At 39.0% G+C, this 72,089-nt stretch overlaps 2 protein-coding genes across 2 annotated transcripts; both read left to right on the top strand.

The window, feature by feature from the left end:
* Positions 1 to 30,295: 30,295 nt before the first annotated feature.
* On the top strand, positions 30,296 to 38,606 carry LOC127138532 (uncharacterized). The gene is made up of 15 exons (XM_051065001.1): positions 30,296 to 30,583; positions 31,538 to 31,617; positions 31,944 to 32,061; positions 32,149 to 32,327; positions 33,057 to 33,139; positions 33,230 to 33,414; positions 34,265 to 34,326; positions 34,528 to 34,630; positions 34,719 to 34,838; positions 36,388 to 36,507; positions 36,617 to 36,737; positions 36,822 to 36,978; positions 37,225 to 37,297; positions 37,957 to 38,084; positions 38,219 to 38,606. The coding sequence occupies exons 1-15, from the start codon at positions 30,505 to 30,507 to the stop codon at positions 38,339 to 38,341; spliced, it is 1,731 nt and encodes a 576-aa protein (XP_050920958.1). The 5' UTR covers positions 30,296 to 30,504; the 3' UTR covers positions 38,342 to 38,606.
* Positions 38,607 to 39,631: 1,025 nt separating this feature from the next.
* LOC127135817 (uncharacterized) lies at positions 39,632 to 45,232 on the top strand. Its single transcript, XM_051062452.1, has 2 exons — positions 39,632 to 44,091; positions 44,731 to 45,232. Exons 1-2 carry the CDS (start codon positions 39,632 to 39,634, stop codon positions 45,230 to 45,232), a joined length of 4,962 nt encoding a protein of 1,653 aa, XP_050918409.1.
* The last annotated feature ends 26,857 nt before the right edge of the window (positions 45,233 to 72,089 follow it).

Genomic DNA, 72,089 nt, shown 5'->3' with positions numbered 1-72,089 from the left:
ACACCCGAGGTCGCACCTTTCTACCAGAGCATGCTTCATCCACTGCTAGTACAACTGCCCATGACAGATGGCTGCTAGCCTCTTTTCCTCTATCAGGCTTAACTCTTCGTACCGGGTCCTTACCCATTCCGCCTCTTGCAACTTTACGTCCATCAGGACTCTCAAAGAGGGAATCTGAACCTCAACTTGTAATACAGTTTCCATCCCATACGCCAATGAGAAAGGAGTTGCCCCAGTAGATGTACCGAGGCTCAGGATACCAGCTTCATACTCAATCACACCGTCGGTGCATTCAAATGTTATCCGGACAACCAAAGCTTATTCACCTTCCTCCCCATCAGACATCAGAATCCGTTCGGATTCAAGGTCAGGCCCCTCTTCCGGGATCGGTCACTCTCAATCTTTCGATTGGAGCACCTCGAGATGTCCTCATCAGGGACTTCAGACTTCATCGGTTGATAATCCTCAATGGGTTGCGGAGCGATGTAATCAGACAATACCCCTTGATTGCTCTCTGAGAGCACCACAAATCAGTCAACATTATTTTGCTCCTCACAACCCATCCGGTCGATGTTGGATTCTCACACCCATACTTGATCGGATCCATCTCGGAAATCCACAAAGTGTTATGAACCAGCATACACTGTCTCAGTCGGCGAGCAGCCTATGCCAAAGTACAGCAAGTTTCCCGAGCAGTGAATGTATTGTTTCACAGTCGGTAAACTTTTTGCTAAGGTAAATTGCATGCTCTTTTCGACCAGACTCGTCATGCCGACCCAATTCACCTTGTAGACCCCTCGAAGGTTGTCAAGTACCAGATTAACAGTCTCTCTCCATAGGGAGGCATCGGAATCGGAGGCTCCTGCAACTTATTCTTTTATTTTTCAATGCCCCTTGGCAATCATTATTTCACCTGACCGTTTGATCTCTTTTTTTCTTGAATGGGTTCCCACGTGGCTGTCAGGTGAGATGTGAACCATGACATGTAGTTCCATCTACCCAGAGACCACGAACCTCTTTCTTTATTCTCGGTTCAGGCGTTTTTTTTTTTTTTTTTTTTTTTTTTTTTGCAGGATCAACCTCGGATTCCTCTCTGACAATAAACCCCCAGCAGCTTACCGGCCCGCACTCTGATAGTGCACTCACTTGAATTCAACCTCAGTTTGAATTGTCTCAACTGGTCCATTTAGCTTGGCCAGATATGCCAGATGCCCCTCTTCTGCTTGGGACTTTGCTATCATGTCATCAACATAGCATTCAATTTCATGATGAATCATATCATGAAACAAAGCCACCATGGCTCTCTGATACAGGCACTGGCGTTCTGCTTCTCCAGAGGACAGTCTTCTCTCCATGGCAACTTGTGCACAACGACATTGGTATTCGACCCTGGCATATCCTGACACGACCAGGTGACGGTATCCATATGCTCTTTCAACAGGGCTACCATCCTGCTTTCGACTCGCCTCTGAAGCGGCTCCAACTTTCACTTCCTTCCTGACCTCGGCGGTGCTCGGAATAACAATCTCTACTCGCTCCCGTGCGACTGAATCACCTTCTCCTCTTGTTTCAACAACCTGGCTAATTCCAGCAGATCACAATCTTCTTCGTCTTCTTCTTCAGCAAGATAGATCGGTTTGTCGAAGTCATATGAGGTGTAACCCAATTGTTGTCAACGAGATCCGGAGAATTATTTTTGAATTCGGAACGAGACCAATCAAAAAAGGAAAAATGAAAATAAACATTGCCATTTTTATTTATTTTTAAACTGCAAAAATAAATGAAAAACAGGGAACACCGCTTTTTGACTGAAAAACATCCATTTATTAATGATGCAGAAATGTTGCAAATATGAACATGAGGTGGCCCTTACAATGAACCATTACGTGTCGGGCAACACGCAAGGCTTTCATGCAGATAAAATCAAAACAGAAATCATTACTCTTCCGGATGAGTGGCAGCGATGATCTTTTTAGGCCTTCCAGTTCTGGATTTCCATCCCTGGTGCGCACGGCTTTATCCAACCATCAAACTCGCAGTCACTATCAATCTCTTCACCCACTGTATAGGCGTAATCCGAATCCAGCATTCCGGCACTGACAAAGGTGACCGACGGACGACGTCCTCTGTTCTGCTCAGACGAGTCTTGACCTGGATGATAACCAATCCCAAACATATCTGTCTTTACCATAATGCCTATGATCTGTCCCCAGCCTGGGATCCCTCCATTTCTCACCACTTCCACCGCCTGTTTGTAAGAAGAAATGGACGGCTTTTTCTCTTTCTCAACACCAACGGCATTTTTCACCTTGATGGTTTCAACTGCCAGACTGGGTGCTTTACACCTTACATTGTCCATTTCTACTTTCATCTTTCTCTGGACCGATTCCCCAATTACTACACACCCCTTTGTAGCGATGGCCTCACAACAATCACCAACACGAGGGAAAGCTCCATTTTTCGTCAGGCGTTTTAGGACCACAGACATGGGCATTCTTAACTGATCCTTCTCAGTCACCCGTATCCCTTTCTTGTCCTTCGACATCATCTCCACTTTTACAGGACCATGCCTTGTCACGGGGTTAGCACTATCATCTGTCGTCGGTGCAAAATTGATTGCCTTAGAATCCACCAAGTCCTGGACCACATGCTTAAAAGCTTTGCAATCCTCAACATGATGTCCAGGTGCCCCAGCATGGAACTCACACCTGACATTCTCATCATAACTGGAAACCCTCTGATCCGGTTTCCCTGGAACCAATATCCTTGGCTGCACCAACCCAAGATCCTTCAACTTTTTAAACAGAGAGGCGTAAGTCACGGGCGGCTTATTGAAATGACGATCTGTCGTCCTCCTTCTCACTTGGCCCACTGCTCTTTGTGTCCTCTGTTGAGGTGGTGGTTGCCGCTGTTGTGCAGATCGATTACTAGTAGGGATCGTTACCGTATCAGCATATGGGTGATAACGATCCTTACCGCGTTCTCTTTTGGCCTGCACACCACCTGATTCAGCTTCCTTCTCAAGATGACCATTGACAGAGGGCTTCTTTGCTACAGAGCCAGAGGGATTTGTTACTTCGGATGACGGAGCCTTTCCCTGAACTTTCTCCTCGATCATCCAGCCCTTAATCCTTTCCAATCTCTCGACCATGGCTTTCTGCCCCAAGGCAAGCCCTTGCACAACACTGAACAAATCCCTCACCATCTCTTTCAGTTCGAGGATGTCGGCGTTGGGAGAATCCATCAGTTTGGATTTGTTGCCCCTAGCAGGATATCTGAGCAAACAAGCTATGTGCACCGGTTGACACCTACAAAACAACAAATGGGTTAATATGCATGAATGCAAGGTCTATCCATATGAGGAAGATTCCGTCTTTTGATCCTGGTTTCATCGAGACGGATAATATTTCACCAATAACATTTTGACATCCAGATGTCTCTCAACCAGATTCTCAATCCATAATACTCCCCATATGGCTAGACGTAGGTTTAGTGCAGATGAATGCAAAATGAGAACGATGCAGATGTATGAATGCAATGCATTGCCATTCTCCAAGTCCTCTGATCATCTGTTGCACTGAGCCCTGATCTCTGAACCGATCACAACCATCTGAAGGAAAATGTAACCCACAAATCCGACTTGAGGGATTCCGAAATAAACGGAAGACAGATACATCATCATCATCATCTGACAATCTCTGAACAGATACCCACAACCATCTGAATCGGCCCCGGGGAATCCTGAAATAAACGGATCCCCACTGATAAATAACTCGGACAGCACTTCGGCGTCTCGGAAATAAAATGGCCATAAATCCGACTTATAAATAGGACTCTGATCAACGGAACCAACAGTCACCATCAAAGTCACCATCCGAACAATGCATCTGAAAGAATCACCCTCCCCTCACAGGTAAATTCTAATCAGGTCATCCTAAGGCGGATAATAGTCTCGACAATCGGGCAGAGATACTCAATGGGTTTGCCCTTTCGGGTGTGCCATTGTAGCTCTCCTGAGATCGTCTAAACCAAAGATCCGGGAAATGATCGGTCACCAGAGTCAACAGTTCAGATGAAGTAACTCAACCAAAGTGGAATATCCACAGAGGCAAGCACTATCAAATGAACCTCGTCCGGCTTGTGGTACATCATGTTGCCAGGCACATATTGACTTAACATGAAAGAGGCAACATGAGACCACACTAATCCTAGGTGTATACTCGGGCCTGGGTTTTAGCCCCACTCAGAACACCCACCCCAAAACAGAGGAACCACCTGCACAGAGGACGACAACATGATAGTATGATGCATGCAAATATTTATGCAAATATATACACAGTCAGAATAATAAATGCCATAAATAAAGCGGCACAAACAACCTAAACTATCCTAGAACGCTAGGAGAGACTCGCTTAGGGAAGATGGACCAGCACAGGTCAACATCAATTTTTCCCCAGCAGAGTCGCCAGCTGTCGCATCCGCGAAAAAACAACCGGCGAGCTGAAACAAAAAACAACACAGAGCCGCCACTGCGCGTTATTTATCCCAAAATAGGGAAAGGAAACGCTCAGAGAAACCTGGAAAAAGCATGGTCTCGCGACCAAAGAGAAAGGGTAAGGGAGTCGGTTACGCAAGGGGAAGGTATTAGCACCCCTCACGTCCTTCGTACTCGACGGGATCCACGCTCTAAGAAAAGAAAAGGTTGCTAAAAACACCACACACACACACGCACCGAAGACAACACAGGTGGGGTTAAGAGGAAGAGAGCTCGATAGGACATCGCATCCTATGCCTACGTATCTCGTCTGGAACGAGAATCAGAGCTGCCGTAGTTCGGCTCACGCACGCCAAACAAGCAAACACAAACACACCGGCAAACATGGAGCCTGAATGCCAATCACTGGACTTACATCAGCATCCGAACCAAAACGCACAAAACGGCAAACGTGGAGCCCGACCGCCAATCACTGGACTTACATCGGCATCCGAACCAAACACAAGATAACAAGCAAACACACACAAAAAGAAAAAAAAGTGCCCGGAGAGACCTCGCACGGTCTCCTGCCTACATACCTCGTCTGGAACGAGGATCAGGGCGATGTAGTTCCCCCCAAAGGGGAAGAAAATCTAGCCAGAAACCAAGGGAAGACACACTACCAGGGAGCTGTACTCGAGCCTAGTGTTGTCATGCATCATTGCCCTACGTTGAGGTTTCTACCTACTTGCACAACTGCAAGCTAATCCTATCCAGGAAGAAAGCAAGCATACAAGCATACAAGCAAACAGAGCAAACAAATATTCACAAAGCACACACTATAACCAGTCAAGTGGGGCTCAAACAATGGGTTTGACTGCCGAAGCAAGTCATCTGTACATGGGTAGTATTCGCTCTTAACCTTGCCATTGCGAGGCTAAGGTGAAGCAGATGAAAGATGAGTGAAGATTAGACTTCACAGCTCTTATCCCTGACCAGGGAGAGCTTCAGACAAAGGAGCGTGGGTCCAGAATGGAGGGACCCTTCTACGCTCAAAGACTCTGACTCGATTGTGCAACAGCACAAGATCTTGGGTTTGTGTCCCAATGCATCAACACACAGCCGTGTGAGCAGGGGACGACTCAACAGAATAGTGGGGGATAGATTGCATATCCCTTTGATCCACCAATTGCCTCATAGAGGTCTTTACCTGCTTGGCACAAAAAGTAAACAACCACAATCATCGCCTCTTAAGGAGGACTTCAGACATTTGCCCGGCCAAGTAACAGGCCGGGTCTCCCAGACTACATGAAGAATAGAAGTCCTACCTCAAGTGGTTTAAAAACCAAGCAGCAGCAAGCAAGTTCTTAAAGAACTGTAAGCAACTTAATGTACCTGAAATCAATCAAGTATCATTAGTACTCAGACAAACCAACAGTAAACAGCAAATGTTAATCAGTTAAACTGCACAGGCAACACAAGTTAATGCACACAAGTGCAAGCTATAAGCCCAAGCTCAAGCATCACAACCTACAAAACAAAGTCAAGTTAGTTTATAAACATCAACCAAACTCAATTCAAATTGCCTTGAAGCAATCTCCTTAAGCATTGTGCATTTCATCCTGAAAATCCAAACCAAATGTGAGAAACTAGACCACTAGGCCAAGCCTAGGGTCCAAAAGGGAGAAAAAAATCTAAACAGCAAGCCAAACCAATCCAAAATCAAATTAAAACCATTCAAAAGCAAATGCAATTGGTCCCATGCTTATACCATTCACCAATATCAATTCATGCACAATATACCCCAAACTAGGTCAAATACAACACCAAAAGTCCAAACAGAATGACTTCAATCAAAGGCATACCAAAACAATTCCAAAAATCCTCAAATAATTCACACCTAAACAGGACACAATCAACAAGTAGCATGTCAATTTTCAGCTCAATTGGACAAAAGAAAGTAGGTCAATGAAAATCAAAAAGTCCAGACACAATTATGTAAGCCAATTCAAGACATCCAAGCAAGCATCCATTTCAATAATTCATAAAACAGTGACAACACATTAGAAATGAATGGGATCAAAAGCATAATGTCCTACAATGTGTCTAGAATGCTCATATCAAATTTCATCTTCATCCAGTACCATATGAGAATTTCACAAGCAAAATGCCAACATGTGCCACACAAGGTTACCAAATGAGCATACAGAGAAGCAAATTATCAATCAATTTGAAAATGCAACCAAAAATTCCAGCAAAAATCACATGTTATCCTGACATGTCAATGATCATCCATGCAAAATATTAGCTCAATCAAACAATCCTAGGCCATGCAAATAAAATCAGAAAGTTGACCTAGCTTGGTGTGACACAAATTGTCACACCTTAATCCAAAAATTCATATCTAATCAACCAAGTATCCAAAATTCACAAACTCTACATGAAAATCACCATCAGCATGTCCAGAACAAGCACAAAAATTTTCATTCATTTCTTTGGAAGTATGAGCATTTCATGACGAAAATGGCAAAGTGTACAAAAATGTGACACATTCTACTAACCCTAAGCATTTTATTTTTCCCTACATGCAAAAAATTCCAAAAAATATCCATTAAATTCTACACATTCTCATGAGAATAATGCAAAAAATCTCACAAAATTTGGATCAAAAATGAATCCTCTATGATTTTTTAAAGATCAATCAATTAAATGAAAAAACAAATGAAAAAAGAAATAGAATAATTATTAAATTAATGGCGCAGTGGCATTTTTGAAAATAAGGTGAGATTTGCCAAAACGGCGCCGTTTCAGGCGCGAAAAGGAAATGTTCTCATTGGCTGTTGGACGCGGCAAACATGAATTTGAAAAAGCCAGGCGAAAACGAAGATCAAACATCAAACATTTCAAGAATTCTTCATCAACTTTTCCAGAAATCTCAAGAACGCATGAACATCAAATCTTAACAGAAATTAACATGCTTATAACCAATGGAAAGGTCTGAACATGAGGATTCCAAATATGTAACTAATTTATCCTAATTCCAACTGTAGCTCACGGATCGAGCGATTTAGGTTTTGCATTCAAACATTCAAAGGCACATAACTCAACCTATAGTTCATCATTTCAAAAACTGAACCTAGCATGATCTTCTACGTTGCATGAACTACAAAACGCATATGGAAATTGAAGCAATGGTGACATTTGAAATTTATGTACCTTGAATGGCAGTTGATGAATCTTGAAGCCTTGGCGCGCAATGATCCAAAACAGATGCAAGAGAAGCTTGAATGGCAGTTGATGAATCTTGAAGCCTTGGCGCGCAATGATCCAAAACAGATGCAAGAGAAGCTTCAGGAAGTTGACTGGAGATGTTAGGTTAGCTCGAGGATGCTTCTATTGGAAGAAATTGCAAATCACCATTGCGGAGTATGATATGAACAGTTGCGATTCCAATGCTTTCTTGCTCCAAATCACCAAAACAGTCCAAGCTTATGGCTTATGGAGGTTGAATCAAAAAGAATTTCTCAAAATGATTGAGAATTGGTGAAGATTTTGTCAAAAAAGTGATGAAGGTTTTTGATGAATTTGGGATAAAATGGAGGGAAAATCAGTTAGGTTCTTGAGAATTGTGATTCTAATCAACATTCACTTATGATTAAGCTCTTATACTTCCACTTAATCATATTCTTAATCATCCATTAACCAAAAATGAAAGTGATTAGCTTAATGCAATTTTCTTAAGGCAAGGGCAAAATTGGTATTTCACATAGGGCTCTGTGACAGCTGTATGACAGCTCACACACTCTCCAAATACCAGTTGTGATGTGTTGGCACTTGTCTCATGGCAATTGGCTTTGTAATTTTCATTTTCAACATGCTATGCCATTTTATGCAATTTCAAGTGCAATTCCAAAATGACTTAGTCAAATATTGCACTTTGCAAGCTTATGACAGTTCAAACCATCTCCAATTGGCATATGTGAGGTGTTGCAAAAACTCCCATGCCAAAATTCCCATTATTTCTCAACTTGGACCATTTTGCCCTTGACTTTTTAATTGTGCACTTGAAAAATGACCTTTTGCATTGACCATTTTTGATGAATTCCAATTATGCACCATGAAAGTACATGTCAAATGGAGTTTGCACATAAAAAGATCACTCAATTTGGACACTCCATGTGGAAGTTATGCCCCCCTGATTATAGGTCTTTTTTGAAATTGAATGGACCATAACTTGCCAACCATACATGGGATTTTCATGTTCTTGGACTTTTTGGAAAGGTGAGAACAAGATCTACAACTTTAATGTTGAACAAATTTTCATTTGAAGCTTCCTTGGACATGTAAATTTGTGGTCAAAACTTTCCATTTTGGGAAACTTCCATTACAAGTCACTTTCTATTTTTGGCAATTTTTGTTCTGACTTTATTTTCTCAATTCTTGAGCTTTGCAATGTCAAATAACACTTGTTTCAACATGGATGAAGTGTATCCAACTCTCTCCCACCTCCAAATCCATAAAATCAAGCACAGTTGACCACAGTTGACTTTTTCAGCTGATAGATGAATTTGGCAATGCACTGATCAATCTGAGCCCCAATTCTCTGATGAAATGGCTCAAGGATGAAACCCTAGCCTCAATAAGCTCCATGTAATCATGAAATGATCCCCATATCCATCATAGACCCCATCTCCTGCACAAACCTTGATTGGCCCAATGCAACTGATTAGGGTTGACCAGTGATCAAAACCCTAATTTGGACCTCCACATCCTCAGATGATTAATGACCAGTCCAATGAACCCCTAGCTTGCACCATGACCTCCTATCTCCTGATCAAGACTTGGGAGGATGACTTGCACAATGTAACCACATGATATGCAATATGCAATGCCTAATGACCTAAAAATGATATGCAATATGTTAAGCTAGTCCCAAGAGAGGAGGGCAAATTTTGAGGTGTTACACTGGTCAACCCTAATCAGTTGCATTGGGCCAATCAGGGTTTGTGCAGGAGATGGGGTCTATGATGGATATGGGGATCATTATGTGGTTTTATTGAGCTTATGGAGGCTAGGGTTTCGTCATTGAGCCATTTCATCAGAAGATTGGGGCTCAGGTTGATCAATGCATTGCCAAATTCATCTATCAGTTGAAAAAGTCAACTGTGGTCAACTGTGCTTGATTTAATGGATTTGGAGGTGGGAGAGAGTTGGATACACTTCATTCATGTTGAAACAAGTTTCATTTGACATGTCAAAGCTCAAGAATATTGAAAATAAAATCAGGACAAAAATTGCCAAAAATAGAAAGTGACTTGTAATGGAAGTTTCCAAAAATGGAAAGTTTTTCACCACAAAATTACGTGTCCAAAAAAGCTTCAAATGAAAATTTGTTCAACATGAAAGTTGTAGATCTTGTTCTCACCTTTCCAAAAAGTCCAAGAACTTGAAATTCCCATGTATGGTTGGCAAGTTATGGTCCATTCATTTTCCAAAAATGCCTAAAATCAAAGTGGCATAACTTTCACATGGAGTGTCCAAAATGAGTGATCTTTTTATGACCAAACTCCATTTCATATGTACTTTCATGGTGCATAATCAAAATTCATCAAAAATGGTCAATGCAAAAGGTCAATTTTCAAGTGCAACAATTAAAATCCAAGGGCAAAATGGTCCAAGTTGAGAAATACATGGAATTTTGGAATGAGGATTTTTGCAACACATCACAAATGCCAAATAGAAGTTGTTTGAGCTGTCATGAGCTGTCATGGTTCAATATTTGGCAAGGGCATTTTGGAACTTGCACTTAAATTTCATATTATGCTAATCACATGAGTTTTTGCTAATTGGTGATTAAGAAAGTGATTAAGCTGGAGTATAAATGTTTAATCATAACTGAATTGCAAAGCATAATCACAACTCTCAAGATCTCTAACAAACTTTCCCTCCATTTTCCAAATTCTCTCAAAAACTTCATCAACATTTTTCAAGATTTCTCCACCATTTCTTCATGAAATTGCTTGATTCTTTTTGATTCGTGATCCACAAACCATAAGCTACATCTGTTTTGGTGAATTGGTGCAAGAAACCTTCAGAATCGTGACTGTTGCAAGTGAGCATGATAATGGCATTTTGAGATTTCTCACACTTGGAGCTGTTTTGGATCAAGCTAGGCGTGGCATTCATCTTCCTCAACCTTAATCTCCATCTGTTTTTGGTTTTGGCTCGAAAATACATCAAGAATCATCACTGTCTTCAACCTAAGGTGCAAAATCGAATCTCACCTTTTCTTAAATTGTTAGGTGGTTTTTGTAGTTCATTCATCATAGATCAACATGATATGCTTGGTTTTGGATTTGGTTAGCTATTGAATGAGTTATTTCGATTTGAAGTTTGATGTTCATATCTTTAATTGTTCGATCCCTTCGCTACAGTAGGAATTAGGAAATTTGAGTTACATATTCATGATCCTTGTGTTCATACGGTTCCAATGGTTATAAACATGTTGATTTTGGTTACGATTCATTGTTCATGATTTTCTGGAATTTTCTGGATTTGTGTTTGAAGAAGATGACGAGAAATGCGTTTTGATCTTCCAATTTCGTGGCCTTGTTTGAACTTCTGTTTCCCGCTATCTCCAGCCTCTCACAGCGTGCCAACGCATTAATGAGAGGCGACGTCGTTTTGATGCTGTTGCTGATAATTACGCCTTTGCCATTTTTACATATTAATTATATTATTTCATTTGTTTTTCATTTCAATTTCATTTTTGTTACATGATCTTTAGAAAATCATAGAGACTTCATTTTTTATCCAATTTTGGTGAGATTTTTTGCACCATGCTCATGATGATGTGAAGAATTTAGTGATGATTTTTGTGAAATTTTTGCATGTGTAGAAAATTAATTGGCTTAGGGATTGATTTAATGTGTTCATTTTGTACATGTCTTACCAAAACCTTCATGAAATGCTCATACCTTCAAAGAAATGAATGAAATTTTTTGTGCTTGTTCAGGACATGTTGATGGTGATTTTCATGTAGAGTTTGTGATTTTTGGATACTTGGTTGATTAGATATGATTTTTTGGATTAAGGTGTGACAATTTGTGTCACACCAAGCTAGGTCGACTTCATGATTTTATTTAAAATGCTTAGGGATGTTGATTTGAGCTGAAATTTTGTGTGGATGATCATTGATATGTCAAGATTATATGTGAATTTTGCTGGATTTATTGGTTGCATTTTCTAATTGATTGAATATTTTCTTCTCTGTTGGCTCATTTTGTGAGTTTGTGTGACACATGTTGGCATTTTGTTTGTGAAATTCTCATGGTGTATTGGATGAAGATGAAATTTGACATGGGGATTGTAGACATATTATAGGACATTTTGGTTTTGATCCCATTCATTTCTTAATTGTTGTCACTGTTTTATGATTTATGGAAGTTAATGCTTGTTTGAGTACCTTGAATTGGCTTGTATAAATGTGTCTGGACTTCTTGATTTTCATTGACCTACTTTCTTTTGTCCAATTGAGCTGAAAATTGACATGCTATACATTGAATGTGTCCTGTTTAGGTGTGAATTTTTGTGGAATTAATTGAATTGTTTTGGTATGCTTTTGAGTGAGATAGTTCTGTTTGGTCTTTTGATGTTGCTAATTGCATGATTGATGTTAAATTGTGCATGAAATGATAATGGTGATTGATATGAGCATGGGACCAATTGCATTTGCTTTTAATTTGTTTGAATGTGATTTTGGATGACTTGCACTTGCTGTTTAGAATTTTTTATCTCCTTTGGACCCTAGGCTTGGCCTAGTGGTCTAGTTTCTCACATTTGGTTTGGATTTTCAGGTTGAAATGCAAAAGGCTTAAGGGAAAGAGTGCAAGTTGATTAAATTGAGTTTTGTTTGATGTTATCAACTAACATTGGCTTTGTGTTGTAGGTTTGATGCTTGAGCTTGAGCTCATGGCTTGCACTTATGTGCATTAACTTGTGTTGTCTGTATAGATTGACTTTTGCGGTTTATTGTTGGTTTGTCTAAGTACTGATGATACTTGATTGATTTCAGGTACATTAAGTCGCTTACAGTTCATTAAGAACTTGCTTGCTGCTGCTTGGTTTTTTAAACCAGTTGAGGTAGACTCTCTTGTCTCCATGTAGTCTGGAAGACCTGGCTTGTTATTTAGCCAGGCAACTGTCTGAAGTCCTCCTTAAGAGGCGATGTCTGTGATTGTTTACTTTTGTGCCAAGCAGGTAAAGACCTCTATGAGGCAATTGGCGGAACCCAAGGGATATGCAATCTATCCCCCGCTATTCTGTTGAGTCGTCCCTCTGCTCACACCACTGTGTTGATGCATTGGGACACAAACCCAAGATCTTGTACTTTGTACAGTTGTGTCAGAGTCTTGAGCGTAGAAGGGTCCCTCCATTCTGGACCCACGCTCCTTTGTCTGAAGCTCTCCCTGGTCAGGGATAAGAGCTGTGGAGTCTAATCTTCACTCACCTTTCATCAGCTTCACCTTAGCCCCTCAATGGCAAGGTTAAGAGCTAACTCTACCTTGTACAGATGACTTGCCTCGGCGGTCCACCCTTGTTTGAGCCTCACTTGACTGGATATAGTGTGTGCTATGTGAAATGTTTGTTTTATTGTGATTGATGCTTGCATGCTTGCTTTCTTCCTGGATAGGATTAGCTTGCTGTTGTGCAAGTAGGTAGAAACCACAACATAGGGCAATGATGCATGATAACACTAGGCTCGAGTACAGCTCCCTGGTAGTGTGTCTCCCCTTGGTTTCTGGCTAGAATTTCTTTCCCTTTCAGGGGAACTACATCGCCCTGATCCTCGTTCCAGACGAGGTATGTAGGCAGGAGACCGTGCGAGGTCTCTCCGGGCACTTTTTTTTTCTTTTTGTGTGCGTTTGCTTGTTATCTTCTTGTGTGTCAGGATATGGATGTAAGCCCAGCGATTGGCTGTCCGTATCCTGATTGTGTGTTTGGTTCGGATGCCGATGTAAGTCCAGTGATTGGCGGTCGGGCTCCACGTTTGCCTTCTTGGGTGTGTTTTGGTTCGGATGCTGATGTAAGTCCAGTGATTGGCATTCAGGCTCCCAGTTTGCCTGTGTTTGTGTTTGCTTGTTTGGCGTGCGTGAGCCGAACTACGGCAGCTCTGATTCTCGTTCCAGACGAGATACGTAGGCATAGGATGCGATGTCCTATCGAGCTCTCTTCCTCTTAACCCCATCTGTGTTGTCCTCGGTGCGTGTGTGTGTGGTGTTTTAGCAACCTTTTCTTTTCTTAGAGCGTGGATCCCGTCGAGTACGACGGACGTGAGGGGTGCTAATACCTTCCCCTTGCGTAACCGACTCCCTTACCCTTTCTCTTTGGTCGCGAGACCATGCTTTTTCCAGGTTTCTCTGAGCGTTTCCTTTCCCTATCTTGGGATAAATAACGCGCAGTGGCGGCTCTGTGTTGTTTTTGTTTCAGCCCACCGGTTGTTTTTCGCGGATGCGACATGTATGGTTTGTATTTTGTTGGAATAAGTTGACGTTATTCTTGGAATAAATTGGTTGGAGTTAAACCAAGTGTTTACCAATTGTTTTGATAAGTTGGTGCAGTATGTCGCTGATTGCAAAAGCTCAGGCGATGTTAAAGTTGTGTTATTCTTAACATTGAAGATGCTATGGATTCGAGATTCCTGTCTGTCGGTCAAGTTGGGAAGTCTTTAGGGAAAACGACCAGGTATGGTTAGTGTTGTTTCTCAGAGAGTAGAGAGAAGTGTGACGACTAGTGTTATGCCAGTGGGGTGTGATTCTTGATGTTTTCCTAAAGATATCTGCAACTTGCCTTTAGAGCGTGAATTTGAATTTGATAGAGGTGAAGAGTTGACGTTTGTATCAGCTAAGCAAGTGAGAGAATCCGTGAAGGATATGGAACAAGTGTTTGTGATGTTAGCTTTGTTGGAAGTTAGAGGACAGGGAGTAGTTCGTGATCTTCCCGGAGTGTGTGAATTTCCTGAAGTGTTTTCTGAAGACATCAGTAATTCGCCTCCAGAGCGCAAAGTGGATTTTTCTATAGACTTAGTACCTGGTACTAGTCCAGTGCTGATGACTCCTTATAGGGTGTCTGCTTTATAGTTGGGGAAATTGAAGAAGCAACTAGAAGATTTGCTTCAGAAGAAGTTTGTTTAACCAAGTATTTCTCTGTGGGGTGTGTCGGTGCCGTTAGTGAAGAAGAGGGATGGTAGTATGAGGCTATAAGTGATTTGAGAATTGTATTATAGGCATTGAAAGAGAACCATTTGTACGCAAAGTTTTTCCAAGTGTGAGTTATGGTTAAAGGAAGTGAGTTTCCTTGGTCATGTGATTCTAGTAGTGGTATAGTTGCGAATCTATCAAAGATAGATGTCGTGCTACAATGGGAGACTTTGAAGTATGCCACTGAGATTAGAAGCTTTTCTTGGATTACTATAGGAAGTTCATTAAAGGTTTTTCAAATTTAGCATTGTCGTTAACTCAGTTGACTCGAAAAAGCCTATGTTTGGGATGTGCGTTGTGAAAAGAGTTTCCAAGAACTCAAGAAGAAGTTGATGTCTGCTCCAGTTTTAATTTTGCTGAATCCAAGTGAGCGCTTTGTTGTATATTGTAATGCTTCAAAGATGGGTCTAGGAGTTGCGTTGATGCAAAATGGTCAGGTTGTGGCTTATGCTTAGGGACAATTGGGATTTCATGAAAGGAATTATCCTATGCATGATCTTGAGTTGATGACAGTGGTATTCGTGTTGAAGATTTGGAGGCTCTACCTATTTGGCTCCAAATTCGAAGTGTCCAGTGATCACAAGTAATTGAAATATTCATTTGATCAGAAGAGTCGAATATGAGGCAGAGGAGATGGCTTGAACTTTTGAAGGATTATGATTTTGATTTGAGTTAGCATTCGGGTAAAGCTAATGTTGTAACTGGTGCGATGAGTAAGAAGTCTTTACATAAATCGATGCTTATGGATCGAGAGTTAGAACCGATTGAGCAATTCAAAGATATGAGTTAGTGGGTGGAGAAACTCCTAACAGTGTGAAGTTGGGTATGTTGAAGCTGACGAGTGGTATCCTTGAAGATATCGGAGAAGTCATAGATCTGATTCGAGTTTGATAGATCGTCTCACATTAATCAACCAAGGTAGCGAATATGATTTTCGAGTTGATGAGAATGGTGTGATGATGTTCAGAGATAGAATTTGTGTTTCTAATGTACCTGAATTTAATAGGAGTATTCTTGAGTAGGGTCACAGAAGTGGATTGAGTATTTATCTTGATTCTACGAATATGTATCAAGATTTGAAGAAGATGTTTTGGTGGTCAAGAATGAAGAAAGAGGATGCCAAATTTGTGTATGCTTGTTTGACCTGTCAGAAGTCAAAGATCGAACATCAGAAGCCGTTGGGTCTGATGCAACCATTGAATATTCCATAGTGGAAATGGGATAGTATTTCCATGGATTTTGTAATAGATTTACCGAAGACTTCAAAGCGATGTGATTCGATTTGGGTGATTGTGGATAGATTGACCAAATCGGCTCATTTTGTACCGATGAGGATCAAGTATCCTTTGTAGAAGATGGATGAATTGTATATTGATAAGACTGTGAAGCTAAATGGTAATCCTTCAAGTACTATGTCAGATAGAGATTTGAGGCCTATCGGATTGCTTTGTCACCGTCGCTTGTTAATCTTCATGATGTGTTTCACGTGTCTCAGTCGAGGAGATATATTTCGGATCCATCTCATGTGATCCAAGTGGATGATGTGTAAGTGGGAGATAATCTGACTGTTGATGTATCACCTGTGCAGATAAAGGATCGGGAAGTGAAACCGATTCATGGTAAAGAGGTTACCTTAGTGAAGGTAGTTTGGGGTGGACCAGCCGGTGGGAGCATGACTTGAGAACGTGAGAAGCAGATGAAGGAGTCGTATCCGACTCTATTTTCCTCAAGTAATTTTCGAGGGCAAAAATTTCTTAAGTGGAGGAGAGTTGTAACACCCCGAATTTAATTAATTAATTAATTTAAATTATTTAGATTTTTATATGAGTAATGGGTGTTTTAAATTAATTGTGTATGATTGTGAGGGTATGTATCTTTGAAATAGAAGTATTGAGGGAGTAAGAGTTTGATATAGTTGTTGATAATTAACTAGAATTTTAAATAGTGATTGAAATAAATAATATTTTATTCGAATTAATTAAATAAATAAATAAAATAACTAGAATATGAGCATCTTAATTAAATAATGAAATTTAGTTATTTTACTTATTTAATGGGAATAATGAGAATTTTTAATAATTAGCCTATAACTATTTTATTTAATTGGTTGTAATAAAATAGAAGAGTAGAAATATGATGGAGAAAAAGAAGAATATTATTAGTATTATTTTATTAAAAGAAAATTAGAGACAAGAGGGGTATGGTGGTAAATAATATGATAAATTAGGGCAATGGTGGAAGTTCCTAATTGAGGGGGATTATGTTAATGATAAAAAGGTTAGTAAGAAAGTTTAGAGGATTTTACGTAAAATAGAATTTTGTGGTGAGAAGAGGCAAGGGTTAGGGCTAAAGAAAAACTCCATTGTTAGAGTTTGAAGTATGTATCTTGTTGGAAAATCTAAGGTAAGGGTGAGAACTTGTTGCAATAGTAAAGGGTATGATAGAAGGATATAATGGAGAAACCCTTAACCTCCTTAGGGTTGTGTGTTTTGATTCATAATTTTGAATTTAGATGCTATGGTGATTATTATATGATGATGATATGATGAATTTCATGTGTCTTACATGTGTGTAGTTTTCTGTTTTGATGATTAAACTTATATTCATCATTGTTGCAATTTCGAAGGTTTTAGCCATAATCTTAAAATTGTGATTAAATGATTTAATTGTGTTAAAATTGTAAATTAATTTTAGATAATTAGAGTATTGCATGAGATATAATTTGTTGAACATTTGGTTTTTTACGGAATCGAAATCGGAGGTTCGGAAGGCCTTCAACGATGAAAAACGCAGAAAATTCTACATTCTGTCGCAATCGCGAGTCTTTTTATGTTTTTTGGTCGAAATCGTTTTGGTCATAACTTTTGATCCGTAAGTCCAAATCGAGTGCCGTTTGAAGTGTTGGATATCTGAAACAGAGGGCTATAGCTTTGTTTCAGGAATAAAATAATTTTGGAGATTATTTCATGGACGTTTTTGGGGTTGAAGAAGATGAAAATTATGTTGGAAAATTTAGAAAATAACAAGTTATGAATATCTTATTATGTGAATACATAGTACCGATCAGATGAGAAAGATGTCGTGTAAACATCCCATGTATGATTTAGATAAGTGGGATGTCGTGTAAACATCCTTATTACAAATGTGTGTATTGAAATTTACTGTTAAACCCGTGTTACAGAGCAGGTCATGTGTGTTATGAATGTGTGACACCCTACATGGTTTTATTTTATATGTAATTTACGCGATAAATTATGTGCGGGGTTTAGGGTGTTACAACATGCATATCATCACACATAAAGCCTAAAATATTAGTTAGAATAAATTTTCGGATATACAGACAGACTGGTTAAATAGATTCTTGATTGTGCATAAACTTAGCGAGAAAAAAGCTTTGAAATTGAGCCTGCAGGCATCAATATTATTAACCCATGATATGTGTAGTTTAACCTGACGTGTTCGCTTTAATTTTTTGACTACTTTTTCAGTCGCATGTCGATTAGCCTGAACCTATTTAACTGGTCATTTTTATTTCAGAATTTGATCAAAACATGTATATTTCTGAGAAGTTTATTTCGTGTTGATCATTATAGTGCATTCATTTTAATTTTTCAGGCACTTTTGCGTCCAATTTTTATTCATATTCGGTCATTTTATTTTTATTATTTTGATAAAATATTCAGAAAAATTAAATAGGAGTTTCCATGTCTTCATTTTATTTTTATTGTATTTATTTAAGAGGTGTGAATTTTAGTTACTTTAATTGAATTAGTCTCATTTAAATTAATTAAAGCTTCTAGAAGATATTTTATATGCATTTTAAATTATATTTGCTTCTTTGATTTAATCTGAATCATTGATTCAAATTAATCAATGGTCAATATTTGAAATCCTTGTCCATTTCCATTATCCAATCAAAAATTAGATAATAAATAATATTAATAATCAAGAAAAAACTAAGAGAATGAAAAATATATTGATCCTCCATCTTAGTAATGGACGTGTGGCAACATATCTTGGGGGACCGCTTGAAGTCCAACGTCTCTCTCTATTTTGAAAAGGCTGAAAAAACAATTGTGGGGATAAGATCATAAGAGAATTTTTTACTCAAATACCCCACATTTTCAAAAAAAAAATCCCAAAATAACCCAGTTTTCAAGCAAATTCCCAATTTATCTCAGTTTAAAAAAAATACTAAGGCATAGGCGCAGACTAATTGGCGCCTACCCTTAATTTTTAAGAGGGAACACCAATTGAATTGTCTACAGCATATGGTGCTGCCAATCCAATTGGCGCCCATGTGTAATTTAGAAGAGGAGGTGTCAATTGGTCTAGTGCCTCAGTGTAATGTGAATTATTTTTTATAAATAGAGGTATTGTATGATTCATTTTTCCACATCTCATTTCGTCATATTGCAAACATGTTTGGTGTTCGTCGTCACTATGGAAAAGTGATTTATTCTGGAATATTTGTAGTTTCGATCAACTGAAGAGGGAGTTAGTTCATTAGTTAGATGGAAAAATACCAGAAGGGGAAAAATTATAAGTATTGAGAGCCTCGATACTATATTTGGTTGGATGTGAGTAAAAACTGATAAGGATGCTAGGGAAATGATGTTTGGACGAGATGACATCAATTTGATTGTTGTAATCAGTTAGAAATGTTGTTTTTAAATATTATGGTTAAGTATTTTCATCTGTATTCGCCGTTTAGTTTTCGTGTTGTTTATTTAGACTTCTTCTGTTTTAAGTGTGCTTATATTGTAGTGATGTTTGTTGTTAATCTTGTTGTAACAAAAAGTTAATGATATATAAAAATCCAATGTTACAAAAATTAAAAGGAGGTACTAAATTATGATGCAAATGTTGCTCCTAGATTGGGACATTTGTTCTTATTGTGTCCGGGTTGATGACATATACTACATAATCTTATCATTTTATCAATTGTATCCATTTCTGTTCTAATACGTGTGCTGTTTGGTCATCCTTTTTTCTTTCTTCGCATCTCATCGTTGTGTCAAACTATGTTACCTTCATATGGAGGCTATTATTCCTCCATTGGTAGCACTGAGAAGCTTTTGTTATACACATTCATGATGGTAATGGCCTTGTAAACATCAAATAGATGGTTGTAAGCGTCCTGGCGAGCATGCGTGCATACCGCAATGACATGGGAGCAAGGAATACGGAAGGCCTGTAACTTTCTACAGTCGCACCAACTTCAATTTAGTTTGACAACATAAGATAATTTTGGCCTCCCCTCATTATGGTCCATTGTTTTTTGTACACTGAAATTTTGCCTATGACGATCAAAGACTGTAACTGCGTGTGTGCTAGCTTTGATACTTTCCTCTTTCATCACTTTCGTACTGTTAAACGATAGTACGATCTAGAAGGGGGGTTGAATAAATCAGTATTTAAAATTTAGCGCTTTTTAAAATTGTTTTTAAAGGTTGCGAAAGCTCCCTAGACCATAATCGTCTAAACGAATCGTTAATGGAATGATCAGATATGCGTGAAACCAAATGGAATAACTAAGATAGAGATAATTAACCACTATCTTAATCAATCGGTTAATTACCCCAATCATTGATATAGTTACCACTAATGATGAGTTAACACAATAAGAGAACAAGTAAAATATTGATAGACTTATGTGAGATTAATTTTATCAAACACTTGGTGTGCACTCCACACCAAGTCTCAATTTCACTCAAATTCACTGTGCATAATTTTACTTAGTTGTAATCAAAGTGATTGCACCAATTTATCGAACAACTTCAATGCACAACAATCAAGCGAGATTAATTTTACTATTAATTTCACACAAGACTCAATTTATGCAAAATTTAAAGAGTTTAGAGAAAGAGAGAATAACATCAGATTTGTTTAGGCAGTTCCCCTTTTGTCCTTGCTTAGGGTACGTTTGCCCTCAATTCTAAACCTAGAATTGAGATATTTATTATCAAGTTTCAAAGTCTATACAAGAGAAGAAATGATCACCACCAACCAACCCCAAGTGTTGTTGCATATCCTATTCACTTCTCTTCCCTTGATTCGAGTTGAACCAAGTCCTTCAAGCGTTCCGAACAAACCTCCGGTTGTAGCTACCTTATTGCAAGAACTCCATGTTCTCCAAAACTCTAGCTCGGCTGATTTCGACTGGATATGCATGAAACCTCCGGTTGTAGCTACCTTATTGCAAGAACTCCATGTTCTCCAAAATTCTAGCTCGACTGACTTCAATCGCAAGACGCTTGAACCCTAACCTTTCTTCACAATCCTCCGATTATCGTTACTTGTTTGAACGAATCCACCGTTCTTCAAACCTTTCACTCTGCTGAATCTATGAAGCAAAGATTAGTGAAAAAACCCCAATCTTTGGAGGACAAAATCCCAATGGTTTTATTCAAGAAAAACTCACTCAAAGTCTCTACCCAAACTAAGATTACACAATCCTATTTGGATGTTATCACCATAGCAATGCACAATTATCAACAAAAATTGTTATGTGTAGTTGTTGAGAAATGCAATGAAGAATGGAGATGAAGAGGAACTTTAGTGTATATCTTTCACTTTTCTTGTTGTTTATTGAAGAAGAGACTCTTGAATAAATAAATATATATATATATATATATATATATATATATATATATATATATATATATATATATATATATATATATATATATATATATATATATATATATATATATATATGATGCATGGACAAAGTAACAGACATAACAGAATAATTTTGCAAAAATGCACAATAGAAAATTGAGTGCCAACAACGACCATTCAACCTGTTCACACAGGTCACTCGACCTGTTCAGACCCGAGGCAAAAACTACTCAAGTGAAGCAGGCGATGAGTCGACTTAAACAGGGGATGAGTCGACTCAAATAGGGTTTTTCCAGAGTTGAGTCGACCTATGACTCGACTTGTTCAAACCCGTTGCAACATGGTTCAAATGAAACAGGCAATGAGTCGACGCAATCATGTGGATGAGTCAACTCATTTAGTTTTCCTAGGATTAAGTCGACCTATGACTCGACCTGTTCAGACCCAAGAGTTACACATACTGGAATATGTATGAGTGAGTCGACCGCTCCAAGGTGTGAGTCGATTCAAAGTTCTTAGACTGTCAAAAAATGGTTTTTGAGACGTATTTTGATCACTTGAAACCATTATTTTATGAACCTAAGGTGCCAATGATGATCAAGTGCATTATTCAAATCAACGAGATGCTCCTATATGTATGGACACATTTCACTTATACTTTGAGCATGTTGGAGGATGAATACATACTATGATATGATGACACCGTTCAAAGCATACATTATGAGCAACTAAAAAGGTTTGACATCATTAAAATAAGGACTAGGAATCTTTGCCCTCACACATACAACATTCATTGAATATTTGACCTGACATTAACACTGCACTCTATCTTTCGCCTTTGGTTGTGAAGGTAGATGCCAACCTAAAATAGGTTATTCTGACCAATGCGGTTATTGATAGATTTCTAATGTCTTTGAATACGTCGTTCATGCATTCCACAATGTTTGTTGTCATGTGGCCCCATCGACAACCTCTATCAAATGCCCTTGTCCATTTCTCTACTGATATGTTATCCACCCACCTTCCTGCATCTGCATTAGATAATCTAATTTCGTCACGATAATGTTGAAATGACGGCTGAGTTAGAGCATACCCTGCATTCATCACTTTTTTGCGAAGGTTCTTGTCTTTGATTGCATGCATGAAGTTTTGTGCGATATGTCTAATGCAATAGACATGGGTAGAAGGATGATCATGCCATCCGTTATCATGGTTCGTGTCCGTTTGAACGCTAGTATATTATAGAGAGAATAACAAACTCGTTATTTGTTAAGAGTTGAGTGTAGAGAGATGTGAATGGAGTTGGGATTTTTTTTAATATTATAGTTATTGATGCATGTAGGAAGAAACTATTTATTATAATAATACAACTCAAGGTTAAATCATTATAAAACTTATGATAATATAATGTATTTGTAATAATTGCTTTATACTTAAGTAGAATTATAATTCTTATCGAAGACCTTATATCCTATTATCAATCTTATTATCAGTATCATATATGTATAACTGAGCAAACTTCGGTGAATGTCCAGGCAAAGGCAACATGCTTCCAATTCTATGGCAAGTCTGTCCTTGAATTCTTATGTTAGGTGGTCCTCTTCCTCTTTGATTGTTATCAATTTTCATTCTCGGCGATGTGAATACAAACACGGTGTTGTATAATCTATGATGCTTTTGGTAATTTTTTATTGTCTAGTTCATTATTTTTGTCGTCTTGTGCAACAACCATAAGCAAAGTACCATTGTATTTGTCGTATAACCATGTTCCATCAATTTGAGTAATAGGTTTGCAGAATGCAAAACCTTTGATGCATGGTTGAAATAGCCAAAAGAGGTGGTGAACGATTCTATTTCCAATAACACAAGTTCCATATGGCATAAATGCTGGTAAAGTCTTCATAATTGCAATAGTTGTTGGTGCGTATGTTTTAAGTGCCCATATTAACCGTGGCAATTCTCTTGTATGAATCCTCTTAGTTGCCGAATACCTGATCAACAACCTTTGTCCTTGCAATCCATGCTTTCTTGTAAGATGGAGTATAATTATATCTTGTGACGATATGAGATATTATTATACTCACCTTCACTTATGGGCCTTTGTTAACAAGCGGAAAAATGTCTTGACATATCAATGCAGCGCTTAATTTATGGTGATCTTGTACAACATTAGTGACAATGCAACTGTGAGGTGGGTCTATAGAAGCTATCTCCCAAAAGTAGTTTCTCTTCTTGTGAGACGCAGCCAACCAAAATTTGTAAAGGATGTTATGACATTCGATGACATACCTTCTTGAATCAGTGCATTGCACAATGAAATCAGCAGACTTATTCATGTGAAATTTTTTGATAGCTCGCACACATTCTTCTTTAATGTGGAACATGTCTCCCACTTTTAACTCACCCTCTGATCGTGGATACGGGTTATAAAAAACATTGTTGGATATTTCATCGTCATGCAAATCCATGTTTGTTATATGTTGAGGCGAATTATATACATAACTTGGAGGTAATGGCGCTGGATGATCGCCATCTTCAATGTTATTGTTCAACATATGATTGACCTGTGTCTCGGTCTATTCTTCTTCTTCATCAACGACATTGACTTCTGCTTCTGCTTCTAGGTCAGCTTCATCTGAGTTTTCTGAATCAAATTCATCAGATTCAACTTGATTAGTTATCTGGGATTGCTGAGATGGTATTCTTGGTTGAAGAGTAATATATAACTCAATAGAGTTGCAACCAGAATTTTCGTGACTAACAAACATATATTCAACATCTTCACCGTCCCGTACCTTTAGCGGGAAAAATTTACATTGACTGTTCTTAAAATAAATTGGATTTTGATACGTGATTTGTGATACAAGACCAGATCCTATGCAGGATTCAATTTGTTTTTTCAAATGCAAGAAATTTGAATTTCTCTTGATCGTAAGTCGGATAGTATCGGTGTTTCGAAAACAAAACCCGTATACATCGCACTCATATGTCTCACCATTGCAGTGAGAATTGATATTATATTTGGATGCAGATGACATTGTAATCTTTTTTGTGCAGATGAAAAGTAAAATTTTTGGTGCAGATGAATTTGTGTTGATTATAGGATGAAATGGTAAGACATTAAATAGCCAGGTGAAATGGCATGCATGCAAATCCTAACGCCAGTTCTATTGGCGTCTGCATGTGATATTTGTACATGGGCGTCAATCCATGTGGCGCCTTGCAGACCTCAAAACTCAGCATGCAGATAGCCATGCAGCCTGCTGTTGGTGTAAGCCCTAAAGGCCAATACTTTTGGTACTTGTATCGAATTATTTATTAATAATAAAAGGCTTTTTCTTTATTACGTTTGTTTAATAAAGTCCCTAGAATAGCTAGTCTGTTTAATGTATCAAGTATGACTTAATCATGAGATCACATTAAACATAAGGACACTATTCTTAAAGTATCCGTAGTCGAGCTTTATTGTGAAGTGGGATGACATTAAAGCATTAAGACTATTATGTATATAGACTGATGATCACATCTCATGGATCATGGATAAGGAGTTATCAAGTCTTAAACATAGGTATGAATATTAAGAGTAATATTTATACCGAATTGACCCGCTATGAGAATACTATATAGAAAGTTATGCAAAGTGTCATAAGTTATTCTCATGGTGATAATGGTGTATACCACTCTTCGACCTGAAACCACTATGGACCCTAGATGTAGAGTCGAGTGCTTTATTGCTGATCAAACATTGTCCGTAACTGGATAACCATAAAGACAGTTGATGGGTACTCCACGAAGCATGCTGAGGGACATGAGTGACCTAGATGGAATTTGCCCATCCTGCATAACAGGATAAATGTCTATGGGCCCAATATTGAACTGGACAAGGATGACACGGTCTATGCCTTGTGTTCAATATAGACATAAGGGCAAAAGGATAATTATACACATAAGTATTATCACAAAAGGAATTGTCAGATCACATGACATTTTCGTGTCTTGGGTAGCAGTGATGTGTTGTTAGATACCGCTCACTGCTTATTATGTTAAATACATGATTTAATATAATTGCCAATGCCGCGAAAACCTACAGGATCACACACAAAGAACGGATTGATGAGAGATAGAGTAACTAAGGAACACCGTAAGGTACGGTGCCCTTAAGTGAATTGTAGAACATCGTAAAGGTACGGTGTACTTAAGTAGAATACGAAATATGGTAAGATACCATGAGCTTAAGTGATTTTGGGCATATATATGGGCCAAAATACACTTAAGTGGGCTTTTTAGCTTGAAGCCCACACAAGTGGTTCTATAAATAGAACCCTTGTGCAGAAGCATTGATAGCGGTTGCATTATTTTCGTTTTCTCTCTCTCTCTCTCTCTCTCTCTCTCTCTCTCTCTCTCTCTCTCTTTCTCAAAACCTTCATTCGTACCAGCTAGCACTGAGATTGAAGGAATCCGTTCGTGTGGACTGAGTAGAGACGTTGTCATCGTTCAACGTTCGTGATCGCTCCGTGGATCTGCATCAAAGGTTTTGATCATCACAAGAGATATGCACCAAAGGTTTCAATCGTCAAAAGAGGTAAATATTCTATCACTGATCATGACCATTCGTAAGGATCTCTAAAGGAGAAAATTTTAATTTCCGCTGCGTTTTTGATCGTAATTCTCCTTCACCTGCAGCCTATGTGAAGACCATGCATGCATGCAAGCCTAGGAGGCACCAGTCCATATGGCGATGGCATGGTAAGTTTACATGTGTAAGCCAAACCAATTGGCGCCTGCATGTAAACCCACTTATCCATACATTCAAACTTTTGCATGTCTCAAATTATAAATAGCCATGCAAGATTCACTTTTTTTCATCACTAACAATCACTTATTTCTTTGCAAGAACCACTATTTCATATATAACAACCACTGTTTCATATATTTACTATGACAAGATGTCTCTCCTCACTATGGGTGAATTGCATAGAGGCACAATTGCAAACATAACAACTTATGTAAGCGTTTAATTCTTGTATTATTTTTCTAACACAATTTTTTATAAAGTAACTTATTTTATTGTTTATTTTTTATAAAGTAATGTATTTTGGTGTTTGTTTTTTAGGATGTTTCTAGGTTTCGAACTCGTGTCCACGAATTTGTTCACATGGACGCGATGATTTAACCTTATGTCGAACTCGTCGGTTTTAGACATTTAAGCAAAATAATGTCTTGGTCGGTTGATACTAAATTTATTCTTGCATTATGTGAAAGATGGCGTCCCGAGACACACACATTCTTGTTTCCAACCGGTGAATGTACTGTGACGTTAGAAGACGTCTACATGTTATTGGGACTGCCTATCGAAGGTAAGGCGGTAAATGGTAAAACCACTATGTAAATTCAATTTGCATGAACCTCTTGGATGCTGATTTGTTAGATGATAACTCGAGAGGTCAAGGTATACTCCTTTCATGCCTTAAGGCATATTATAACAACTTATAGTTAGATGAGAATTCTATCGAATAGGCTTGAATAATAAAAACTAGGTGTTACATTATGCTTTTAATTGGTTTATTTTTATTTTTCGAAGGTAGTGGTTCTAGTATGCAACTTATGTCGTGAGAGCTGTTTGTGTTTGATGTACATTGGATTTTGATTCAATTTCGGCTGCAGAGCTTGTTTACTAGTAGTACTCTGATAATGTGCGATTATGATTTCTACAAATTGTATTCTATTTGAGGTTTATATGTGTTCATGGTGAGTTTATGAGAGGAAAAGGCAAGAGGCACACTTTTCTATTTCCACGGGAAAAGAAATTATTCTCATTTTTTTTATAAAATCAAACTTGTTTTTTTTAATTATTTTGTTTATTTTATTTTTGTTATATATTATTATTAGAAAAATGAGTTTTAGGTATCAGGCTTCTCTCATGTACATTAGGCTCATTAATCATTTTTGCACCTCCTAGATGTTGTAAATATTTTATGAACGGTTGTTATTCGGCTTCGATGTAATCCATGTGATATTGTAAATATAAAGTTGGGTTACTGCTATTTTATTTCATTACGATAAATCAGATTTTTAACCGCGGATTCGACATTTTTTGCCGTTATGCCGCCAAAATTTCAATACATTAATATGGTATTTTCGCCGCGTTATGACCCTTATGTACGCCACTTCGATTCTATTATCGCTATGTACAAACCGGCTTTGAGCACATTGTGGTTAATTCACTTCAATTATTTCTAAACCGACTTTGTCACTTATTTCCTTCTTTGTTTTAATTAAATTAATTAGTTATTTAATATTTATTTTAATTTATTAATTTTAATAATTAATTTTGATTATTAATTAAGTGGTTTAATTAAATTTTAATCAATTGATTTGATAATTGAAAATTGATTGACTTATGTCATCATCATCTCAAAATCGTTTCAATACCATTTCAATAATCATTTTTAAACCAAGCTCATTCAATCTCATTCATATTCAGAATCATTTCCAATCCATTTTCATAAATCAATTTCAAACACTTGATCAAACGTCAAGTTGTCTGTTAAAATCTATTCTCAATAAAAATCGATTGAAAAAGATTGGAGTGGAAGTATTTTTCTTCTCCTTTCCCGAATGTTCATGTGATGGCGCACTTAGCCTACCATTCGAACATCCGCTGGTAGTTTCAAGTTTACTCTTAAATAAATAAATTGAGTTAATTTCTCTCGTGGATGAAAAAGATTGGGGTGGAAGTAATTTTTCTCGCCTTTCCCAAGTATTCGTGTGATGACCGCACTTAGCCTACCATTCGAATATCTGTCATCCGTTAAAGAAACATGACTTGATTCGCCATACAAATTTCATAATTAATTGATTGAAAAAGATTGAAGTGGAAGTAATTTTCTCCTCCTTTCCCAAATGCTCATGTGATGGCAACACTTAGCTTACCATTTGAATATTTGTCAATCACCTAAAATATTCAAATACATCAGACATATCTTTTTCTCGCCCCCGTGTGATCGAAACCTTTTCAAAAGAACATTTTTTAATCACTTCTAATGAGCATACAAACTAGTGCTTAAGCCTCCATCGAGATTAGACATGTCAATGTTTAACCCTTAGAACGCGAACTAAAACACCCGTCCATTAAAAAACACAAACCAACAAACTATAGCTTTCCCCGAACTACGAAGCTTTGAGTTCCTCATTGTACTCGAGGATACGTAGGAGTGAGACCTGCAATATCGTCAAACACCCTAATAAAAATATTTTTTCGACTCCTTTTCTTTTAAACTTGATTATTAAAAAAAAACAAATAACATAAGCTAGCATTCAATCGTAAATTTAATTAAAAGGTTTCCGTTGAGTACAATGGATATGAGGGGTGTTAATACTTTCCTCTTGCATAATCGACTCTCGAAGCCTAAATTTGATTGTGACAACCATGTTTTTTTTTAAAGTTTTTATCGATATCTTCCTATTTTCTTCATTGGAATAAATAGAGCTCGATGACGACTCTGTTCGAATCACATTTTTCGCGATCATCGCGAATGATCGTATTTTTCGAGATGCAACACTATGATGTGGAAATGATAAGGTTCAGTCATTTATAAAAACACCTTTGATATTACTTCGCCGTTTGTTATTTAACAATAATGAACTAGACAATAAAAAATTACCAAAAGCATCATAGATTATACAACACCGTGTTTGTATTCACATCGCCGAGAATGAAAATTGATAACAATCAAAGAGGAAGAGGACCACCTAACATAAGAATTCAAGGACAGACTTGCCATAAAATTGGAAGCATGTTGCCTTTGCCTGGACATTCACCGAAGTTTGCTCAGCTATACATATATGATACTGATAATAGGATATAAGGTCTTCGATAAGAATTATAATTCTACTTAAGTATAAAGCAATTATTACAAATACATTATATTATCATAAGTTTTATAATGATTTAACCTTGAGTTGTATTATTATAATAAATAGTTTCTTCCTACATGCATCAATAACTATAATATTAAAAAAAATCCCAACTCCATTCACATCTCTCTACACTCAACTCTTAACAAATAACGAGTTTGTTATTCTCTCTATAATATACTAGCGTTCAAACGGGCACTTTCGTGTCCGTTTGTCCTTTTTTTTTAATATACACACATGTCAATATATAAACAGTTATCTTTGATTTTTTGAACATAGTAAAATGATCATATCTAAAGAGGAAATGGAATGAGAGATTGAATAGACATTCAGTTATATTATTTAAAATGAAAAAGGATAAGTTATAAGACAAATATAAAGGTAGTTATCAAACTCAAAAAATAATGAAGAAGGACAAGTTATATGACAAATACAAAGATAGTTATTAAATTCAAAAAAATAAATTAATTTAATTATAAATAGAAGTTGAGGGCAATTAAAGAATAAAAATAAGTCGCTCCAAAATCCCCTATTCCCTTTATATATACTAGCGTTTAAATGGACACTTCCGTGCTAGTTTATCCATTTTTTTAAATATACATACGCATCAAAATATAAATATAATTTTTATTTGATTTTAATTTATATCATTTTATATATAATAGAAGTTATTATTGGAATGGAAGTTATATTTTGAGAGGGTGGTGAAAAATTACAAAAACCAATTTCAATAAATTTTTATTAATATTTTATTTTTTAATTAAATAAATTGTATATATTTAAAAGGGATACGAGTTTATTTAAGTTATTTAATTAAAATACTGTTATTATTCAAAATAATTAATCTTATAATTATTTTAATACTTAATCATTATTTAATTAATTAATTATATAATTAAATAATTATAATATATACAATCAAATAAATAGAAAATAAAATAAAAATCAGCTATCAGCCTTATACTTGTACTAAAAAAATTCAGCAAAATGGAAACTAAAATAAGTTGAGTTAAAATAGATTATTTATGTAAAAAAAATCGATAAAAACACTTCTCAGTCCCAATATGGAACGAGAATGAATCATTCTGAATGATGACAATTGAAATGGAAAGTAAATATCCGATTAGAAAAGAAGAACAATAGATATAGTCATAGATAAAAAGAGAAGATATTGAATGTGTCTCGCCGATAACACACAATCATCGTTCCAACTGCTTCCTTTGATAAGCGATGGCCTCTCCCACCGAGCCTTCTAGTTCTCGCTCCGTCTTTCTCGGCATCGATGTCGGCACCGGCAGCGCTCGCGCTGGTCCATTTCTACCATTCACCTCTTATTTTTCCTTTTTCAGTGATTTTATTAGGTTACAATTGATTGTGGATTTTATTTTATTTTATTGAATGCTTGATGACTTGCATTTTCGTTTCTCATGCGTTTAGAATTTGAGATTTCATTCATGTTGATATGGTAGGTTTAGGTTGTTTTGATTTAGGTTCTCTGTTTTTTCTGATATGATTGAATTATGGTTCAGATATCCGGCGTGTAGTGTGTGTTTGGTTCTGGGGTGAAGAGAATTGATTTTGAATGAATTGATTATGTAAAGTGATTTATGTCTTTATACATTTATATAGAAGTGAGTTGAATAGTAAATTTCAATGTAAAAATCACGTTTAAACTCAAAAGTTATAAATTGATTCTGGTTCTGGGGTGATTATACGTAGAAGTGAGTTGAATAGTAAAGTGACCTGTGTTTGATTCTACGGTGATGAGAATTGATTTTTGTAGAATTGATTTTGATGAAAAGTGATTTCTATTTGGATAGATTTATGTAAAAGTGAGTTGAATAACAACTATCAGTGTAAAAATCACGTTTAAACTCAAAAGTTGCATTTTCTAGCTTCAAGTAGAATCAATTTTGAAGGCAGAATAAATTTTACTTTAGAGGAACTAAGCACCTCAAAACCATTCAAAAATCAATTCTATATCTCTAGAATTGCTTTTGCCTCTTCTAAAAGCCAAAGCAAACATACGCGAATTAATTCTAGGAGGCAGAATCAATTCTACTTTAGAAGAACCAAACAGAATTGCGTTACAATTACTCAGTATTTTACAATATTTCTGATTGTTTTACTATATCTAGCTACTAGTTTTTTTTTGCATATTATGTGATAGCTTTTATCAAGTTTTACTTGTTTAGCGTCTATGTATACAGTGCTGCTGGTATGTTCTAAATGATCTAGTACTCTAACTTTAATACTGATACAGGCCTGTTTGACGAGGAAGGGAAGCTTCTTGGTTCGTCTAGCAGCCCGATACAGATATGGAAAGATGGTGACTTTGTTGAGGTAACTTGATTGGATGGACTTTCTGTAAATCTAATGACTACCCTAAGCTCGTGATATAATAATCAATTAAAGCAATGAGCCTGGTGGTTTCCCGTGAAGCTGTAATATATACTGCATAAGTCTCTGGTGCTGCTGGGATTTCACTACTAGTGCGAACCAATCTGAATCATGTTTCTGTTTGACAAACTGCTTCCATATATTATGTTATTTTCCAAAATGGGGGTGGTGGTTATGAATTTCTAGTCAATTCTTGCAGTTAGATATGTGCTGGTGCTTTCCACTTTCAGTGCTATTATAATGTAGATTCATCCTTTTGTTCTAAACAGCAATCCTCTACAGATATATGGCTTGCAGTATGTGCTGCTGTAAAAGCAGCCTGCTCTAGAGCAAAAGTTGCACCTACAGAAGTAAAGGGCCTGGGATTTGCAGCTACTTGTTCACTTGGTATGCAATTATTTTGAAATTGATGTACTTATTCATGAACGATTTAATTTTTTGTAAAGTAATGGTTATTTATTGTTTATGAATTAGTTGCGGTGGATTCTGACAGCTCACCTGTTTCGGTTTCTTCGACTGGTGATTCAAGAAGAAATGTGATAGTATGGATGGATCATAGAGCTGTAGACCAAGCCGAAAGGATCAATAAAAGTAACTCACCTGTATTGGAATACTGTGGTGGAGGTGTTTCACCTGAAATGCAACCGCCAAAGGTACCATCAGAACTAGTCCCATTATTTCATTTCTGGTTGTCAACTGTAAATGGAATGATCTGCAAAAGTGTTAATTGCTACATCTACAAGAAAATCGGACATGAACTCATAATCTATATTGGGTGATGTTAAGGGTCTCACATTGGACAATATATGGCTTGAACATGTCTTTATAAGTGAGGGAAATCTTCACCCTACAAGCCGGTTTTGTAGGGATGAGTTAGACCCAACCCAAATTCTGAGATGTGGAATTAAATCCACCCCTTTAAACCCAACACATTGAAGGTGTTGGAGGCTGCAATGAAGGCAGGTCAAATGCCGCAATTAAGGCGACTAGGGGTGGACCGCAATTAAGGCGGAAATTTGATTAGATGAAGTTAAGGACATCATAGTTTATTTGAGTAGGTTACCAGTTAAACACAGTTGCTGCTAGGATTGCCTATTGACAAATTATTCTTTCACAAAAAAGAGTTTTTGCTCTCTATGACCTTTTGTTTTCTTGATTTGTACCATTATATTCTTATAATAAGTTTTGGAGTATAGTGCTTGCATAGACCTATTTGTTAGAGAATTATATTTCGTAAGAGTTTCCTTTGAAGCTACTAGACTTGTTAGGTGCTGCATGATATAGTGTGTTGTACTTTTATTTTTAATTTTGAGTATGATACTCCTTTTATTGATTCAATTATGGCTTTAGCAAATCTATACTGATGCAATCTAACTTTCCAGCTTCTATGGGTTAAAGAAAATTTGCAAGAATCTTGGTTAATAGTTTTCAGGTGGATGGATTTGAGTGACTGGTTGTCATACAGGTACTCTATTTCTCAAGTCTTCTTGATGTTTAGGGTCAGTTTGGTGTTCGAATCTTGTTGTATTTGGATTAATTTGTGGCTGTTTTTTAGGGCTACAGGAGATGATACTCGTAGTCTTTGCACCACAGTTTGTAAATGGACATATCTTGGTCATGCTCACATGCAGTATGCAAATGATAAAGATTCCCGAGATATGGAGGCTTGTGGGTGGGATGATGAGTTTTGGGAGGAAATTGGTTTGGGTGATCTTCTTGAAGGACATCATGCTAAGATAGGTATTCATTTGACTAGAATTGGCATTGTCAAGAACCAACTATATCAAAAACTAAATTGTTAGGTGATGGAACTTAAATGGATTTATATTACTTCTCGACACACACTGCTCGTACCTTTTGGACTTGAAATGCTTTGAGAAATTCAATTTTTCATGAAAACAATGGGTTTAGAGGAGGAGGAGGAGGAGGGACAAACTGTAGATTACTTGGTTCATAGTGATTTTGATATAAACCATTTAACCATCTCAAAAGTTTAAGCTATTAGGTGATGGTGGAAATGATTTTATATTTCATCTCTAACAATCCACTTACTTTTATTATTAACGACATGCTTTTAGGCCACCTACTCGAGCATGCACGCACTGCTGAATTTATAATTTGAGCTAATGACCCTTTGTGTAATAGAATGCAAATTTCCCGTTTAAGTAGGTGATTTGTACTGCCTACTCAATTGGAAAATGTGTAAATGCTATATTGTATACATACTTTTGCAATCCCTATCTGCCATTGAATTTTTTTCAATTTGCAATTTTTGGTATGGCATATAAAGTGTGTGCAAAACCAATCTTATTGACCTGATCATATCAACTTTTTGTTCCTTGTCTTGCAATATATTTTCTCCTTATGGAAATTCAATGTCTTAAAAATAAATCTCAAGGAGCAATATGATTAGTTATCATATGTCTGAACTTTTATAATTGTTTGTTTCTTGAAGACTTATTTTATTATTATTTTTCATGCTTGACCGGTGAAAACTTGAGGTAAGCTTATGTATCTGATTTGTGTGCCATTCTTTGCTATTTCTGTCTTCCCACTGCTTATCTTGGTGCTCAATCTATCATAATAACAGGACGAAGTGTTGCTTTCCCTGGCCATCCTTTGGGTTCTGGCCTTACTCCTGCTGCAGCGAAGGCAAGAATTTTGTACTGAAGCTTATGCATTATTTTTAGTTTGAACTGGGGCTTTTTGAGGTTCATTAGTAAATCAAACATGCATTGATTGGTTGGAAAAATGGCACAACTTTTTTCCATATATGGAGATTTTTTCGCTTTGATGGGACACATTCCTGTGACGCAGCTGGTTTTAATACTATTAATGGATTGAAATTTTCAGGAACTGGGTCTTGTGCCAGGAATTCCTGTTGGGACATCACTGATTGATGCTCATGCTGGTGGTGTGGGAGTAATTGAAAGTGTGCCCCCATCTGAAGCTGAAGGTTGTCATGACTTGTCTTATACTTGTGATTACAAGTCAATCCGATAAAGCAATAGTATTCTTAATTTGAGTAACTTATGTATCCTCAGAGCATGACGAGGAAGATATTTGCAACCGTATGGTGTTAGTTTGTGGTACTTCTACATGCCATATGGCTATATCCCGGAGAAAATTGTTCATTCCTGGGGTTTGGGGTCCGTTTTGGTCAGGTAGTCTACTATTTTTCCATTTTATCAATTAAATCTAAATTATGGATGTCATTGTACTACTTTCTTGTGACATTTGAAGTTATTGTGGCCTGTGCACTGTTTATTGTGGGTAGCTACCATGGAAAATTACGCATTTTAGACATTCATGCCAGGATGGTTATGAATTATAGTTTCAACTTTCATTTGACTAGTGTAATTTTCCTCTTTGTTAGTATTAACTATAAAAGCATCTCTAATAAGGGTAATCTAAGTGAATTTATAGAAGGATGAACTCGTTCCTTGTTTTTGTTTTTCATGGAGGAACTTGGCATGGAAAAGTGGGTCGCATGAAAATTGTAAAAGTAGTTTAAATAAGGTACAATATCATCATTAATATTTGGTTCAAAATGAGGTATCATATCATCATTAATATTTGGTTCAAAATGAGGTATCATATCATCATTAATATTTGGTTCAAAATGAGGTATCATATCATCATTACTATAAGGTATTTTATTTTTTTACCCTTGAAGCAAAATGTGTATGAGTTACATACAATATATGATGTAGCATTGTAGGGACCGTTCATTAGTAGTGTATGCAATGCAAAATATATTCTTTAAAAGAAGACTATATAAGATGCTCTAAGTTACTTGGTTGTGGTTGAAAATTCATTAATAGATCCTGCCATTGTTGGAATTAGTATCTCAAAGGTACTCATTTTGGCTGAATATGTCTCATTTTTGCATTGATTCTTTTGTACTTTTTGACTTTATTATCATAAATGTCATTGATATGGGCATCTTTGTCGGCAAATTTTGCATGGTTACTTATTGTTTATTCGATATGTAACATTATTATTGGCATAAAAAGTAGGAGGTATTTGACGTTGGAATTTACTTTTGACTTGATAACCTGTTGTGTCTTTTTGAATTTGGATTGGGCCTAACTCAACCTTATAAAATTGGTTTGTAAGGTGAGGGTTGCCTAAGTTTTATAAATACTATAGATGGCACATCTCTAGGCAATGTGGAACTAAATTCACCCCTTTATACTCAACACGATGAAGGTGTTGGAGGTTGCAATGAAAGCACAACTGAAATGCCGAATTAGGCGGCTAGGGGCAGACCACATTGAAGTCGGAATATCTAACACACGCCATCACGCTCGGGCCTAGTAAGCTTGAAGTGTGGACAATGCGGAAGCCCAACAACATGTTTATGATATTTAGGATAGGTTCTGATACCATCTTAAGATTTGGACTGGGCCCTCACCTCAATCTTACAAAACCGACTTGTAAGGTGAGGGTTATCTAAACTTTATAAACACTACAGATGCCATATCTCGGACTAAATCCACCCCTCAACACCCAACACAATGAAGGTGTGGAGGCTGCAACGAAGGCAACCCAAATGCCACAGTTAGGCTGTTAGGGATGGACCTCCATGAAGGAGGAATTTCTAACAATGTCCATCATCTTCTATTTTATTTAATATTAATCAAATTATTCATCATTGTTTATGTTGCATCTGCAATGTTGTGATACATTTTTCTTTATCTGAATTTTCAGCAATGGTACCAGAATATTGGCTGACTGAAGGTGGGCAAAGTGCTACTGGTGCATTATTGGATCATATAATTGAAAACCACGCGGGTTCTATACTCCTTGCAAATCGAGCTGCTTCCCAAAGTAAGGCTTTTTCTGTTTTTCCATCATTTGGAATATACTAAACACTTACATTAATGAGTCTGTGATTGATGTTTTGGCAAGACTAATTTTCTATGCTTTAATATTTCAGAGATCTCAGTGTTTGAGCTTCTAAACAAGCTCTTGGAAACAATTATGATTGAGCAAAAACTATCCTTTTTAGGTGCCCTAACTGAAGATATACATGTTCTTCCTGACTTTCATGGGAACAGGTATTTGGCAACCATCACCTTTCCTCTTTGTTTTTTGCCATATTGACTTGTGAATAATATGCTGTTATATATGTTGCTCCCCAGGTCTCCCATTGCAGACCCAAAATCAAAAGGAGTTATCTATGGTTTGACACTTGACACAAGTGACAAGCAGTTGGCTCTTCTATACCTGGCAACTGTGCAGGGCATTGCATATGGCACACGTCACATTGTAGAACACTCCAATGCCCATGGTCACCAAGTAAGGATGTACAATGCCTTGACACATATTTGAGGTTATTACCAGTTCTTTGGGTGGCTATTTTTTAACATCCATTTCAAGTTTATATTTGCACCCACTGAAATGTACCTACCTTGCTATGGAGGTGTGGATGTGCTAAATAGAGCCCCCCAGAGTTTATATTTTGTTGCCAAGTCGTTACTCTTGGCTGTGATACAGCGTTGATGGATTTTAATATCATAATAACTTTTCTTTCGTTGCTCACAGATCAGCACACTACTTGCATGTGGTGGCTTATCAAAGAACCCTGTCTTCATTCAGGAACATGCTGATATTATTGGTATGTGTTGAGAAAGGGGTGGGGGAAACGAAAAGTACATATGCATGGACAGTTCATTTTATAAAATGTCACAAAGTATATATGCATGGACAGTTCATTCTATAAAATGTCATGGTGTACAAATCAGTTTAAAATATTAATTAAATTTACTAGTAAGTATTATCCAGGGTTGTATAGTATCAGTCCTGTCTAGTTTGGTTAGATAGTCAACAACAACCAAGGGTGTCTTTGTTCATCTTTTCTACAATAGCCGCTATTCCAATTCTAATCTAATGCTATCATTCACAATCTTATCTTGTTTAGTATTTCCACACATTTAGCATATCATTCTCATCTCTGCTACACATGATGATACTCTCATGATAACATTTTTGTGCCTAACTCTCTGCCCCATACACTAAGTTGTACGATAAAACTTTCTCTATAGCTCCATCAGTACCTTTTTTTTTTATCACATATTACCCTTGAGGCACTTCTCCATTTCACCCACCTCGTGTGAATGAGATGATATACATCTCTCAATTTTTCCTTCATTTTGTAGAGTGAACCCTTTAAATTTTGTACACTGGACCCAATAAAAATGTGTAGCTTCCGATGCATCTAATGATACTGTGTTCAGTTTTTTTGAAAATAATGAATCACGATTATAATTATCCCAGGTTGCCCTATAATTCTTCCAAGGGAAAGTGAATCTGTGCTCTTGGGTGCTGCTATTCTAGGTGCTGTCGCTACAAAGAAATATAGTAGCCTTAGGGAGGCCATGAAAGCCCTGAATGCAGCTGGTCAGGTGTGGACACCTTTATCTCTATCATTATTTACTTTGTATAAAACTTTTGTTTGATTTTGATTATGAAATAAAACTCTTTTCCTCTCTTCGAGTTTTCCCTGAATGACTAATATGGTGCATGGATTGTTGCACAGGTTATTCATCCATCTAATGATCCCAAAGTGAAGAAGTACCATGAAGCTAAATACCGGATATTCCGTGGCCTTTATGAACAGCAGCTCTCTAATCGTTCCATGATGGCTCAGGCCTTGGCATAGCATTGTAGAATGCTAGAACAGTTGGACTCAAACCTTCAATTACATTAGATTTACAAAGCCTATATTCATGCCTCATGCATGCAAAGATTGACATTTTGATGCCATATTGATTTTTCAAAGTTATGTTTTTCAGTAACATTTAAGGTATAAGGGAAAGCAATAATCAATACCTAGATGAAAATTCTTGAACAGATTTATGTACAGTTTCATCCCCCCTTGAAAATTCTTGAAAGGATTTATAGAAACTCCACTTCATTCTTGAAAATTCTTGGAAGTACTGTTTAAATAATGTTACATTAACTCAATTCATGACGAAATTGACAAACTATCAATTTTTCTTGACAATTTTTTTTTTGCTCACAAGTCGGTAAAAAGTATGTTTAGTAACATGCATATGTTTAACAATTTTTTGAACTCTCCATCTCCATGTATATGTTTGGTTTTAATTCAGTGTATTATGTGTTTGATAACTTATCAATTTTTTTGAAAGGTTAATTACTATTTTAGAACAAATTAAAAAAAATATAAAGTTGATAACTTATAAATTGTTGGTTAATTTAATTCATTTATTGATTTGTTATGACATTCTATTTTTCACAATTAGCTATTTGTTCCGGACTGGGCCATGACCCTAGGCACGGCACGGCCCAATACTCGCCAAGCCCACGTCCAAACGGCCATGTCCACACGACCACGAGGACGCGTCAGGTGGACGACAGTCCGCCCGACGAACGTCTCCCCGGGCCCTTAAACACGTGTCGGACAGTGAGCGGGTCCTCCTCGTACGATCTCCATCCACTCACCGTCAACCCACGTTGCGGGCACCTCAGTTGTGTCGGGCAGGGCCTTAACGGCATCCCACTCACCACGTCACCCAACTCCCCTATATTGTCGCCTTAGGGATAGGGGCAGTTGGACCAGGGGGCAGACTTTGGTCTAGGTCTTAACGCTTCTTACGCGTCCCCTGGCAGCTCCTCCTTGGGCCTAGCTAATCCAGCCCATTAGGAGCCTTGGCCCAGCGCTGGGGGCTCACTATAAATACCCCTTTCATGGCAAAGGGGCAGGTATTCTAACTCACACTCTGATAACCTCATTCTGTACCTTTTCTGACTTAAACATTGGAGCACTTTGCAGGTACACCCCCCCTTTCACTTCATTCTCCGGCCCATTCACCAAGACCTTGGAAGGCCCTCCTGATCAGGTGAGATCAGTGGCGCCGTCTGTGGGAACTAGCTATCCCCATCTTCATCAAACGAGGATCAAAAGCTCATTCATTTCTGTCCTTCCAACATGGCCGGAGAACAACATAGCGATCACAGCCGTCCCCTCGTCAACTACAACATGGACGACGGCCCGCCATCCCATGAGGCGGACGTTCGGGACGGTCATCCATCCACCCCGTCTCCAGAGCCCCAAAACAACGGAGATGTCCCTCACGCCCACAATTTAGGGGCAGAGACATTTCATCCCATTCCCGTTCCCGTTGAAGGAGACGCCGTAATGATTGCCATGGTGAATGCCCTCAATCAGGCCGGTTCTATGCTCCACCAGCAGCACGAACGAATCATGGCCCTCGAAGCCGAACGACAAGAGGCCCGGCCCCAGCCGGTGAGTAGGATACAACAACGTCCGGAGCCAACGAAGAAGCGAGGACGTCGCTCTCCCGAACCCCACGCCAGCAGGGCACGCGCCCATCGTGACGGTGGTCGAGCGAGAACATCACCAAGGCGCGGGCACAGCCCCGACAACAACGAACTGTCTCCCTTAAGGAGCGACGAGGAAGATTTGCATTGCCCCCTATCTCGGGCAATAATGGAAGCCCCGCTCCCCAAAGGCATGGAGAAACCGCCAAACCTAGCTGTGTACGACGGGACTACAGATCCCGACGATCACGTCGACAACGTCAACGCGATGCTCGACTACCGCAATGATATAACCGGGCACCTCAAATGCCGACTGTTCTCAACGACCCTCAGGAAAGGGGCCATGGCCTGGTACAAAAGCTTGGCCCCTGAGTCCATTACGTCATGGAGAGTCATGAGGTCCATGTTCACCCGGCACTTTACAGCTTCCCGTCGTCACCCCAAGACTGAGGCGACCCTTGAAGCCATAGTGCAGAAGAAGAATGAAACGCTGCGCTCATACATCGAGCGATTCAACCAGGAAGCTGTCGAGGTAGATACCAGCGAGCACATGAAGAAGTATCTCCTCGAGAGAGGTCTCTTACCCGGCAGTGAACTTAGCAGAGCCGTAGGGATCGAGCCTCCCCGCACCTTAAACGAGCTCCTGCATAAAGCCCAGGCCTACATCAGGTACGAGGAAAAGCAGGTGGCACACAATGCCCGCAGCGGACGTAACGCTGGGGAGACCGAGCACTCAAAACGCGAGGACACGAGCATTTCCCGTCGCAACGGAGACAGACGAAGAGAAGAAAGACCTCGCGAGCTCCGGGAAGGAAGAGGCCCCGCGGGCAGATATAGCGAGTACACCTTACTGACGGCTCCTCGAGAGCGTATCCTCGCAGAATGTATCAACTCTGAATTTAAGCAGGGCAGGGTCAGGTTCCCAAAACCGTCTGCACCAAAGCCCCACACCGACAAATCAAAGTACTGCCGGTTCCACAGAAGTCACGGACACGTGACCGAAGACTGCGTCCACCTGAAAGATGCGATTGAAATTTTAATCCAAGAAGGGCACCTGAAGCAGTACACGAGGAAGAACGAAGCTCCCAGACACGACGAGCCAGAGAAGAAGAGACCCCGGGAAAACACACCCCCCGACAACTCTCCCTATCAAGTGGCCCTCTGCGTGTCACGACCGGAAGATTTCTTCCCCCCCGAACCATTGCCCGAGGGCAAGATCACTGCACTCAGCCCCTGGGAAGACTTCCCTACCACACTGGTGATATCAGGAGGAGGAACTAACGGGGAATCCGCGGCCCTCTCCGTCAAACGCAAGTTCGACGAACTCCTACTGACTGCCCCCGAGCAGAAAGCGACATTGACAAAATACCGGGGAAAATCCAACCCAATATCCTTCTTCCTGGAGGAACTCCCGGGCGGATCCCCGAACTCGGCCATCCCACTATTGATTAGAGCAAAGATGGCCAGATTCGACGTACGACGCATCCTGGTCGACGAAGGCAGCTCAGTGGATATCATGTACGTCCACCTCTTCAAGACTCTGAAGCTAGACAAGACCAACTTAGCCCCCTACGTCGGATCAGATCTCCAAGGATTCAACGGAGCAACAACCAGACCGTGGGGATATGTTGAGCTCCTCGTCACTTTCGGCGAACAAGAAACGGCCAGGGAAGTCAAAATCCAATTCCTGGTCGTAGACTGTCCGTCTCTCTACAATTGCATCTTTGGACGCCCGACGCTGGCCGAACTCACTGCGGTCCCATCCACCGTCCACCTGAAGATGAAATACTACACCAAATTGGGACGTGTGGTCACCATCCATGGTGACATCGAAGCAGCCCGGCGATGCTACGACGCCGCAGTAAAAGGACAGGCCGTAGTCAGCACGAAGAGCAACTGCAACAACAAAAAACTCAAGACCGAGGATCCTGCCCGAGGAGTCAACGCCATCGACCTCGACTGTCGCATCGGGCTGGACGAGACCGGAGAGGGGAGGTTCCCCAAGGAACGCTCTCTCGAACACCCGGTCCGACCAATCCCCGACGGGGAGTTCGAACTCATTCCTCTTGGGGACGATCCGGAAAGGACGGTGAAGATAGGTAAGGGACTACCCGAGCAAACAAGAGAAGAGCTAGTAGCATGCCTCAAAGAGAACTCCGACCTCTTCGCGTGGAATGCCGCAGAAATGCCCGGGCTGGACCCCGAGATCGCGTGTCATAAGCTAGCAGTAGACCGGGCAGCCAAGCCCATAGCACAGCGTAGACGCAAGCAATCGCCCGAAAAGGCAGAGGCTGCCGAGCGAGCTGTAAAAGACCTCTTAGAGGCAAATTTTATTTCTGAAGCCCAGTACACAACCTGGCTCTCTAATGTAGTCCTCGTTAAGAAAAATAATGGAAAATGGCGTATGTGTGTTGATTATACTGATCTTAATAGGGCTTGCCCGAAAGATGCTTTCCCCCTCCCTAATATAGACTCGCTCGTTGACAACTCTGCAGGTTTTAAACTCTTGTCCTTCATGGACGCATATAGTGGATACAACCAGATCCCTATGTCGCCCGCAGACAAGAAACACACAGCGTTCATGACCCCAACGGGCAATTACTACTACAACGTGATGCCGTTCGGGCTCAAGAACGCTGGCGCTACATACCAACGCATGATGAACAAAGTCTTCAAGGACGAAATAGGGGACATGCTCGAAGTGTACATGGACGACATGATCGTCAAATCACACGAGGAGGTAACCCATGCTCGACACCTTACGAAGGTATTCGAGCAGGCGAGACAGTGTAAAATGAGGTTCAACCCCGAGAAATGCACGTTCGGAGTCCGGGCAGGCAAGTTCCTCGGTTTCTATCTCACCGAAAGAGGGATCGAGGCCAACCCCGACAAATGCCGGGCATTCTCGGAGTTTCCGACCCCAAAAACCAAAAAATCGATCCAGTCACTCAATGGAGTGCTCGCCTCACTCTCCCGTTTCATCGCCAAGTCCGCCCAGCACGCATTGCCATTCTTCAGACTCCTTCGCAAAGAGGCTACCTTTGACTGGACCGATGAATGCGAACAAGCGCTACTCCATCTAAAGAAGGTTCTGTCCCAACCCCCGGTCTTATCACGGCCATCAGAAAAGGAAACCCTATACTTATACCTATCCGTGGCAACCGAGGCCGTCAGCGCCGTTCTAATAAGAGAAGCCGACGAAGGACAAAAGCCCATCTATTTTACGAGTAAAGCACTCCAAGGTCCCGAGCTCCGATATCAGCAAATCGAAAAGGTCGCCCTGGCCCTCATCAACACAGCGAGGAGACTACGATATTACTTCCTCGCACACACGATAAAGGTGAGGACCGACCAGCCAATCAAACAGCTGCTCGGGCGCCCGGATATGGCCGGGAGGATGCTCAAGTGGTCATTAGAACTCTCCGAATTCGACATACAATACGAAAGTAGGAAAGCCTTGAAAGCTCAGGCGCTGGCCGACTTCGTCGCGGAGATGACCCACTGCCCGACTCCAGCAGAAAGCGCCCACAAATGGACGATCTTCGTCGATGGCGCCTCTAGCACATCAGGCAGCGGGGCCGGGATCATCCTCGAAAATGAAGAAGGGATCCTGATAGAGGTATCGTTAGCGCTAGCATTCCCAACATCAAACAACCAAGCCGAATACGAAGCCTTCCTCGCAGGCCTGAGGTTAGCCGACGACCTGGGAGCAAAAGAGGTAAAAATATCCACCGACTCCCAGCTCGTGGCCTCACAAGTGCGAGGAGAATACCAAACCAAGAACGACAACCTCCTCGGGTACTTGTCCCTCGTCAAAGAAAAACTTGATAGATTTGAAAAATGGGAAGTTCAACACATACCCCGCGAGCACAACACACGGGCAGACGTTCTCTCGAAACTAGCCAGCACGAGGAAAAAGGGTGGGAATAAATCAGTAATCCAAGAAATTCTCCCGCGGCCCAGCATCGACAAACTACCGCCTCCACTCGAGGTCAACGCTATTGGAGATGCCCACTGTTGGATGACACCCATCTACAATTACCTCACACGAGACGAACTCCCGGCTGACCCGAAAGAGGCGGCCATTGTCAAACGACGCGCATGCTCGTACGTACTCCTCGAAGGCAAACTCTACCGGAGAGGATTCTCCATCCCACTACTCAAATGCGTCGAGGAAGAGAAAGTCCCCGACATACTTGGAGAGATACATCGGGGAATTAACGCTCAACACCTCGGCGGACGATCGCTCGCACGAAAAGCCCTTCGAGCAGGCTACTACTGGCCGACCATGCAAAACGATTCGAAAGAGCACGTCAAAAGATGTGACAAATGCCAACGACATGCCGACATGCACCTCGCACCCCCGAACGACCTCAGATCGTTGTCTTCCCCATGGCCCTTCGCGTGGTGGGGCATGGACATCCTCGGACCCTTCGTCACCGGATCATATCAGAATAAATACCTCATCGTCGGGGTGGATTACTTCACCAAATGGATCGAGGCGGAGGCACTGGCTAAAATAACCGCGCAGAACATTCTCCGGTTCTTCAAACGCAACATCCTCGCTCGGTTCGGTATACCCCAGGCACTTGTCACAGACAACGGGACACAATTCACGGACGGAGGATTCCAGGACTTCATCGCCAGCCTGGGCACCACACAACATTTCACGTCTGTCGAGCATCCGCAGACGAACGGGCAAGCAGAGGCGGCCAACAGGGTAATCTTACGTGGCCTCAAACGCAGACTCGGCGAGGCAAAGAGGGCATGGGTCGAGGAGCTACATAGCGTCCTATGGGCCTACCGCACGACACCGCATTCTACCACCGGGGAAACCCCGTTCCGACTAACTTACGGCACCGAGGCAGTCATCCCGGTGGAGATACGGACGCCAACGAGGAGGACAGAGGAGCCCCTAGACGAGGAAATGAACGATGAAACCCTTAGAGCCGAGCTCGACCTAGTCGAGGAGATACGTTCCGAAGCAGCTCTCCGGGAAACAACCCTCAAACAAAAGATAGCACTACGTCATGACGCGAAAGTCATAAAAAGAGAGTTCCAGGTCGGCACCCTGGTCCTCAGAAGAAACCAGAAAAACCCGAGAGAGGGCAAACTGGCGGCCAACTGGGAAGGCCCTTACCGCGTCCGCGACAAAACGAGCAACGGGGCCTATTACCTAGAAAACCTACAAGGAGAACAACTCGCTCGACCATGGAACGCAGAAAAACTTAGACAATATTACAGCTAAGTACGCCACGGGGAGACGTGGCAGGTACGGCCACGCTCTTCGTCCCCAAAACCCCAGGGAGGAACCACGAGACCCGGGAACGATCCGGGGTCACACAACAAACACAACCCTCCCCGACGGTTGGGATCTTGACCAAGACCCAACGTCGAAGTACCAAGACTGGCAGGGCACCCAGCTCGCGATGGGAGGACCCAAGCCTCGGGACCAGGGTTCGAACAACGGACCCGGGCTTCGATACCCACGGGCACAAAGCCCGACACTTCGTCGGTTCCCTAAACCGAGGAGATTAACAAAGTCGAGCAGAGTACGAATTCATGCAAACAAATATCAAACACAAACGAGCACAATGAACGGTAACAAAAATATTCATACATTAGAAACGACAAAGGCGGCCGAAGCCAAGTACGCCCGAAGGCCATATTACAACGCCCGAAGGCCAAAATACATGAGGCACGCAGGCCATGATAAGAAAAACATATAAACTAAGACTCCGCTCGGAGCTCCTCTTCATCCTCTTCTTCTTCTTCTTCTCCCCCCAGCTCCTCCTCCACTTCAAACGGGCAGATGATCTCACCATCCCGGACGCAGCAGTTATAGGCCGACCCTTCCGTCACCAACTCAGGGTTCAGAAGCCCGAGCTGCTCGACAGCATTGTCGAAACCCTCTTTGAAGCAGGCCACAAGATCTTGGTTGAGAGTCCGGATATGCCCTAGCAGCTCACCGCGCGAGCCAAAGGCGCGTTCCTCCTCGGTCTCATCTGCCAGAGGACGGACCTTTCCCTCGAGAGACTCAACCTGAGCCCGTAGGTAGGCGTTGTCCTCGGTCAGCTTCTGATGGTCGACCACCTGCTCTTCCAGGCTCGCCTTAGCAGCCTTCAACTGGTCCCTCTCCCTTTCCACCTCCTCCAGCTTCTGGCGCAGCCCTTCCTGCAGCTGATGCTCTTCTTTGTAGTCCGACAGATCTTGAGATAGTCTTTCCTTCTCTGTCCGAACCTGCAAAAGGGCTTCCTCCAGCGAGGCGGTGGAGACCGCAGTGTCGGTCAGAACCATGGCCGTCTCCATCACCCGGATGACGGCAGCAATATCCCTGGCCAGATCTTTCCTCCGGGCAGCAACATCCTGGTCCAGAATAGCCTTGGCCTCAGGCGCAGGCACAACAATCGACTCCTCGGCCTTGAAGAACGACCGTTCCACATAGCAGGGAGGCAGAATATAGCTGCCCGGTCCATGCGAACCTCCTGGAGACGACCTGGTAAGGGCCCCAGCCGGACGCTTCCGTTTATGGAGGGGAGAAGCCGCTGGCGACGGACTGCTGTCAGGAATGGTGATCGGGTTAAGCCGAGGAGGAGAGGAAGGAATCACGCTCGCCGCCTGCGAGGGACCGACCCCGGCATCGCCAGCAATCTCCGAGACACGGGCCGCAGTTTTCTTCTTCTTCTTGGGCACCCGGTCAGGAGCGCCGACCTGATTCGCCAGCTTCAGCACCCGATCACGAGCATTGGGCATGGCACCTGCAAATAAATTACACACAAACGTTAGCGACCGAAGTCATAAACAGAAATAAAAAGCTAAACAAAGTCTGCCTACTCAATAACGCCAGAGCTTCCTCCTCGGTATCACACTCGAGCAGAGCCTTCGTATTGATATAACGCGTCTCGGTGATTAGCTCCCCGGCCTCATCCAGGTAGGGCACGCCCTGTCGATTCGCCCAGAACGCCAAGCTGAAGCTCTGCACGTAATCGACCAGCTTCTTGTACGCGAGCCTATCCTCCTCGCCGAGCATCGCGTACTTGACCCGGTAATGCGCTGTGGAGAGATCGAAATGATCACGCTGCCACCTCAGCGGTATCTTCGACATCAGCGTCTCCTCCCCGTTGGGTTCCCGTTGATAGTAGTAGAGAGAGTGAAGGGCAGCCCGGGTAATCGGCATCACCACGTACCACCGGCTTTTGAAATGGCGAACAGAATCCTCGTACGTCTTGAACAGACGCACGGGCTGCTTGAAAGAAACCCAACTGTGGCGGCCACGGGAACCGGACCTCTGGAGATGGAACACGTGGAAGAAGAGAGCCCGGGTGCAACCAATGCCGAGGAACTGGCAAACTAACTCGAATGCCCGCATAAATGCGAGGGCATTAGGATGTAGTTGGGACGGCGCCAGCCGGAGCCACTTGAAGACCGACATCTGGAAGGAGCTGAAGGGCAGTCTCATCCCCGCCTCACGAAAAGCAAATTCATACATGGTGAACTGCTTCCCCGGGAAATGATGACAAATGCGGTCTTCTTCCTTGGGGGCGCAGCAATACCAGTTCGGTGGATCCTCCCGGTTTATGGCCTCGACCATAGCGTGAGCAGTGATGGCTTCGTCACAGAAGTCTGATTCCTCCTCCAAGGGCTCGTCCGCAACCCAGGAGAAGTCGACCTGCCCGGAAGAGGAGGCGTGTTCGGTACCATCTCGGACACTCCCATCCCCGACAGGGAGACGAGCGATTGTCGCGTCGTCGGTGGAGGACCCAGAATCTTCCTTCCTCGGTCGTAAGCGCCCGGTAACACCTGAAACGCAGACAGAAAGAGTGAATTCGACGTCGTATCAAATCCACCCTTCCACCGCAGGTCAAGTGAAAGGGCGTAGCGGCGACGGACACTAACCGTGCTCAACTCGGTGGCCCGCGCATTCTATGGAGACCGGGCATAAACTTCATACAACCTATGCAAGTGTTGCCCGGCATATGAAGTTTATGCCCGGTACAGTAGGATCCCAACCCTATTTTCTACCATCTAATATACACCTACAGTCCACTACACTGTCCCTAAGTTAAACCTAACCACATTTCTACGAAAATAGCATGCGTTTGACAGAAAACAACAAGGAAAAAGAATGGGTCACAGTGGAAAACCGTACCTGACATAGTTAAGTTGAAAAGGTACGGTGGTGTCCGAGCAGAAAATGGTGGTTCAGATAGGAGGACGGGCGGAGACGGCGGTCCAGACGGTTGAGAGAGCAAACGAGAGAGAATGTGGAGAACTCCGGTGAACGCGTGAGCAAAAAGAAAAAGTGGAAATGAAGTTACTCAACCCCTTTTTATAGGGCTTGGCACGTAGACCAACACGCTAGGTCATCATTACCTAGCCTGCCTACGCCGTCTTTGCGCGCGAAACGAAGCGACCCCACTAATTCTGAGACACGTCTGTCAAAGATGAGGAGCTGAAGCGACCCGAGCACCTATCCATCTCCTCGACTCACCAAGACGCCACCTCCCCGCGTCATACCCACGTTTACTACAAGGAAGGCGCAGATCAACCGACCACCTCCATCCCCGACATTCCCGAAGAAAGGGTCGGTCATGAATAGGTCTGGCACGACCTCGCCTGTCTAACGGTCAAGCTTCCCCATCGTCGCGGGGAACCCTTAGTCGAAACATAAGTCATCCCTCTGGCTCAGAGACTCGACTTGGGGGGCTCCTGTTCCGGACTGGGCCATGACCCTAGGCACGGCACGGCCCAATACTCGCCAAGCCCACGTCCAAACGGCCATGTCCACACGACCACGAGGACGCGTCAGGTGGACGACAGTCCGCCCGACGAACGTCTCCCCGGGCCCTTAAACACGTGTCGGACAGTGAGCGGGTCCTCCTCGTACGATCTCCATCCACTCACCGTCAACCCACGTTGCGGGCACCTCAGTTGTGTCGGGCAGGGCCTTAACGGCATCCCACTCACCACGTCACCCAACTCCCCTATATTGTCGCCTTAGGGATAGGGGCAGTTGGACCAGGGGGCAGACTTTGGTCTAGGTCTTAACGCTTCTTACGCGTCCCCTGGCAGCTCCTCCTTGGGCCTAGCTAATCCAGCCCATTAGGAGCCTTGGCCCAGCGCTGGGGGCTCACTATAAATACCCCTTTCATGGCAAAGGGGCAGGTATTCTAACTCACACTCTGATAACCTCATTCTGTACCTTTTCTGACTTAAACATTGGAGCACTTTGCAGGTACACCCCCCCTTTCACTTCATTCTCCGGCCCATTCACCAAGACCTTGGAAGGCCCTCCTGATCAGGTGAGATCACTATTTTTTTTAGTCACTTTTAAATATTTCATTAATTAATTTAGACTCCATTTGGGATGGGTTCTATTTGTTTGTGCTTTTAAATGATCAAAAATCAAATTCAGTTTTGAGTTATAAAACTTTCAAACAAAATCAGTTCTTGGAGAATGTCTTTTTCAACATTTAATTTTTTTTTTATTAGGGTTATATATTTTTGTTTAAAAAACAATTACAAAGATTCTTTAGAAAATTTTCATATAAAAATAAGTTTAAATAATTATTTTTAAAATAATATTTTAGGTATTTTATTTTTTTATTGCAATTGTTTTTTAAGAGTTACTTTATCGTATGGAGCGAATTGGAAAAACATCTTTGTAAAAAAACATACATTTTCTTCTTGGTGTTTCAAGATTTTTCTGTTTTGACCCCGCTCCTTTACCAATTGAGCTACTGAGAATGTTTGAAGCTTCTTTTTCAACCTTTTGTTTCACTAGTCTAGAAATTATCAAAATTTTACAAATGGAACTTGAACCTATAATGTCTCGACAAACGATTATGGGCAAACATTAACAAAAATCAATATTATTGGACACTTGTTTTCTTTCTTGTAGACACTTGCTTGAATTTATTTGAGACAAAATTTGAGTTAAATTCCATTTGGTTATCATCATCGGATAGTCAAGTCCAACAAACCCTAATTCTTTGATTTGTTTCTTTAACCACTTATGTTTGACTTGTCATTAAGGACTAGTTGCCATCAATAGACATTAATTGTCATCATTAGAAGTTGTTGTCCTTATTAAGGGCATGCCATATAGAAGTAACCAACAAAACAAGGTTTCACATTCTCCCCATTTTTTATGTTGACAACACATCTCTCAAGAGAGGTGGTAAAAGGGAATAACACATATGTGTTTAGAGTATTTGAACTCTCCTTGAGTTAAATAGAGAGTATACTCTACTTCCATAAGAGTATATTTCTCTCCCTTTGTCGAAATAAAAAAGACAGGTAAAGATGCATTGTAGAAATTTAAATGTACAAACATAAACAATTAAGCAGAAGGAAAAAATATTTTTATTCATTAAAAGAAATTACTTGGAATTCAAAGTACAAGAATGAAAATTGCTGAATTGAAATTGCGGAAAGCAAGAAATAACAGGAATTTAAACACATAGGTGAAACTATTCTATATCAAGATCATCATAGAAGAATGTGCCTTTAGGTAGTTATGTTTGGTCTGGAATGAAGTGTCGGGTTATGAAGTCATGCTTGTCATTCATCAAATTTATCTTTCAAATTATTATTTTGAGTAGTTCTTCAATTGAGGGTAGTTGAGGTGAGTAGTCGAAGTCGTCTAATTCTATGGAAAATTCTTGACTATTTTCTTTTCTTTTCTTTTCATTTGAGGGAGGCTTTTCAGTTATTTTTCCATTGATCATCTCAAATTTTATTGGTGGTAGGATTGATTTTCCTATTTTAGTCGTTTCTTACTTGAACTCTTCATCTCTTAAATTGTATCCAGTATCTTCCAGAATATTTGTGGCTAGGTATCCATATGGAAGCCATGCCCACTCTCTCTTGCTTTCCATCATGTACTCAATTATTTATTTTGTCAAGTTCACCTTGATTTTATTTTCTGTTAGCTATATTGTTCCTAGATCAACCTGGGTTATGAGGCAGAAGTTTCATTTTCTTAAAAAAAGTATGTGATTGATCACATAGTGAGTCATACGACTTTTAGGATAAATATATCCAGCAGCGAAGTGATTTGGTATGGAGAGTGATGGTTCCTTCATAAGGGAGATTTATAATCTCTCTAAATTTTTCCACTGATAGATTTATCCTATGCCTTTTTACTTTAATTTGAAATAGTTTGTCTGTGAAGTGAAGATTTGAGAAGAACATCTTGACGAAAGATGTATACACCCTTTTTTAGGGATACATAGGAAGATAGGTAGGTTGGGTTCTTCGAAGGTTTTGAATAATTCACATTCCTTGAAATCTTTTGGATTTAGGGTGTTAATTCTTTCAAGGGATCGATTAGCAAAATCTCGAAAGAATCTTATCTCTTGTTGTTTGGTAGTGAAGAAGTCAGAAAAAGGGTTAGTCGAAAAGTTTACCTTTTGGGGAATCATGTTGATTTTAAAGAGCAATCTCACACTTACAGGAAAAGTATGCAATGAAAAAGAATGAGAGAAGAATACCTATTTATAGCGTGCCATCTAAATATTTGGTCATGTATTTATGACAATCATTCAATGCAGATTATGCTAATTGAAAAAGAAATCAAAATCTTTCCAAATTGAACGTGCCAATTGATTGGCTAACGCCTCAAATCGATTGGAGAATCAAACCTCTTAAGATTTTGTACTTTTATCATCAATATTGAGATCTATATTTCTTGGAGGGTAAGTTTAGCCTGAATATGATCTGAAAATAGGCGCGCCAAGCTTCTCCAACCGATTGCCACAATGCTAGTTGGTTGAGCTTTCGTTGTTCAGCCTCCTTGGTGCATTTTGAGCCTTGTGCTAATTTTGATTGCTTTTTCTGCACCAATGTTAAGCTTGTTTGTACGTCTTTTATAAAAATACTTAGAAGCTCATCTTTTTGGTTAGTGAAAAAATATTTTATTGAGATGAGCAAAATTAAATTCACCATTTTAAGGATTAATCATATTTGTTTGATTAATTCTTTAAAATGGTGTATATCTATTTTATTAAGAATTCTTGATAAACACTTATCTTAAAGGGAAACACCAATGATAATATGGTATATCCTTCTCTAGTCATCGTTGGATGCAAGAGTAGGTAAAAGCAACGAGATGAACAGGTCGATTAAAGACATATCTATTCAACTGACCACTAAGGATCGTAAACTTTGAGATATTCTCAAACACTTTGATTTGAACACAATGGTTGATATTTGCCTCCACCGTTCATCCTTGGATCAGAGACTTCATACATATTGTAAAATTAGAAGTATATTATTGCTTTGCATAACTCCATTAATAATCGTCAAGGTGTTAAGCTGCAAAGTATACTTGCAAAATATTATGGTTTCACCTTTGGTACCCATATTTCTTGGGTCCAGGTGTATTAGTTTCAGAAGATATAAGGCTACTAACTTTAGATCTTTTCAATTTATCGAAATAAAAAGGCTCCAAATGGTCAACCCTTTTACAGTGTGTACGTTTATAAACTGGATGCTTCTTTTTTTTGTGATCTACATTTTTACTAGGTTTATTATCTTTTTTTAAATCCTAGTCCATTCATGTTTAAGGAAGACTTTTGAATTGATAAGATCAAGTCAAGATTTTCTTTATCATGAGTAAACTTACATAGGGTTTCATGCAAATCATTGACTTCCTTTTTTCAGAGAGACACAAGTCTCACAAGTTTCTCTTGAGTTTCTAATTTTATTTATTTATATTTTGAATAATTTATTGATTTACTAAAGATCCTATAAAGACTCTTTAAGAGTTAAGTTGTGTTCTTTAAGTTTATCATTTTCTTTAATTAGCTAAGCACTCATTCTAAACATTTGTTCAAAGGATAATTTAGTTACCTGAACAGTATCTACCACGTAGGTTGCCTTTAAGCAAACTTCATCTTTTTTGTTGGAAGATGGTTATTTAATATTTCTCCCTGAGGTTGATGTCTCTCCTCCTCTTTTACATTCAAATATTGAAGAAACTTCTTCTTTTTCACTGTTTCTTAAACAAGAGGTTCCTTCATTTGACGTTGAATCTTCCAAATATTGTTCAACTACTGAGTATGTTATTTCGAAGGATTCTACTGGATTTCTAGGATAGGAGTATGATGAAGTTGATTACTTTTTGTTTTTTGTTTCTTCATCTTTTAGAAATTGAACTAGTTCATTCAATTTCTCAACAATTTCATTCTTTCTTGATTTTTCCTATAATTCATGAAGGCTCCCATCTCTTGATTTGAGGACTGGATTTGATATCCAATTCTTAACTCTTAGAGATTGGTTAGTTACAAACGTTACAACACAACTTCCATTTATAAAATTTTAAAAACAATTAAAAACAATATCTTCATAAAATATGGATTTGAAAAACTTTTAGAATTAAAATCAGAGTAAGATTTTTTTTTTTGCTTAAGCAGCGAAAAAGTAACTTAGCATAATATAAATTGCAGAAATTAAAGAGTTTAAGGGAAGAGAAAAGAACACAATGAATTATATAGACTCAGTCAAAAGAGAAAAAAAAACTAATTCTCTCCCAATGAATTGATCTTGAGAGTGTCCAATAAATTTGAGAGTTTTTAGTAGGTTATACTCATAAATCACCTTATACAAGGAAAATGAAGTTTAAGGTTAACTTCCAATAAAACATAAAACTATGGAGTGAAACGGCGAGTCTTCCTTCCAAACGAAGGATCAAAGCGGTTAGTCTCATTTCCACAAGAATCTTGGTGCGGTTAATCATAAAGCTTCTAAAAAAACTTTGGGAGCTTTTATGACCAGGATGAGCTCACGAACCTAAACTTTGATTTCATACCGGGAAAATCAATAATTTATGAGATTTTAATATCAGGATAATCTCGAACCTAAATAAGCTTTCAATATTGGGCTAAGCTTTTAATTTGACTTGTTTTTATTGCGGGCTAACCAAGAACCTATGAAAACTTTTATCACATGCCAAACTTTAACCTAAATAAGGGTTTGATCACATAATCCCTAAACCAAAGCTTTTTACAGGTTTAGCTTATAATCCAAAACAAATAATCCCTAATAGGATTAAATGTTCAAAAAAAAGTTCCTTGGTGAACTTACAAATCCACCCTTCCAAAAATACAAATTCCTTACTTGCAAAAAGGACTTTCTCGAAAAGCACTTCAGCTAAATTCTTAGTGAGAAAAAGTAAACAAAAGAGAAGTTTAAATATAAATATATATATATATATATATATATATATATATATATATATATATATATATATATATATATATATATATATATATATATATATATATATATATATATATATATATATATATATATATATATATATATATATAATATATATAGAGAGAGAGAGAGAGAGAGAGAGAGAGAGAGAGAGAGAGAGAGAGAGAGAGAGAGAGAGAGAGAGAGAGAGAGAGAGAGAGAGAGAGAGAGAGAGAGAGAGAGAGAGAGAGAGAGAGAGAGAGAGAGAGAGAGAGAGAGAGAGAGAGAGAGAGAGAGAGAGAGAGAGAGAGAGAGAGAGAGAGAGAGAGAGAGAGAGAAGTGTGAAATTAAATACGATTCTAGATGTTTTGAAATGGGGGAAGAGACCTATATTTATAGGCTAGAGGTTGACTAAAAAATGAATTAGTTTTAAAGGCATTTTATGACTTGTCAATCGATTGATACCATATACCAATCAATTAGTTACCTTCATTTTAATTAATAACCAAGTTAAAAATGAAAAAAATATATATATTTATCTATTACCCATCATTAAGAAATTGTCTTAATATATTAGGGCACATTTTTTTACTGTCCTAATTGATTGGGATAAAGTGCTAATTGATTGGTAAAGACAAAAAATTTCCTAGAGCTTTTCAAACAACTTCCAACTCACCTAGCACGACTTCAAGACATTTTCGAAAATGTTTTCTTGAGAAAAATTAATTTGAAAAATATTTTTGTGCGTGTGTGATTCAACCATGCACTTTTACTATAACACCTTTATGCAAATTATTCACTCAGACTAATCGAGGTAGGGATTGCTTATGCTTCAAGACTTTGTCAGAGGCTTTCTTTCTTGTAGAAACTTTCTTGAGTTTACTTGAGATGAGGCTTAAGTTAAATTCCATTTGGTTGCCATAATCGGATAATCAAGTCTAGCACACCCTAACTCTTTGTTTTTAATCTTTAACCTCTTAACCACTTATGTTTGACTTGTCATTAAGGACTAGTTGTCACCATTAGACATTATTTTTCATCATCAAAAGTTGTCGTCCTTATTAAGGACATGTAAGCTAGATGTAATTTTCAAAATAAGGTTCCACATTCTCAATATGAATAATGACTTTAGGGAAAAATCCCTTTGGCTGTTCCACAACCTGATTACATACCACAATCATGCCCTATATAGATCTCTGAAGGGAATCATGGAACTTCTCCCTCAGACCAGCCACTTCGCCTTCAAGAGAATTTAGGGCCTCAACATGAGCCTATGCTTCCCGCTGAAGTGTTTTATGATCCTCCTCTACATTGTAGTTCATCTTAGCAACAATACTAGAAGCTTCTTAACACCATTTATTCTCCGACTCAAGAGAGGACTCCAACTCATTGATCTGTGTGGACAAGATTGCAACGAAGTCGTGGATCTTTGCCTCTTCTTGCAAAGCTTCAATAAGCTTTACCTTCTCCTGCAAGTTAATTCTCTCCTTCTGGAAATAAAGCTAAGCACTTATGCTCCATAGCTTCACACTTCCCCTTCCAAGTAACCCATCCCTTGAAATGATTAGCAATAACAAAAAAATCCCCTCAGCCAACAATGTCCAGAGAGAATAGAGAAGAAGCCTGATACATGTTGAAGATGACCTTGGAGAAGATATCCATCTTCTTCTCCTCATAAAGTTTTTGGACAAATGACAGATCCTCCGCCCATACAACAACATCAAATTCCTTAAGAGTACGAGCAAGGCGAGAGGGAAGAATGGAAGGAATTCACATTAAGGGAGTCATTGATCCTAAAGAAGCATCCCATTTCAGACAGGTTCATTTGGGAGAACCTCTTCTAGAGGGGAATGCTGGTCCCTCTTTGTTGAAAAGGGAGACAATGGCATATCCTCCATAATTAAAATGACTGTAACACTGATAAGATGGTCGATCCTGGGGGCATGACAAAAGTCTTAGGGCTTGGGATACTAGCAATGGTAGTAGGAAAGGGCGTCACAACCTGACCACCATGACCAGTCTTGATACCTTGAGCACTAGCAAGGTCGTATACCAACTCCAATTTGTCAATGTTATCTGCAAGATGCAATAATACATGTTAAAAAAAACTATAGGACTTTATCCTCACCAAAGATCACTTTCCTCTCCGCCCGACCCACCACACTCACGATGACATGAGTATAATTCACTTCTTCATCAACTCGGAAGAAGGAACCTAACCAGGGATAAACCCTTCTTTATAGCTAATTCCTTGAAACCATGAACATAGATCCTCCTTCATTGTTATCTCGTCGGGGGAAAGTGGAACTGACTTGATGCGGTAGTAATTGATAACACAATGGAAGTTAAGCCAAGATCAATACTTTAGGAACATGTTTTTACATAAACATGAAGATTCAACCAAAGAATAGTAGAAGCCGGGATGGGCCTTTGGAGTGAGGGATTTTACAAATAGAAAATTGCCCCACTCATAAGTTAAATGGTCTAACCAAGGATCATCTGGGTAGAAAGTAATAACCTATTGGTTGTGGGTGTCGTCCCGAGAAGTGCGAACCATATAGAACAAGTTAAAGAATAACCCGAGAGAAGGCTTCCAAGACTTATGCTTGACACAAATTGGAACATCCTCATATAAGTCCAAGCCCCCAGATGAAGTTAGGAAGGGGAAACCTTCAAATGCTACAGGACGACCACCTCAAAGTTAGAGAAAGACATCCACAATCCCATCCTAGTTAACAAGCATTCATAAAATGGGACCGGTAAATCATCAAAAGAGATGCATATTCTCTTATCTAGACCCGCCGAAAAAACCAACTAGTCTAAAGGGTCGCCGACCTGATGTCAACAACATCTATTGTCGCTTTGGTATTTAGAATGGACGGGGTACTCACAACTTTTGCTTCCACCCATTCGTACTTGACTGCATATGTGACACCTTTCATAACCTCACATACAATTATTGGATATTTTAATTAAAATCACCACCACCATGATGTCACACACATCACAAATAAAGTCTTTCCCCGTAACACGGGTTATAACAAAACCCATTAAAACTTTGATCGCATGCTCACTTCCATTTTAAAGTATCATCGCAGCAGAAATATCATCAACAATTATGAAAGATAAGGTAAGTAATGACATTTGGTCTCAAAATTCAACTTTAATAATAAATAAGAGGGTGATTATCAATCCTCTCAACATTCTTAAGAATTCACAATAAGCAAATTAGTCTTATGACTTCAACATAAACATGTCATAAAATTAAAACAAGCGTTCCTAACCTGATGTTACATGATCAGAGCAAGATGCTACTAAATAAAACATTAAACTAAGAAGCAACTCCATGAGATGGCTTCCACTTACTTCAATAATACTACTCCTGAGTATCTGCAGGATGCCCATGTAAAGGCAACACTCAAATGGAATAGGTGAGAATTCATTTCAATAATAAACAGTATATCATGAAGAATAAAGTACAACATATACACAATCATGCACAAAAACATATCACATTCTCACACTCCAATCATCATTAACATCATATACGACAACATCTCAATTATCATCAACATCATACACAACCACATCTCAATTATTATTAATAGCATACGCAACAACATCTCAATTGTCATTAACATCACATGCAACAACATCTTAATTATCATCTACATCATATGCAACAACATTATCATCACTCATAGTCATATTCCACACATGCATTTTATCCATGTCATGCGACTCTTTACATGATAACGACTCACATGCATGTGGTACCATTCATGAACACTCAGGTTCATCTCGCTCCTGATACCCATCATATGACCATATCACAACAAATTGTTACCACCACCATAGGTGATGCTTCATCGATTCCCACCTGAAACCGACTACTCACTCCTAATCCCCACTATAGTACCATAGCACACAAAAGTTTGTTACCATCACTATAGGTAGTGCTTCACCGGTTTCCACCTAAAAACGGCTACTCACTCCCGATCCATACCACTGGACCAGACATACCAAAACTAGATCGAAACCCGTACACCATGATGCAATACTCTCAATAACATGCATTATCACCACAAGGTTCACCAAAAGGATACCCATACACATCTCACCATTTGCGCATCACATCATTCATCATGCAACAATAAATTCATGTTACAACGTCAATAACATCAACAAACAACATCAACTCATCAATATCTTAACAACAATATCATAACATCAATGGCATACCAACTCACACCATGATATTACAAAAATGCACCGATTCATCAATCAAACATATAAACCAATACATTTATTGACACAGTAGGCACAATAATAATATTCAAACATATCACCAATCAATACCATGTTATAGATTTTAGCGTTATCTTTCTAACACTTCAGCACGTCATTTAGACATACAAATCAAAAGTTATGGCGAAAATCATCGAACACCACGAGCATTCTGGCATTTATGTGTCAACACATGACTCGTACAGGTCGACACATAACATGTATAGGTCAACTCATGTACCTCATTTTTAAATCCTATAATATTCTGTTAGTTGTGTTGGCTGCATCTATCGACTCATGACCTATACATGTCGATACATGACCTTCATAGGTCAGCACATACTGCTATTTTTTGTAAAAAATCAGTTTTTAACAATCCAAACACTACCTCATATGCCCAAAACTTATGTTACAAAATCCATCAAACAAAATCGAATTTCTTATTGTTATAGCTTCCTAAATCATCATTTACGCCATAGTTTCATGAATCAACATCACACTACAATAATATCATCATATTCATAGTCTATAAATCATCATTAACACAATTAAGGTCAAAACCTTCAAACATCAATCAATGGCATAATATCATCAACAACATCAAAACAAAATATATGCATATATAGGGTACACATTTTCACACCAATTCCATATATAACAACATTTATAACACAAAAATTTGAATTGAGATTTAGAACACCCAATCCTAAGGAGGTTAATGGTTCCTCCATTCTACCCTTCCATCACACCCCTTATTATTGAAACAATTTCCCACCCTTACCTTATTTTCAGCAATTGATGATGATTTTGAAGGAGAATTGCGGTCCAAGACGCAGCGGAATTTAAAAAATTCTCCTTTAATGATCCTTACGAATGGGCATGATCAGTGATAGAATCGTTACCTCTTGTGGTGATCACGAATGTTGAACGATGACAACGCCTCTACTCAGTCCACACGAACGGGTTCCTTCAATCTCGGTGCTAGCTGCTATGAATGAAGGCTTTGAGTGAGAGAGAGAGAGAAATGAAATTCCAATTAGAGTGACAATGCTTCTACCCAAGGGTTCTATTTATAGAACCACTTGTGTGGGCTTCAAGCTAAAAAGCCCACTTAAGTGTATTTTGGCCCATATCTTATAATATGCCCAAAATCACTTAAGTGTGTGGTACCTTACCATATTTCGTATTCCACTTAAGTGCACCGTACCTTACGATGTTCCTTAGTTACTCTATCTCTCATCAATCCGTCCTTTGTCTGTGACCCTGTAGGTTTTCGCGACGTTGGCAATTATATTAAATCACACATTTAACATAATAAACAGTGAGCGGTATCTAGCAACACATCACTGCTACCCAAGTCACGAAAATGTCATGTGATCTGCCAAATCCTTCTGTGATAATAATTATGTGTATAATTACCCTTTTGCCCTTATGTCTATATTGAACACAAGGCATAGACCGTGTCATCCTTGTCCAGTTCAATATTAGGCCCATAGACATTTATCCTGTTACGCAGGATGGGCAAATTCCATCTAGGTCACTCATGTCCCTCAGCATGCTTCGTGGAGTACCCATCAACTGTCTTTATGGTTATCCAGTTACGGACAATGTTGGATCAGCAATAAAGCACTCGACTCTACATCTAGGGTCCATAGTGGTTTCAGGTCGAAGAGTGGTATACACCTTTATCACCATGAGAATAACTTATGACACTTTGCATAACATTCTATGTAGTATTCTCATAGCGGGTCAATCCAGTATAAATATTACTCTTAATATTCATACCTATGTTTAAGACTTGATAACTCTTTATCCATGATCTATGAGATGTGATCATCAGTCTACAAACATAATAGTCTTAATGCTTTAATGTTATCCCACTTCACAATAAAACTCGACTACAAATACTTTAAGAATAGTGTCCTTATGTTTAATGTGATCTCATGATTAAGTCATACTTGATACATTAAACGGACTAGCTATTCTAGGGACTTTATTAAACAAACATAATAAAGAAAAAGCCTTTTATTAAGTAATAAATAATTCGATACAAGTACCAAAAGTATTGGCCTCTAGGGCTTACACCAACAGATTTATGCAGCTTCTACGCGTTCTCTCCTTAATTTCCTAGCTTTCCCCTCTTCCCCTCTCTTGCCTCTTTTTTATGTGTCTAAAGTTTTCTCTAAGAACCCAACTCTTTGAAGGTGTGAAAAACACAAGAGATGGGGGGTGAGGGGGAGTGAATTGAGTTTTAAAAAATAAAAGCTTTTTATCAACTCAAGAACACCACACAAATACTAAGAATAAAGAGATAAAAACACAAGTATTTTTATCCTGGTTCGCTTGAAACTCAAAGTTACCCCAGTCCACCCGCCAAGGTGATTTCTCCTTATACACAAGGACTTAATCCACTATAATCAACTGATTACAATAATCACAAAAAATAACCTTCTTTGTCTTCTCAAGGTTCCGACTATACCATAGTCTACTTAAGGAATCATAAACAACAAGTTTGAATCAAAGGTTTTGTGTTTATAAGATGTTTTTACACAAGCAAATTTTTACACAAATGAAAAAACAAACACTTAAAGAAAAGTATACACAAAGTCTAGATCTTTTTCACGTAGAAAACAATCTTATGAAATTGTTGCTGTCATATCCCAATTTTGTCCGGCCATTTGTGGTTTACCCATGAGATCTCTTTGTTTCAAAGGCCTATTTGCATAAGTGTATCCATAATCTAAAATATGGTTTGAATCTTTTTACATTACTAATCCAAAACTTATTTTTTTTATTAGTAAGTATTAAGAGCCATGTTATTATTTATATGATCACTATTTACTAGTCAATTTACACGTCCCAAATATTTATACCAAGTTCTAAGTTCCTCATGGGTTCCCAAATTAAATTTGCATTTTTTAGAAACATGTATGTGTTTTTTTTTTAAAATTAAAACTCCCATATTTAGATTTTTGTATTTAAAATAGAATTGTGTTTTTTTTTTTAAATTAAAAGTCCCATATTTAGATTTTTGTATTTAAAATAGAATTGTGTTTTTTTTTTTAAAATTAAAAGTCCCATGTTTAGATTTTTGTGTTTAAAAATAGAATTGTGTTTTTTTAATTAAAAGTCCCACATTTAGATTTTTGTGTTTAAATTAGAATTGTATTTTTTTTAAAAATTAAATTACTATACTTAGTTTTTGTGTTAAGTTAGAAATATGTTGTTTTTAAAATTAAGTCATTATACTTAAATTAGAAATTTGTTGTTTTTAAAATTAAGTCATTATACTTAAATTAGAAATTTATTGTTTTTAAAATTAAGTCATTATACTTAAATTAGAAATTTATTGTTTTTAAAATTAAGTCATTATACTCAAATTAGAAATTTGTTGTTTTTAAAATTAAGTCATTATACTTAAATTAGAAATTTGTTGTTTTTAAAATTAAGTCATTATACTTAAATTAGAAATTTGTTGTTTTTAAAATTAAGTCATTATACTTAAATTAGAAATTTATTGTTTTTTTAAAATTAAGTCATTATACTTAAATTAAAAATTTGTTGTTTTGAAAATTAAGTCATTTTACTTAAGTTAGAAATATGTTGTTTTTAAAAGTTGAAATTGATTAACATAAATAAATATTGAGTTAAATTTTGAAAAGCTTAAAAGGTAATTACATAATTAAAATTTATTTCAATAAGTTCCAAATAATCCAAATACATTTTGTCTTTAAATTTTTTTTTATTAAAACTAAACAATTACATTTTTTGACTAAGTGGAAGTTGCTGCAAAAACAGGTTCCTAATTCTAATAACCAAGACCAAAATCAATGGACTGGTTAAACACTCCTTTGGACCTAGGCGCAAAAACATGATGTCTTGAAGCTTGGAGCAACCACTTTTCTATTCCATCAAAGTCCCTTCAAACCTGTGACATGCAAAGAGAAAATAGCTTATTTTAAAAACACTTAGAGAGCTAAAAAACAACTAAATGAATCATTTAGTTTGAAGCTTTATCCATAAGTTTAAACTAAGCATCCAAAAAGCGTTTTTTACATTAGCTTAAAACAAGAACAGATCAAATCCCATATAATCTGGGATGAGAAAATCGAGAAGAAAAAGGAGTGTTTTAAGGCTTAATCTTTTCTTCATAATAACGACAGAAGAGAGGTTAACGGGGAGAGACATCATAGTAGGAGATTTTTCAAAAGAAACTAAAAAACACAACAGCAAACGCAGCAATACACACATCAAAGTTATTTTTCTTCAAAACCCAAAAATCAAGAACAACATAAACGCAGCAAAGCCTATTTTTCAAAATCCTAAAAAACGAAACAGAAGAAGGAGGCTTATCTGGAGACGGGACACATCAAACTCAGCTTCATCTTCTTTTCCTTCCAATGAATCCTTCCAAACCTCCAAACGCGCACCTCTTCTCCTCCTTCGACCGCGAACCCACACGCTCCACACCCTCATTTTCTACCTCCAACGAGTGCCCTCACAAAACCACAGTTTCTCCGCCGGCCACAATCGACCTTCAATCGCTCCTCACCGGCGCAACCTCACAATCGCTCATTCTGGGGAAATTTTGAAGGTACGATCTGAAGCTTTTGTTGTAAAACCTAATTATGTTGGTGAGACTTGGGCCTTTGGCCCAAGCGATTTTGGCCTGCGTGTACACTCCCTCAATGCTACTGCACCCCATCCGAATGGGCTCTGATATCCTTTGTTGAGCCCATTCTCAACTTCTTTGGGCTTATTCCTTTGTTTTTGGTTACTAGTTGATTAAGTTTAGTTAATGTAGGTTACTTAGCTTAATTAGATGATTAGGTATTAATTAGATTAAATTGGTTATGATTAGGATTAATTATAAATAATTTTAGGATTAGAAATAGTATTAGAAATAATTAGGAATTTAGGTTCATTAGAATTTTTAGATTTAGGTTATAATTTTTTTTGAAGAGTTGGATTTAGAAATATTGGAAATATTAAATTTAGTTTAGAAATAATTGTAGATTAATTAGAATTCTATTATGATTTAGATTTATTTTAGAATTTTAGTTTAATTTAGAATGATTTTAGAATTTAATCTTTGTTAATATTTTAGAATTTAATTAGATAATTTTTTATTTAGAAATAATTGTAGATTAATTAGAATTCTATTGTGATTTACATTTATTTTAGAATTTTAGTTTAATTTAGAATGATTTTAGAATTTAATCTTTGTTAATATTTTAGAATTTAATTAGATAATTTTTTATTTAGAAATAATTGTAGATTAATTAGAATTCTATTGTGATTTACATTTATTTTAGAATTTTAGTTTAATTTAGAATGATTTTAGAATTTAATCTTTGTTAATATTTTAGAATTTAATTAGTTTTATTTTTTTAGAAATGATTGTAAACTAATTAGAATTATAAGGTGATTTAGAATTATTTTAAAATTTTAATTTAATTTAGAATGATTTTAGAATTTAATCTTTGTTAATATTTTAAAATTAATATTTTGGATAATAGTTTAGAATTGAGATTTTCGATAGTTTAATATTGTTTTGAGTTTTAATTTAATGATACTTTTATTAATTGTTTAAACTTTAGTTATTTGTTTTAGATTTAATATTTTATTGCAATTCTCTTGATTATTTCATGTTGATTTTAATTAACACCTAACATTTAATGATTAACTCTAATTTTTAATTTCTGCAATTAACATCTAACTCTTTTAATTCCGCTCCTAACATTTATTTTTTATATTTACTTTACTTCGCTTTATGCTATATCATTGTACATCCTTCATCTCATCTTAAAATGAATCTAAAAATGATAAAGACTTAAAAAATACAAAAAGATTATAATTCCCATGCCATCAATTCAAACCATTTAAAAAAAAAAAAACAAGTAAAACCTCTCGATTCAAAGTCGAGCCCATTTTTCAAAACACCTATGTAAGTCGATCGCTTGTAAAAGCATCGCCATCAACCTCACATGGCTTACTCTTGGGCTTTCTTACAATGAGACCTACTCGGTTTTAATTAATCGATTAAATGGACCATTCACTAAATAAATTCAATTCATTCACAAGAATGCAATTTTAAAACCTCGATCCGACATCGAAAGTTAAATTAAAATACTTAATCACATCTAAACAACACTTCATTTGAAAATGAAAAGGGGGATAGTTTTGAGTTTTCAACTCCTCTCCTCGATTATTTAAATACGAGTTTTCTTACTCGGTTAGTCAAATGGTCGTCATTTCTAATTCATTTAAGTACAAACAAATCAAATCCTTTTGTAATAATAAAACGAAAAGGGAGATGACTTTGAGTCTTCAATTTTTCTCCTCAATTATTTGAATACAAGTTCTCTTACTTGGTCAGTCAAATAATTGTCGTTCCTCTACAAACTTCCAAACCCGATTAAATCAAAATATTTTCACAATAAGCTAAATGAAAAGGGGGTTGACTTTGAGTTTTAAATTTCACTCCTCAAATTGTTTGAATACGAATTCTCTTACTCGGTCAGTCAAACAACTGTCATTTTACCAACTTATAACCTAATCAAATCATTTTCATATCAATACTATACGAAAAGGGAGATGGTCTTGAGTTTTCGATTCCTCTCCTCAAATGCTTGGATATGAGTTGTCTTACTCAACCATTCAAGTATTTGTCGTTCATGCTAAAATACGTCAACCATATACAACTTTATTTCCATAAATATTCAGATGAAACAGAAAACGATCTAGAGTCTTCTATTCCTTTTCCCGATTATTAAGATACGAGTTGTTTTACTCGGCTATCCGAGTATTCGTCATCCATTCAACAACACATTAACTATTATCAAAACATTTTATAATTAAGGAGGAAAAAGAAAGTGGTCTAGAGTTTTCTATTCCCTTTCTCAATTATTAGGATCCGAGTTGTCTTACTCGACTATCTGAGTAATCGTCATCCAACCAAAAATATCTCAACACATCAAACCGATCTTTTCTCGCCCTCGTGCGATCATAACCAATCAAACAAAACACCCAACATATTAATTCAAATTGTCACCCTCGTGTGATCAAAACTCTTTTCAAAAAGAACACTATTTAATCCTTTCTAATGCGCACAACAAACCAATGCTTAAGCCTCCGCCGAGAGTAGACAAGCTCAGTGTTTTCCTGCTGCAATCTCCCTATCTCCTTCTGGTGAATCTTCATCTGTCTGAAGTAATGATCCCTCTCAACAAGGTAATGATCTCTCTCAGCAATGATCTTCACGTTCTCTGCTTCCTTAATCTTCAACTTTGCTTCCCATTCAGCGACGAGGAGTCTGACTCTGTCTTCCCTCTGATCCCTCACAAGGATTTGCCTCCTCTTCTCATCCTCAATGACCTTTGACGCTCTGGATAGCTTCTCCTTGGTGATGTCGTGCTCCCTTGTAGACGACTCCAACGCTTGGCTGACCTTGCGGTAATAGGCAGTGTCTATCTCAAAGCGCTTCGCTTCCATGGCATGTTTCTTATCCTGATCCTCCATCCTCACTCTGATCTCCTGATTAGCCATCTGAATCCGAGCAACACTCATCTCCAATTCAGTCTTCTCTGCCTGCAACTGATCTCTGGCCTTCTTCATCTCGAGGAATTCTTCCATGCTGACAGAAGAACGTGGCCCCTCAATCAAAGGACACCAAGGATCACCTCCAGGAAATGGTAGACGTGTGAGCTCAATCCTCTTCCTAAGCCAATCATCAAATGGAGGAAAAGACATGCTGTTAACCTTGCCAAAAGGAACCTTGCCCTTCCTCTGAATGTTACGCCATGCCCCAGACACTTGCCTCAACCATGTCAGATTACCCTCAGCCGGGAAATAGAAAGACTCCTGAATCTCGCGCTCGAGAGGAGGAACCTCCATAGCAAACCCCATCTGTCTCCTAAGAAGCGTCGGGTTGTGATTGATGCAACCTTGAACTCCTATGAGAGGCACATTGGGAAAACTCCCACAACTGTAGATGAAATCTCGTCCAGCCATACCATCATGAGTCCAAGCTATGTCACTGGCTCGCAAACCCATCAACCTGACTGACCACTTGACAGTAGAATCAAGAGCGACAAAGGCACCTCTGGAAGGCAAATACCCCATGAACCATTTGTACAACAGCTGAGCACAACACCGAATCAATCCCCCACGCCGCTTCTCGTTCCGATTATGGACCGAGTAATAGACATCTCCAACTGTCATACGGTGAACTGACTTCGTGTGTTTTTGCTTTGGAAAGCAAATGTCGCGGATAGCAAGAGTCGCCACCGACTTTTCTTTTATCCAATAAGGAAAGGTGGAAAAGAACAGGAAAGACCTTAATTAGATTTTGGGTTCGGGAGGTACATTATACAAAGGGAAGGTGTTAGCACCCTTTGTATCCATGGTTATCCATGGGCTCTTAATTGCTTGATCACTTATGTTTGTCTGAAAAAAAAGTGTTTGTGAATTGCTTAAAAAATGTTTTGAAAAGAGAGTTTAACTTTGTAATGATTCTTGTACGAATGTATACAAAGTATTTATCTCGTTTAATCTTGAAAGCGGTTTAGAAAAATATAACTTGGCAATGATTCTAGTACGAATGTATACCAAGTGGTGATTTTCTAGTATTTGCAAAGTGTGAGGCATGAAAAATGTTTTAGGTTGTGAGCCAGCAATTAAGAGTTATACCTACCCAAGGTCTTTATGGGCATTTCCTATCCTTATGAGGGTAAAACTGTCCTTACTATTGAGAAGTAAGTAGTTTTATCCTTTGGAGGTAAAAGGGTCATCGTAGGGTCATCGATTGGTCATTGAAGACAACATTTGTAAGGATACCTTAGCATTCGAAGGGACGATCATCTTTTAACCGTAGGCTACAACGACGGGTCACCGAGGGACAAAATCATATATTCGCAGGCAACATTCGAGGGACGATGATTTATTTTATAGGGACATGATGATTTAATCGAAGGGTCTTTGCTAAGTGTATCCTCACATTCGCGGGACATGACCATAATACCGTAATACCGTAAGGCAACAAAGAGAGGTCCAAGATCACATATTCAAAGGCAATATTTTACAATCAATTAGGTAGTTGTAATCAATTAGGTAATTAGGTCCACATTATAATCAATTAGGTAATTAGGGTGAATCTCCACAAGGGTATCCCACAAATAAAGTAGAATACCTAGCAAGCTACCTTCTCCGGGAGTATGTGAACCCTTACAAAATTCAGCAAACAGGTCAGAATACCAAATCAGGGTGCAATCGAGAATTACACCACAAAAGGAACACATCGGTAGGAATGTCAGGCAAAATAACACATGGTTAGAATAAAACGGATCAGATAGGCATAGAACAGAACAGAAAAATCAGCGACTGTCATGTTCGCTCCTGCCTCGCCTAGCGAAGGCTTAGCGAATGCTCGCTACATGCTCGCTTAGCGATGTGATAGCGAGCGACTGCGGGTTTTGGTTTTAATGACAGTACAATTCCAGAAAGCTTCACACCCTATGGCATCCATCACAGAAATTACATGGTTAAATGTTCAAGATATTCATACATACTTAAATTCACATGCAAAGCTTAAGATATTTTTATAAATTCAATCATAATGCCACATGCAAATTAAGAACATAAAGCGGTAATAGTAATGCAAACCTGTTTGCAACTGAATTGCAACCTTGAATTGGCAAGTCACTCTTAGGGTTGGCGCCGGATTGAGTTAGGCGGAGGTAACCTTGGTGCAGATGAGTTTCCTTCAGGGTTTCCTTTAGGGTTGCTCTGAATTCTCTAGGTTAGCCTCCAGGGTTTGTTGTGTTGCTTCTGTTAGGGTTTCCTTGCTAGGGTTTCTGTCCGTCTGCCTCCGTCCCCTTTTTCTGAATGAAGCTCTGCTATTTATAATAATTTTTGTGACCTGATGGGCTCAGAATGAAGCCCAGAATTTTCTGGTATTCGCAAGCTTCGTTAGGCGAGTGGCGTAGCGAAGGGTTCGCTAGGCGAAGGAGTTGCTCGCCTAGCGAGCATGTCAGTTTGAGCCATTTTTTGGATTTGGCCATCTGTGTGCTGGGTCTTGGTTCCTTTAAGACCAATGCCTTGAAAAATAAGTTGGAGTGCCTTGAAAAATGCCTTGTAGTATTAACGGGCAAATTTTGGGGTATGACAGCTGCCCCTGTTCAATATTCTTGAACCGAGAGAGTTAGAATGGTATGTACGCCATTCGTGGTCTGGAGGTGGAAGATTATTGAACACTAGAATGCCCCAAAAATTTGCACTTGTTAATCAAAGGTTAATCTTGATGGAGATGGGCTTAGAGATGCCATCCAGGAAGTTTGATGATGAAAGATTAGAATGGGTCATACACTGCTGGGGATAAAGGATCAGAATGGATCATACACTAGATCGTATATGAATCGCAAAATGAGTTATTCATTAGGCGGGTGACTCCGCTGAGGAGGAAAGATCAGAATGGATCGTACGCTAGATCGTATCTGAGTTGCAGAATGAGCCGTACGTTAGGCTGTATCTGACGAAGAAAGTAGTCGTACGCTAGATACACCCCGGAATGTACCGTACGCTAGGCAGTATCTGAGGATTTGAAGATCCAAATGGGTCGTACGCTAGACCGTATTGGAGTTGCAGAATGAGCCGTACGTTAGGCTGTATCTGAAGAAGAAAGTAGTCGTACGCTAGACTACACCCCGGAATGTACCGTACGCTAGGCAGTATCTGAGGATTTGAAGATCCAAATGGGTCGTACGCTAGACCGTATTGGAGTTGCAGAATGAGCCGTACGTTAGGCTGTATCTGAAGAAGAAAGTAGTCGTACGCTAGACTACACCCCGGAATGTACCGTACGCTAGGCAGTATCTGAGGATTTGAAGATCAGAATGGATCGTACGTTAGATCGCATCTGAGTTGAAGGAGTCATATGTTGAGCTGAATCAGAATGAACTGTACGTTAGGCTGTATCTGATAATATTTGTTGTATTTGCAGTAAATGTCTGGGATGGGCTTAAAGATGTCATCATTAGGAGGATATCAGAATGCTTGTCAGAATGAATGTTCATATAGACTATATCTGAAGGATGTATTTGAATCTTGAACGTAATCGATAAAGATATCCGTCTGAATGGACCTTTGTTTTGACTGTATCAGGAGGATAATTAACCTGAAAAATAAAGTTAGCTTCATGCTATGTCATGATGCATGAGATATTTTATGCTTTCGGAAATAAATGCGAATGTTGTAGGCATGCGTATGCTGTGAAATGATGTAATGAATGAACTATGCATGAGGAAGGTTCTTCCAGGGGAAAATAAATTCCAATATTCTGGTTGGAAACATTTGTATCGATGACCCTCTCTTAGCTAGGGATGCTTGATTTCTGTCTGATGGTAGAGATATTTAACAGAGCCTGGCTGGGGACGGAAGAGATGATCAGTCTGTCCAGTGATGCCAATTCCTTCTGGGGAGTAACTGGTTTATGCTGGGGAATAGAATTAGCAACCGGATTCGTTGGAAAGCATGGTTAGACCTTCTCCTCGATCCTGAAGTTTTTTAGTAATTGCTATTTCCGTTTTGTGCATGTATTTTGATAAACATCGATCATATTCAAATGCATATATCAATTCAAATTAAATCAATGGACGTTTACGCAAATAAAACAGAGAAAGTAAAACAAAAGCATCTTTTTGGGAGTAAAGTTGTATTGATTTTGAAAGAGGGCCTATAAACAGGCAGTTTGAATACACGGGGACAGAAATCCTAGTAAGAGGAAATTGTCGAGAACATAAAGAAAAAGCTATGAAGGAAAAGTCCTATTGATTTTAATTCTGCTATTGTCATTATGTCTTCAAGCGTCTCATCTCCTGCTGTCGGATAGAAGTGATTGGCTTGTCCAGTCCCCTTGACTTGGGTGAAGCTGACTGAGAACGGGACATAGTCATACGCTTTTAATCCCTAATTTTTGCCTGGACCGCCTTTTCAGGTTTTCAGTCCACCAGGATACCCTTTTTTGCCCAAGCCGCCTTTTCAGGTTTTCGACTTGCCGGGTGTACATTTTTATATGTTTATCCCTAATTTTTGCCCGAACCCTTTTGGTTCGCCGGGATGCCCTTACTTTTGCCTAGGTACGTCGACCTAGCGGGTCTCTTTTATGCGTAGTATTTTTTAACAATGTCTGCGTTCACGGGATGTGGGAAGTCCTCGCCATCCATCGTAGCAAGTATCATGGCTCCACCAGAGAATACCTTCTTAACTACAAATGGCCCTTCGTATGTGGGAGTCCATTTGCCCCTGGGATCACTTTGTGGTAGAATGATACGCTTGATCACCAAGTCGCCGATTTGATACACCCGTCTCTTGACCTTTTTGTTGAATGCCTGGGTCACGCGCTTCTGATATATCTGCCCATGACAAACAGCCGCAAGTCTCTTTTCATCAATCAAATTTATCTGATCGAGTCGAGTCTGAATCCATTCATCCTCGTCTAAACCTGCCTCTTTCATGATTCTTAGAGAGGGAATCTGAACTTCCACAGGTAAGACGGCTTCCATTCCGTAGACTAAAGAGAAGGGAGTTGCCCCTGTCGAAGTTCGTACTGAAGTGCGATAACCATGAAGAGCAAAGGGTAACATCTCATGCCAGTCTTTGTATGTTACTGTCATCTTTTGTATAATCTTCTTAATATTCTTATTAGCAGCCTCCACGACGCCATTCATCTTTGGCCGGTACGGAGAAGAGTTATGGTGTTTTATTTTGAATTGCGTGCAGAGTTCAGTAATCATCTTGTTGTTCTTCCGGAGAGAGTAGGTTTCTCAGATGTATATAAGATAAGACCCATCTTAGAAATCAATAAAGTGGTATGATTCAACATATACTGTCTTAGTCGGCGAGCAGCCCAAGCCAAAGCACAACAAGCTTTCTCGAGCTGTGAGTATCTTGTTTCACAGTCGGTACCTTTTGCTAAGGTAGTATATTGCATGTTCTTTTCGACCAGACTCGTCATGTTGCCCCAACACACACCCTATTGAATTTTCTAACACGGTCAAATACATGATTAGAGGTCTTCCTTCAACTGGTGGCATCGGATTTATAGGTTCTTGGAGATACTTCTTGATTTTGTCAAAAGCTTCTTGACATTCATCATTCCATATCATCTCTTGATTTTCCCAGCGAAAACCTCTACATAGTCACGTAACATCCGACTCAATCTTTCTTTGACACTGTTTTCCAAGCCTGCTCCTATTTTGACTTCTTTCTTGTCTACTTCAGTACCCAGATTCACAGTTTCAATTGATTATTCCTGCGGCTGTATGGTCTTTTCTTCTTGCAGTAACAGTCTGGCAAGTTCTCAGGTACTTCACAATCTTCCTCACTTCCATCCTCGGCTTGGTAGATCGGATTTTCAAAGTCATAATGAACAGTAGCAGAGTTATTACCAACAGGATCCAGAGTGGATATGGATCGGCAAATTGTTACGTGAGTGTGTGCAAGAAAACATAGCTTATTTGAAAGATGACAGGAAAGATAAAGAGCGCAATATTTGAATGCAAAAGGTCCATTGATTTATTGAATGTGAATATGCTTATAAAAATGACAAAACCTTTAAC

This window comes from Lathyrus oleraceus, chromosome 4 (assembly GCF_024323335.1).
Source record: "Lathyrus oleraceus cultivar Zhongwan6 chromosome 4, CAAS_Psat_ZW6_1.0, whole genome shotgun sequence".
NCBI lineage: Eukaryota > Viridiplantae > Streptophyta > Magnoliopsida > Fabales > Fabaceae > Lathyrus > Lathyrus oleraceus.
Note: the sequence above shows the minus strand (reverse complement) of the source record. Positions and strands in the feature narration are given on the sequence as shown.

Bases quoted from the DNA above. Each gene is read 5' to 3' on its own strand.
- LOC127138532 (XM_051065001.1), top strand. From the start codon at position 30,505: ATGGCCTCTCCCACCGAGCCTTCTAGTTCTCGCTCCGTCTTTCTCGGC. The intron at 30,584-31,537 runs GTCCATTTCTAC...ATACTGATACAG, and splicing joins CACCGGCAGCGCTCGCGCTG to GCCTGTTTGACGAGGAAGGG. The intron at 36,738-36,821 runs GTATTTGGCAAC...GTTGCTCCCCAG, and splicing joins CCTGACTTTCATGGGAACAG to GTCTCCCATTGCAGACCCAA.
- LOC127135817 (XM_051062452.1), top strand. From the start codon at position 39,632: ATGGCCGGAGAACAACATAGCGATCACAGCCGTCCCCTCGTCAACTAC. The intron at 44,092-44,730 runs GTACGTACTCCT...CCTCAAACGCAG, and splicing joins GTCAAACGACGCGCATGCTC to ACTCGGCGAGGCAAAGAGGG.